General features: G+C 38.3%; 1 long non-coding RNA gene, 1 other non-coding gene and 1 pseudogene across 4 annotated transcripts; 2 read left to right on the forward strand and 1 right to left on the reverse strand.

Moving 5' to 3' along the window:
• The first annotated feature begins 4,754 nt into the window (after positions 1-4,754).
• LOC145585020 (uncharacterized) lies at positions 4,755-8,987 on the forward strand. 3 transcript variants are annotated; one of them, XR_014100512.1, is made up of 7 exons: positions 4,755-5,017; positions 5,230-5,367; positions 5,680-5,748; positions 5,845-5,939; positions 6,144-6,218; positions 6,380-6,515; positions 7,801-8,987. It is a non-coding gene; the product is annotated as an uncharacterized LOC145585020 (long non-coding RNA). The 3 variants fall into 3 exon arrangements; XR_014100510.1 differs by lacking the exon at positions 7,801-8,987 and having other exon boundaries at positions 6,380-6,871; XR_014100511.1 differs by lacking the exon at positions 7,801-8,987 and having other exon boundaries at positions 5,284-5,367; positions 6,380-6,871.
• A 10,611-nt stretch (positions 8,988-19,598) lies between these two features.
• On the forward strand, positions 19,599-19,697 carry LOC145587103 (small nucleolar RNA R71; annotated as a pseudogene).
• A 13,696-nt stretch (positions 19,698-33,393) lies between these two features.
• LOC145587114 (small nucleolar RNA R71) lies at positions 33,394-33,504 on the reverse strand. Its single transcript, XR_014101146.1, has one exon. It is a non-coding gene; the product is annotated as a small nucleolar RNA R71 (small nucleolar RNA).
• Between the last annotated feature and the right edge of the window lie 38,585 nt (positions 33,505-72,089).

The raw sequence follows: 72,089 nt of genomic DNA on the forward strand, positions 1-72,089 counted from the left end.
CACTGCGATGGGCACTGTTTTCTCAGCGCCAGTTCCTACATGCCTTAGCAGCTTTCTGCTCTTAGAATTTTCCAGTTTTTCATAGCGTTATTTTGATCCTAGTTGTGAAAGATATTTCCCAAATTTCCTACATACAAAAATCCCATGTTTTTGACGCATTATGGATGGTCTATCCAATGCGGACCTTTTTATGCTTATGCCAATAATGTCAATCAAAATTACGCACATGAATACTTAGAACGTTTCGAGTCTCATCCACTCATTCTAAATTATTGCCAAAATAAATTTTAGTAATTAAAATAGAAATCCTCCCTAGCAGAGTAGCCAAAAATTGTAGGGAACATTTCAAGCATCATACACTTGAGCCCCAATGTGATCATACACTTAAGTATGGTGGCGTCCAAAGGGAAGGAAGCTAGAGTAAAAGAGTCGCCAACAAGTTTAAGAACTTGTAAACCGTTCACAGGGTGAAGGTTACACCTTTTCACGATCCATGAGATCGCTAACTCCATAGTGGTCTGGAACCATGACTGGATATTCGGGGATGAAGGTACAAATCCAACCTAAAAGAGATTGAACCTGCCCTAAAAATAGGCCTTTACTTTATTCTTCTCATATTCATGTGCGCTTTCTGACTAACATACAATCAATATATTAATCCTAAACATGTTTTATCTATGTTGGTTGAATATTAATGCACAAACAAAGCTATTATTAGTGATCACTTGAATTAAAATCATATTAGCCTAAATAAGATTATTAATTATCCTATTAAGCGTGATTACAAGTACAAATTCCCTTTAAACCTGCAAGAGAGGGCGTGATCAAGCAATAACAATAATATATATCAAGCAACATAAATAATATTGATACAACAAATCATCATCATAATAATATTCTCAATCTCATAAAAGCATAATAATAGCAAGATCCTAGGCATGATACTAACAAAATTAATAACAAATCCTAGCATGTCACTAAACATTAAAGATCAAAGCTATAGCCGTAACATGATACTAGAAGCATATATGATATTAGAAATAGGAAGCAACCTAAGCATGATACTAGAAAGCAATAAAAGCATCCTAACATGATACTAGGAATTAAAATAATATAAACATGCTTTCTAAGAAATAAAGCAATAAAACTACTTATTTTGTTGCCTCGTATCTCTTTTGTATCAAAACAATACACATATTAGTAACTTCAAGGAAAATATTAAATCAAACAATTAATTTAAATAATTGAAATAGGAATTTAGGACCAAACCCTCAGAAATTATCAACCTTTCACGTCTAGGGCGAAGGCAACTTCGAGCTTAGTTAGGTGTGTCTAGAACTCGTGAATGCGCTATGTTGTTTGTAAAAAGGCTAGGCTAGAAAGAGGGAGAAAGCATGTCACTAAAAAATAAAGATCAAAGCTTTAATCCTAACATGATAGAAGAAAATAAGAAGCAACATAAACATGACACTAGAAAGAAATAAAAACGTCCTAACATGATACTAGGAATTAATATAATCTAAGCACGCTTTCTAAAGATATATAATAATAAAACTACTCACGTTGTTATCTCGTATCTCTTTCTATCAAAACAATACAAACGTTAGTAAATTTAATAAAAGTATTAAATTAAATAATTAATTTAAATAATTGAAATAGGGATTTGGGACCAAACCCTAAGAAATTATCAACCTTTCACGTCTAGGGCGAAGACAACGTGTGTCTAAGTCTCATGATGGACGAATGGTGTTTTCAAAAGGCTAGGCTTAGAAGTCAAAAGAGAGAAAGAAAGAACAAGCTTTCAACTTAGAGAGAGAGAGAATAGAATAGAAAGATGATTATTGATGACCGAAAACGGGGAAATATGGACCTATTTATAGAGAAAAATATCTGGAAATGACCAAAGAAGACCGAATTCTAATCGAAGTAAAACTGCTCCTATTGCGACGCGACAAGGCTATCACGACGCGATGGCGCTGTCGCGGCGCGACAGACCTATCGCGGTGAGATGGACCTGTCGCGGCGCGATGATGCTACTAGATAAATTTTTGTCATACGGAGTCCCTTTACCAACATAATTGGATAATTAGAGTTTGTAATTTATCACAAAAAACAGATTAAATCTCTTTAAAACACTTGTTTTATTTCAACTAAATTTCTTTATCTTTTCTAAAAATATTATTATTAATCCTAATCCCTTTAGATTTTAAAATAACCTTCTCTAGATTATTCTAGAAAATTAAAGTAAATTGACAAGAGGAAAATGTATGTCGTAATCTACCCTTCCCCCAAGTCAAACTAAATTTGTAAACACCTAACCAACCTTATATGAATATAGGGCAAGTTAAGGGTCGATCCCTAGGGAATGCAATGATGAAAACTAGAGTCTAAGTCAATCTACCTCGAAGATGGAGTTGAGATTATGGTTGGCACTATGGTAAACTAAAACAAGTCTAATCAAGTAAATCAAAGGTCTAAACACTAGGGATATGGGTTCCACCACGGCACCATTTTGACAAGAGGAAAATGTGTGTCGTTATCTACCCTTCCCCCAAGTCAAACTAAATTTGTAAACACCTAACCAACCTTATATGAATATAAGGCAAGTTAAGGGTCGATCCCTAGGGAATGCAATGATGAAAACTAGAGTCTAAGTCAAGCTACCTCGAAGATGGAGTTGAGATTATGGTTGGCACTATGGTAAACTAAAACAAGTCTAATCAAGTAAATCAAAGGTCTAAACACTAGGGATATGGGTTCCACATGCAAGTTCAATGATAATGCTAATTTAGAGCTCAATCAATTAATTCAAGTATTGCAATGGACAAACAATAGTAGCAATCAAGAGAGTTCAAATGCTATCTCCTATAGGCCAATCTAGGAATCACTATGAAAGGCAAATCAAGAAGAATCACAAGCAAACCCAATCAATTAGAGCAACTTTCAATTCACTTGTTCATGTCATTAAGAGTTGCAATGCAATCTAGATTAATCTTATAGGTTGATCACTCCCAGTCTAATCAATCACATGCAAAACTATGTCAACCAATTTAATTGCAACAAATCAATCAATCAAAGAGCATCAACTAGCAATCTCATTAATCAAACATGCTTCCCCCTTTCCCTAGCAACTAATCTACTCACTAATCATGGTGAAATTCAAGAACAAATAACTAGAAATTGCATTAATCATCATTCTATATCAAAATCTAAGAGAAATAAAAAAGATTCAACAATATCAAATTCAAATCCAAAGAAAAACAATCAACAAGCATAAATCAAATAGCAAGTAAGTAAGAGATGAAAGAAGGAAGAGATTCTCACTAATATTGATGATTGAAAATGAAGAAATCCAAACTTGATTGATCAAATGTTGAGTTACAAATCCAAAACCAAGAACTTCTCTCTAACTTCTCTCTAAATTCTCTCTCTAAAACTAAGCTAATGAAAAATTATCAAAAAAAGTTCCTTTCAAAAAGGAATTACAATTCTATTTATAGGTAAAGAAGAAACCGACTAATCCCGCGACCTCTCTCGATGAATCTGCGGCCGCGGAGAAATTGGTACGGAACCCTCCGCGGGCTTTCTGGGCAACACCCGCGCCCTGCTCCCAACACTCAATCAGGGGGCCGCGGTCTCTCTGAGATGGAGCGCCCTCTCCTAATTTCCTGCGCCCGTGGAGAGCCCGCGGGGCAACCGCGGGAAGCTCCTGCCAAAATCTTGCAATTTGCTCTTGTTGAGCCCGCGCCCGCGGCTCCCCTGACCCGCGCCTGCGGCCTGCTGGAAATACCTTGGAGACCTCTCCGAGGCCTCTCAAAGGCCTCTCTAAGCCCTCTCTAGCCAAATGCTTCTTCCTTACTTGATCATTAAGGTCCCAACTTGATTCCTTTGCAAAGGTGATTCTCCAAATACCTACACAAGCAAACAAAGAAAGGAAATAAAAGGAAAAAGAGCCAAATAAAAGGAAAACACGAGGAAAACACGAGAACCATAAAGAAAAAAGGAGGAAGAGAAACCTAAGGAAAAAGGACCAAAAATAAGAGAAGAAAGCATGAAAAAAGGGAAATAAATAACCCTAAAAGACTACCCTATGAGTGCCATAAATGACAATGACACTCATCAAACCCCCAAGCTAGACTTTTGCTCTTCCCGAGCAAAACAAAGGCTAAAAAGGAATAAGAAGGGCTTATTTGAAGCAAAAAGAAAAAGAGGGGCGAGGATTTACACTAAGACTCACTGTCGTAGGAATCACGGTTGTTTTTAGCTACAACAAGCCATTTAAACCCCTAGATTGCCCTAGAGGACGAGTGATGCTCTCGTAAGGGTATCCTAAGAGTTTACCCATAAATCTCCACCAAACCCCCAAGAGGCAAACCAGAAAAGGAAAATAAAGAGGAAAAAGGAAACAAAATCTTTACGAAATAATCTTTACAAAATGGACTTTACAAAGAGACTATAATTCAAATGAATAGCAACCTTTCTAAAGTGAATTATGGTATGCACGTTATAAGATACCTAAGGTTGATTTAAACATAAATATGCACTAGTAGAAAAATACAAAAAGGCACCAAGCTATGGCCACCGGTTTTAAAAAACCGGTGGGGAAAAAATGGGCGGGATTAGGCTTTTTTTAATTGCCACCGGTTCAAACCGAACCGTTGGCATATGTTTTAAAGGCTACCGGTTCAAACCGGTGGCAATAATAATAATAAAAAAAAAGCGCCCCTCTATTTTCTTTCACTTGTCGCGTTCTCTCTCTCTCTTTCCTCCATCTCGTGTTCTTTCTCTCTCTTCTCTCTTCTCTCTTCTCTCTTCGATCTCTCTCCTCAACTAGATCTACCTCTTCTCTTTCTCTCTTTCCTCTCTCCACCGTGCCGCCGTCCGTTCCTCCCGTTTCCCTCTGCTCATGTTCATGGCGCGTCAGTCGGTCGAACCTAGCAACGGCAGCAGTGGCGCAAGGAGCTGATACAAACCCACCTCTCGTCGTTTCCCCCTCGCAAAATGATTTTCCTCGAAGGTTCGTGCTTTTTTCTTCTTTTCTCTATAATTAATTTCTTTATTTCGTGATATTTGAGTTTTTATTTTTCTCAAATTTACAATTTCATGTTTTCGAAAACCAAGGGTTTTCTGATTTTCGATTTTAATTCTATATTACTCCATATAAATTGTTCCTTTCTCAATTGCATGTAGCACCGCAATTACTGAATTTTGACAAAATTTCATTGTCAGATTTCTTGAAATCATATAGATGTGGTTTTGAGCTTTCAAATTACTGATGTGCAGTGGAGCGAACCTGGGTACGAGATTTAACCCGGGTATTGTGGCCTTGTGAAGGTTGGGTATGGTGATGAGTTTGATGATGATGAGGTAAAGGATCTCTCTTGATAATTTTTCTGCATTTTCGTGTTAATCTGACCCTAATTATAGAAGAAATTGAACTTGATATGGGGCTTATCGATTTTGTCTTTGATATGTATATTCACGTAGGTTTGTTATGTTGAGATTTGATTTATATCTGTCATCAATGTTGAATTTTGGTTTTGTCTATAAATGACTTAATTCTTAAGAAATAGGTATGTAGGAACTCAATTTTGGTCGAACAATTTAATTTTGAAGTACTGTTTTTTGCTCGCGAGATTTGTCAATATTTTGTGTGTATAGTAATTGTTTCTCGCATAGGTTTGCTGTGATGAATGTGATGTTTGGGAGCATGCTGAGTGTGCTGAAATCCGTGGCAAAAATCTCAAGGTTGGTTCACTCTTTGTTTTTGTTTTATTGACAAGACCTGGTGCTTGTAAAGACTGTTTTTAGAGGATTTATTTGTACATTCTGTTTCTATCTAAGGATTTGGAAGATGCGGAATATTACTGCCTTGATTGCAAGCCAAAGTTTGCATTTGAGCCATCATACTCTGTAGCTCTACCTGAAGTCAAGCCAAAGTACGTGTTTACTTCTATTTGTTGTTACTATTACTTTACTTTCATTGTTATCATCATTATTAATATTGTTATGGATAATTTATTATAGATTTACAGTAAATACTTTTATTATTATTACTATTATGGTTGTTTCTGGCATTTATACAACCTATTTTGAGCTCAAACAATTTAGTAAGAGTTACGGAGTACTATTGTATGATACAGACAACTTATACCATCCGATGAGGTAATTGTTGCGTGCAATGGTATGGAGGCATCATATATCCTAAGCCTTCACTTGTAAGTTCTAAAGGTTACAAAAATTATATATTATGCTCTTTTAAATTCTTTTTTTACATCCTTCAAAAAAACAAAAACAAAAAAAATAATAATAATAATTCTTTTTTTACATTTTGCAAACAATCTGCTATTAATTTGATTACCTGTGCTCTTCTTTTTAGGGTTGTGTGTAAGTGTGGTAAACGTGGGACAAGGAAGTAGTCATTAAGTGAATGGGAAAAGCACACTGGTTGTAGAGCCAAGAAATGGAAGCATAGCATCAAAGTCAAAGGCTCAATGATCCCCTTGCATCAGTGGGTAAGGCAGTCCTATCTGCTTTAATTTGAATATGTCAAAACATTATGATTATCTTGGATTTAGCTAGCATAGTTGTCGTTTGGTGGTCTCCTTGTACAGTGTGATCAAACACAATACTCACGCTGTCGGATTTCTGAATCACTTATGATGAAGGATATGAGATCATTTAAGTGAAAGACCCTTGATAGTTTTTCATAAGTATTTGTTTAAGCATGGATATTATAAGAAATTCAATACATTTATCTTTGCTTTTTGGTTGTTGTTCCCTTGTTTTCATCGTTGGATGTAATTAAGGATATTCTAAGAAATCCAATTATGTATCTTTATTTTTTTTGAGGATCTTTTTTTTCTGATTATATACGGAGTACTTCATTTATTTAGTTTGTACAGTGAATGGTTTTAAAATTTTTGTATCTGAATTTGCTAGGAATAAACATGTGTATTACCTCTAATTGTTTGAAGCTTTGATTGCGAATTAAAGTGTCTAGAATTTTCTTGATTTTCAATCTAAATTGATGTTTTGTCCTCTTAATCGTTTGAAAAAATAAGCAAGGATATGTTTAGTGCAAAATTTTAATGAGATAGATGATATTAATGCAACCTTTGATGAATCTTTGTATTAGAAATACCAAGATATATGGATAATAGATTAGTAGGAACGATCAGTTGGGAAATGCTATATCTGCATATTAATGCATTAATTGAAGTAAAGTACTCAGATTTTGTATGTTGGTTATAACCGTGTCTAGTAGTAGGTTTGCTGAATTTAAATGACATTTCCAGGTGTTGATACAAAGGACTAGTGTTTTGTAGTCTATTTTTAATATGACTAGAAATAATACATTCATTTATTCATTTGCATAGAAACAAAAGATAATCTTTGTGCATGGCTTTCTGCATTTTTTTGTGTAATGTATTTAGTGGAAACAAAGAAAATCTTTGCTAGTCTATTTACATGAGAGAATGTGTATATGTAAATATAAGGCCCACTTAATATATGACTCCAATTTTATCTTTACTAGGGGAGTTCACGCGCGCGATGCGCGCGGTATAATTAGCCATTATAGGAGAGTTATGCGCTTGGACCTCGTAATTTGCAAAATTGCTCCATAACGATAGTGTAAAATCAATTAAATAATAAGTACTTCCTAAATTACAACATTTTCTTGCTACATTGTTCTTGACATCAAAATTGCTCTTATAAAAGTGAGAGGAAGCTAATTGTTAAGAGCATTAAGTGATGCATGCTGTTGTGGTTTCTTCTTTTGTCTATTCTTTCTCTTAGGTTGTTGCATCACATATCTATGTTGATAATCGGGCCCTATTGAGAAATCAAAAGATGGTGAAGCTCCCCTTTTGACAACTTGCAATCAAAAGCTGCTCATAATTGTACGATGATAGCTGTAGTTCTTATTGGTGCTCACCCTGCGTAAGTATCATGAAAGATTCTATAGAATGTATACACTAAATTTAATTAGAGTAGTAGTTCTATAGAATGTATACACTAAATTTGATCAGGTGTCTAGTCATCAAATGAATATAGATAATTGACACTTCTAAGCATTTTGCACGAATCTCCACTATGTATTATTCATAAATTATTGATTTGGAGGCCATGCCGTTATGGACTACGTACCATGTTACTTGGACTCCTCACATAAATCAGATTATAAGTTTCTGAGTTACCATATATTTTTAATTCCTGAGGCATGTGCATATATTGTAAATTCTGAGTGCAGTTCTTTTCTTTCTCATGTTGCTTGTGACAACTGGTATCTCTCTTTGCAAAATTTATTAAGGGGACTTCACTGAGTACAAATAGCCCCCCCTCTCTTTATTATTTTTTTGGTGAAGATCTAGTGAACATATGTACAAAGCCAATCTTTGAGTTTTTCTTTGTTCTAAGTTGGTTGGAAGTGACCTGGTCCTGTCTGAGAGACTCTTGGCACTTGTCCTGTGCTACATTTCTGAAAATCAGCATAGCAACTTGGTCCTGCCGACTGAGCTGTTGCACTATATGCTCTGCTAGAGCTACTGTCACTTCTGCTCTGCCCTACCGAGGCTGTTGTAAATTGTTTATTCCAAATACTGGTTTGATTTGTTCATCTGATTTATGATTTGTTTACTCTGATTTGTGTAGGTTCTTGTTCAAAATGCTATAAATTGATTGATTGATTGTATTGTCTAGAATTTTACTTCTTCCATAATAATGAACTTGTAATTTGGTGAAAATATACTGAAGTCTGTCAATTTCAAGAAGAATTAGTCTGGCCAGAATTAGATCAGTTGCTTCAGGATGAGGATGATGAAGTTGGAGGAAGTGGCAAATAACCAAGCAAAGAATTCACCAAATACTACTGTAAGGGCTCACAGTGAAGAATGTACTATTACAACCTTTTTTTTTTTTGGACCAAAATTGTAATATTACAGCCTTTTTTAGTGAAAATATGTAAGTTTATATATATGTTAGTGTTTATATATCAATTTAAGTGGAAAAAATGCAAAAAAAAAAAATTTTTTTTTTTATTTTTCTGGGCCATTTTGGGCACCGGTTTTGAATAGAACTGGTGCCAAAAACCCCTTTAAAAAAAAAGCGGGAATGGGTTATGGCCACCGGTTAACCGGTGGCAATTCTTGTTTTTGCCACCGGTTTTGAACCGGTGGCCTTTTGTGCTAGGTTTTGCCACCCCCCCACTGGCCAGCGGTTCAAAACCGGTGGCAAAGGGGGGTTTTGAACCGGTGGCCAACCCTATTTTTCGCCTAGTGATGCTAAGCATAGGAACTAGTTATCACATTCCACTTTCATCCCAAACTGTCTTACCGCGTTCCCCCTACTAATCTCATGTCTCCCCTTAGTGAGCATCTCATAGATTCCGCGAAGGAACCGGAAAAAGATCAACATTTTGGGCTACTCGACATCTTGATTTCGCATCCCCTTTCCTTAATCTACAACCCATGATTACCTCCACCGATGAAAGACTTAACTCCTAGGTCCAAAGGTCTTCCCCAAGGTTGTAACATAAGGCAAGAAGGGTTAAGGTAGGCTAAAATTTAAAATTTGGTGGTTATCCTAAATTGTGAAGCAAAGACCGGCCAAATCTCAACACCAACTTAAGTAATCACCAAACAAAAACGTATTAACACCCCCAAGCTTATTCAAAGCAACAATCTACAAACATAAGAACAAAAAGCGCAAACGCTTTTCCCCCCAAGCTAAAAGAAACATTGTCCTCAATGCATAGAGAGGAGAAAGACACTTAAATATTTATGGTTTTCTTTTTATATTTATATTTTTTTTTTTTTTTTTGCATTTTCTCATTCAAAAATTTGTTTGTATTTTCTCGTACTCCTTAAAAGCATTAGTCCTTGCCTTTTTTCAATTCGGACGGCTTTTTCAAATATGCATTTAACATCCTTGCCTCTTTTACTAAGGACGGCTTTTACATAAGCATTTGCCATTATTTACCAAATATAAACAACTCAATTATGTGTACCAATTCGAACCAAACTCCAACTTCATAGACCACAATCACCAAACATTGACCCTTGCTTCACAAAAACCAAAAAGAAGGAGAACGAAACAAAAGGCTCAAGATATCTAATTATGCGGCTTGAAAAGAGGGAAAAGGGTTCAAAGGGGTAACAAGTAGGCAAATGTATCCCAAACCAATAAAAGAAAAGTAAACATAAAGGGACTATCCTAGAAAAAAGAAAATACCTCCCCGAAAAATTGCCTTTGTCTTCCCTAGGTAGTTCGGTCACGGTCTTGGGAATCATACGCTAAGATTCTAGATTAGGTTTGCGAAAATCAAGGGTCCATGCCGCTCATGCAAGAATTTGATGAAAGCTTGAACAAATATGCATCTCACATGGTTGTAGAAAAAACTCACTAAGGTTGTCAAATCAAAGATAGGGAGCAACTACCAACATGCCACAAACGAGTAGAATCCTGTTTCATGATCCCCCTAGTTTTAGACAACTATCTTAGCATGCTTTATCCTAGAATCAACCAAACGTAATCTCAAACCGTGCATACCATTATTACCTAGGAAGACTATTATTCAAAAGCAAAAGTCCATTGCATACAAGTCCAATTTTCAAAAAGAGAAAGAGTGAAAATAAAGCCTCAAAAAGTTACGCACACAAACAAGAATAAAAGAAAGGGAAAGAAAAGAAAAGAGAAGGTGGAAAAACTTAGATAAGGACAAGAAGGGGAAAGAGGAAAAGGGAAAAGATGCAATCATAACACGTTTATCCCAATCGACATACAAGCGGTCTAATGGCCACATCGCCAAAGACCCCAAACACACTAGGTGTTAAATTCATACATCCTCGAACCGTTCAACTTCTCCTAAATCTAATCCTAATCTAAGCAACCAAGAAAATGAAGAAGTGAAAATAAAGAGGTAAAATAAGAAAGGCCTCACCAAGCATCCGTGCTAAATTAAAGTACCTAAGGAGTAGGAACGTGCTTCTCCAAAAGGTTTCGCAATCCAAAGCATAGGCTATGAGCAAGGTGAGGTAAAGAAAAAAAAATATGTATACAAAATGAAATTGTTAGTAACTTCCAAACAAAAGCAAACGATAAAACACTTAGACACAAACTATATACAAAAACCTAGAGAAACCATCATCATCAAAATTAATAATTTTTTTTATTTTTTTTTTTTTGAAAATACTCCCAAAAAATCAAGAAATGAAACAAAACAACGACAAGCAACAGACCAACGAGACCATTAGCAAAAATCCACCAAAAGCCTTATCAAAGCCTTCCCACCGAGCCCCAGGTGCCTCCCCCAAACCAACATAAAACATCCTTTTTGACCCTCCCCCCTCACAAAATGAAGGCATCGACCGCGATGCCTACAAATATGCAAAATAGGGAAGGGGGAGAACAAAAAGGGAAACAAACATGCATAAGGGGACTATTGGCCACTAGGGCCGGCACCATCATCACCCGTATCCCAACCTCCGGTGTAACCGGGAGGAAAACCATAGTGACCCTTGAATAGGTCAAGTTGGGATCGGGTCAATTGGTCGAAGGGTTCACACTGAACAAGGGGCTCGGGGTGATGGGGGTGAACATAATAGTATGCGGGATCACCCCGATAATCACTCCCCCCCGAGAACCTATAATCATAAGGCGGGAAGTCGCGCCTTGGCACATTGGGATCCTCAACCCCGGGCCAATAAGGGTACGTAGGGAGGTTGTCACCACCCCAGGAAGGTACCGGCCCTAGTTGGGGCGGCACATAGGGGTAGTTGACCGGAGGTGTGACCTCCCCCCTACGCACACTAGCATCATACAAGGCGCTAGTTTGATAAGACAAAGTTTGGTGGTCCGAATACATACCTTGCATGCTCAATTGCATGCGCTCCATGTTGTCTCTCATGGCCTCCATCTCTCGGAGATAAGCATCTCCTTGGAAATCTTGTTGTTGTTGTTGTCTTTGATGTCTTCTTTCTCTTCTTCTTCTTTGAGCATCATCATGAAAATGCTCATGTTGTTGTTGTAGTGGCGGTTGCTGTTGATCTTCATCATATTCTTCTCCTCTTCCTTCCTCCTCTTCCTCGTCATTCTCATCGCTCCCATCAATCTCATCATCCTCCTCCATCTCATCTTCAATCCTCCCATTGTCCCTAGGGACCATCCAAATGTTCCTAGCCTCACGAAGGATGGAAGTGGCGGCCGAGTTAGGGAGTAGGCAATGGTGGGTATTTCTCACTAGCCAAGATTAAGTGCCGGTTCTCCTAGTGCTAGTTATGAAACGCAAAGTGTTAACTTGCTTCAAACTAATCCACACGTCTTCACTCCTTCCAACCGGAGTGCAAGAATTCAAGAACCCCTCTTGCTTAAAATACGACACAAGACGTGTCACCATGCTCCCACAATGAATTTCCCCCGTTTTGACCCCATGCATTATATCCTTACAACAATTCATGAAGATATAGCCAAAATTAATCCTTGACCCTAACTCCGGCTTGGTAGCCATCCACAACACCATAATCTCCTCTTGAGACAACTTCCCCAAATCTTGCTTATTAAAAACCGAATACCCATGAATTCTATGAAGGATCCTAAGGGCCGGATGGATAATCTCACTAGCAAGAGACTTTTTCGAATCAAACTCCCTCTTGTTGGCTATGGTTCTCCACCAAGCAACCTCATTATACTCAGATTGGACTAGGGAGATAAGGGGCTCGAAGATATCACCGTTGGGGTTGAAACTAAGGGCTACATTGAACTCGGCTAGGGTCATGGTGTGTTTGACATTGAAGAGTTGGAAGGAAATAATAAAGTCGGTTTCCCCCACCTTATTGAACTCAAATGTGGAGAAAAACTCAATGGAAGGCTCCAAATAGGTTCTAGGGGCCGACTTTAGAAACTCACCCAAGCTTAGGTTATTTAGCAGGATGTCAAGGTCATTTTCAATTCCTAGCTTGGCCATGTCGTCACAAAAGTAATGGCGGGAGGGTCTAAACTTCCGGTCTTTCATTTTGTTATAGATGGGGGTTTGTTTAGACCGGTTCCAAAACTTGAGAGGGGGAAGAGGAGGAGGAGGAGCACCATCTTGAGTTGCGGAATGCGGTTGGGGTTGAGGGTTTGAGGATTGGCCTTGAGAAGATTGGCCGGGGGATTGGTTTGAGCACTTCTTGCTACTTTTGACTCTTCTTATCAAATCCATTTTAACAAAATTCACATAATTCACAAGAACACAACAAACTCCCTCAAACAAAACAACTTCCACCAAAATTACTCACAACCCTCCTTACAAATCCAACCAAACCACCACAAAACTACAAGGTACCTGTTCCAATCAACACAACAACCAAAATCCAACAACAAACTACAATATCAACAATCATTCATCAATATAATCATGAATCAACAAGAAAAAGTAACAATCACCCAAATATACCAAATTTCCATAAATCAACCATAAAACACAAAAATCATGCTCAAAATCTAGGTAAACAAACCAATGTAAAGAAATCAATTGAAATTAACAACAATATTACAAAGGTTAGAAGTATACCAAGATTGGAGACTCAAATTAAACTCAAGGCACTTCAAAGACCCGAAATTTCCCGAAAAACCACGAGAAAGAAGAGTAGGAGTGTATGGAGGAATATGGAAGAATTTGTGAAAATTTTAGGCAAAAGGTGAAGAAATTTGTGAGAAATTGATGTTTTGGGGTTAGGGGTTGAGAGGAGGTAGAGAGAGAAAGGGGAAAAATAAGGAGAACAAGAGGAAATAAGAGAGAAGAGAGAGAGAGGAGGGGCGCGCCCGGGTAATAAACCCAGATCGCCGCGCCCTCTCCCGAATATGCCGCGCCCGCGGCAAATCTCCCGCGCCCGCGGAGAGACCGCGGGGCAACCGCGGGGACCTCCTGGAATTTTTAGAATTTTTATACCTGACGGGGTCCGTGCCCTCTCCAAAACCTCCCGCGCCCGCGGAGAGACCGCAGGGCAACCTCGGGAAGTCCCTGGAATGGATTTCCAAATGAGCTTGAATTTAGGCCGCGCCCTCTCCAAACATGACGCGCCCTCTCCAAAACCTCCCGCGCCCGCGGGAAGTCCCTGGAATGAAATTCAATTTTGCTTGATATGAGGGCCACGCCCTTTCCAGATTTGCCGAGGCCTCTCCAAAACTTCCCGCGCCCGCGGAGAGACCGCGGGGCAACCGCGGGAAGTCCCTGGATCGAAATGCCTCAAAGAGGTGAAAAGGCCCCCGAGGTCTCTCCAAACCCTCGGGGAGCCCTCTCCCCTGCACTCTAAACTCTTCTTCAAACCCCTTCTTTCCAACAAGTGATTATAATAGGCGACCTACAAAGTAAACACAAAACCAACTCAAAATAAAATCAAAAACCAATCAAGGAAAAATAAAAGAAAAGAAAGGAAAGAGAAATGAGATGAGAATCCGAGTTGCCTCCCGTAAGCGCTTTTGGTTAACGTCGTTAGCTCAACGTGCACCATTATCTCAAGGTGGCTTAAAAAGAATCATTTTGTGAACAAGTCCAACAAACACTCCATCATTGTACTTCTTGAGCCGATGACCATTAACTTTGAATGAAGATGAGGAGTTCAAAAGAGAAATCTCCACGGCACCATTATCAAAAACATCTTTCACCAAGAATGGTCCACTCCATCTTGACAGGAGCTTTCCGGGGAACAACTTCATCCTTGAATTGTAGAGGAGGACTTTTTCACCTACACAAAACTCCTTTTTCTCAATCAACTTGTCATGAACCTCCTTGGAGCGAGCTTTGTAGGTGCTAGCACAATCGTAAGCATCAAGTCGAAGTTCCTCTAACTCATGAAGATCCAACCACCTTTTCTCCCCCGCACTAGCTAAGTCAAAATTTATCTTCTTGATGGCCCACAAGGCACGATGTTCAAGCTCTACCGGGAGATGGCACGATTTGCCATAGACAAGGCGATATGGAGTGGTACCAATAGGCGTCTTGAAAGCCGTCCTATAAGCCAAAAGAGCATCATCTAACTTGTCCGACCAATCATTTTTATTCCTAGCAACCGTCTTCTGAAGAATGAGCTATATTTGACGATTGGAGACCTTGACTTGGCCACTCGATTGAGGATGATATGGAAGGCCGAACCGTTGATGCACTCCATGTTTCCTCAACATCTTTTGGAAGGCGTTGTGAACAAAATGATATCCGTTATTGCTTATCACAGCCTTAAGCACGCCAAACCTTGGGAAGATGATTTTGTTGAACAACTTCAACACTACTTTGTGGTCATTAGTAGGGGAGGCAATAGCCTCTACCCATTTAGAAACATAGTCCACAGCCACAAGTATGAATTGATTACCATATGAAGATGGGAATGGTCCCATGAAGTCAATCCCCCAAACATCGAATACCTCTAACTCAAGAATGGGTTGTTGAGGCATCTCATTCCTCTTGGAGATATTCCCAACCCTTTGACATCGGTCACATGACTTCACAAAGCCCCATGAGTCCTTGAAGAGATGCGGCCACCACAAACCACATTGAAGAACCTTGGTAGCGGTCTTGGAAACACCCATATGCCCACCACTAGGGTCCGAGTGGCACATCCTTAAAACACTAGGCACCTCTTCATTTGGAACACAACGCCTAAGTAAGCCATCAACCCCTCGTTTGTATAAGATTGGATCATCCCACAAGTAATGTCTTGCCTCCCTTTTGATTTTCTTCCTTTGGTTCTTTGAGAAGGAGGGTGGAAACTCCCCACATGCTAGAAAATTCACCAAGTCGGCATACCATGGGAGTTCCTTCACCTCTATGGTATATAAGAAGTCATCAAGCATTCTATCCTCAATTGGTGAACCATCATCATGAATTTGATCACCCTCAAGGCGAGAAAGATGGTCCGCCACAACATTCTCCGCACCCTTCTCGTCCCTAATCTCAATCTCAAAAGTTTGCAATTTAAGCACCCATCGAATCAACCTAGGCTTGGACTCTTTCTTGGCAAAGAGATACTTGAGGGCCGCGTGATCCGTGAAGACTATGGTCTTGGAACCCAACAAGTAACAACGGAATTTCTCAAAAGAGTGCACAATTGCTAAAAATTCCTTTTCCGTTGTTGTGTAGTTCTTTTGAGCCCCATTGAGTGTCTTGGACATATAATAAATCACATGAAGCTTCTTTTCTACACGTTGTCCTAAAACACCTCCAATCGCCCAATCACTCGCATCACACATCAATTCAAAAGGAAGATCCCACCTTGGGGCTTGAACAATAAGAGTGGAGATTAGGGCCTTCTTCAATCTATCAAATGCCTTCAAGCATTTGTCATAAAAAATGAACTCAACATCCTTTTGAAGAAGGTCCTTTAGGGGCTTAGCAATAAGTGAAAAATCCTTGATGAATCTCCTATAAAAACCCGCATGACCAAGGAACGATCTCACACCCTTGACATTCACCGGAGGTGGAAGTTTCTCAATCACTTCTATTTTTGCCTTATCCACCTCAATGCCTCTATTTGAAATCTTGTGCCCAAGCACTATACCCTCCTCCACCATGAAGTGGCATTTCTCCCAATTCAAAACAAGATTGACCTTAACACATCTTTCCAAACACTTCTCAAGGTTCACAAGGCACTCCTCAAATGAAACACCCCCCACCGAAAAGTCATCCATGAAGACCTCCATTTCCTCCTCCAACATGTCCCCGAAAATACTCATCATGCACCTTTGGAATGTAGCGGGTGCATTGCATAACCCAAAGGGCATTCTTCGATAGGCAAAGGTCCCATAAGGACATGTGAAGGTAGTTTTTTCTTGATCATCGGGGTGGATGGGGATTTGAAAGAATCCCGAATATCCATCGAGGAAACAATAAAACTTGTGCCTTGTTAGTCTTTCAAGCATTTGATCAATAAATGGAAGAGGGAAGTGATCATTCTTGGTGGATGTGTTTAGACGTCTATAGTCTATACACATCCGCCAACCCGTGACCGTCCTAGTTGGAATGAGCTCACCCTTCTCATTCTCAACCACGGTCATGCCCCCCTTCTTTGGAACGACATGCACGGGGGATACCCATCTTGAGCTAGAGATGGGGAATATGATTCCCGCATCCAATACCTTGGTGATCTCCTTCTTTACTACCTCTCCCATTTGGGGATGTAGTTTTCTTTGTCATTCAATAGAAGGAAGGGCGCCTTCCTCAAGTGTTATGTGGTGTTGGCACAAGGCGGGGCTTATACCTTTAAGATCATCAATTGTGTATCCCAAAGCACCTTGGTGCTTTCTCAAAACACCACATAACGCTTGAGCTTGACTCACGCTCAAGGATGCACTAACTATCACGGGGTAAGTGGAATGAGGGCCCAAGAACTCATACCTAAGGTGTGATGGTAGAGGTTTGAGCTCTACCATAGGCACACCATTACCTTCCTTTGATGTGGCCGCTTGCAAAGCTTCTTGGCTTGAGATTTTCAAGCACATTTGCTCATCCACTTCCTCCATGCTTCCATTAAGCAATTCCTCATAGAATGCCATTTCCTTGCATGGTGTACCTACTTTGTCCTTGTTCAACAAAACATTCTCAAGAGCATCGTTAGAGGTGAGCAAGTGCTCGTGCATAGAAGACACAACATGATCAAGTGAATCAATCATCATGCAATTTTCTAGAGAAGAAGATGGATACTTCATGCTTTCATTCAAGTCAAATTCAATGACCTCGTCTCCTACCTTAAGGGAAATCTTTGCACTCCTCACATCAATCATAGCCCCCGAGGTAGCAAGAAAGGGTCTACCTAAAATGATTGGAATTGTAGCATCTTCATCCATTTCAAGCACAATAAAATCCACCGGGAACACAAACTTCCCAACCCTCAATGGAACATCTTCTACCTTACCTTTTGGAAACTTGATTGACCTATCGGCTAATTGCAAGGTAATGTTAGAAGGTAAGAGTTCCCCTAGATCAAGTCTTAGATAAACTGAATATGGCATTATGCTCACACTAGCTCCCAAGTCACATAAGGCATTATCAATTTGCATCTTGTTAATGGCACAAGGGATGGAGAAGTTTCCGGGGTCTTTCAATTTGGGTGGCATTTTGTTCATGATGATAGCACTATAATTTTCGGTCAAATTGATAGTCTCCACAACCTCACAAGTTCTTTTCCCACTCAAAATGTCCTTAAGGAATTTGGCATAATTTGGCATTTGGTTGATCACATCGGTAAAAGGTAGAGAAAGATGAAGTTGTTTTAGCATATCAATGAATCTCCCAAATTGTTCATCCAATTTGTGTCTCATGAATTTTTGTGGGTAAGGGAGCTTGGGTTTCACAATTTATTTCTTTACTCTCACCTCTCTAGGTGTCTCAACCACAACCTCATCCAATGATGCCCTACTCCCCTCATCTTCAACCAAGGCTTCCCTAGGAATCTCCTTATCTTCACCCTTCCTAGGCAATCTCTCCTCAAGAACCTTACCACTCCTTGTAACAATAGCATTCACGTGTTTTTTGGGATCAAGACCTTAGGAAGGTAAAGAAGAAGGGCTTGCATGATCTTTCAAAGCATTAGCAAGTTGAGAAATTTTGTTTTCAAGCATTTTATTGTGGGTCATCATTTCATTGAACTTTTTATCACTAACGGCCATGTATGTGTTCAACAACTTGGTTTGATTCTCAATTATTTCTTCCAAATTGGTCCTTGGTGAAGAAGGTTGTGAATAGGAATGTTCTCCTTGAGTCCTTGGAACAAATCCGGGTGGGGGACCTCTTTGAGCATTATTTTGAAAATTGCCCCTCCCTTGATTGTTCCAAGTACCCCTATTTTGATTTTGACCATAACCTTGATTATGGTTACCACTACCTTGATTATGGTTACCACTACCTTGGTTGTGATTTCCATAACCTTGGTTTTGATTACAATAATTTTGGCTTTGATTTTGGCCACTATAACCTTGGTTATTATAGCTACCTCGAGAACCTTGGTTCCCTTGGTTTCTATAACCACCACCTTGGTTATAGTTGTCAAAATTGCCTTGGTTTTGGTAGTTCCTATTCCATTGACCTCTTTTATTATCAAACCTTTGAGCATTATTATTTGACACATAATTCACATGCTCACTCTCATTGTTATCAAACTCATCAACACATTCATTAGGACAATTACTAGAGTCATGATCATACGATCCACATGCATCACAAAACAAACAACCCATAGGCATATTATGTGAAGAGGGAGAGGGTTGAGAGTTAGAAAGAGTACCTCTCCCCTTAAGCTGGGAGAGAAGATTCAAAGCTTGGGAAGAAAAAGAAGCGCTCTCCAACTTGGCTTTGATTGCGGTCATATCCTTTCCCGAGTTTGTCATTTGGGAGGAAAGGTTGTTGATCGCATTTAGATGGTCCACCGAGTACAATGAAGATTGCTTGCTTGAAGAGTTTCTCTCCCCATCTTGCCAATCTCTATAGTACGTCACCACGTCCTCAATAATGTCCACCACTTCTTCTTTGGTCTTGTTCATGATAGGACCCCCGGCCCCCCCCATCAAGGCATGACTTGCCTTGGGGACTTAAACCGCCATAGAAGATTTGGACCAATTGGTATGTTGGGATTCCGTGGTGAGGGCACTCCCTTTGATACTCTTTGTATCTCTCCCATGCTTCGTAAAGGCTTTCATTTGGCCTTTTCTTGAACCCTTGAATCAAGGCTCTTGCCTCCGCCGTCTTCTTTTGAGGGTAGAAGCGGGACAAGAAGGCCTTTGTAACATCATCCCATGTTCTCAAGGAGTTGGGCTTCACTTCTTTATCTAGCCACTCTAAGGATCTTCCTATGAGAGAGAAGGGGAACAACTTGAGGCGTATGAACTCTTGAGAAACTCCGTTGACTTTGATGGTGTTGCAATATTTATCAAATTCTTTAAGATGGTTCAACGGGCTCTCATTCTTAGCCCCACTATATTGCCTCCTCTCAATTAATGTGATCATGGCCGGCCGAATTTCAAAATCATTTGCCGATGTTGTAGGCGGAGCTATGCCGCTCTCAAACCTATAAGCACTGGGTACTCCTAGCTCCTTCAATGCCACTCTCGGATTTTCTCCCATGCCTTGCTCTTCTTCAATCTCTTCTTCACTTGAAGAACTATACCCCAAGGATCGATTAGCTATTCTTCTCCTTGAGAGAGTCCTTTCGATTTCCGGGTCAAAAGGCACAATGGATCGATCACGAGCTCTATGCATGAAAAACTCAAAGAAAAATATTAGTAGCACGGCTACAAGCGTAGCCTAAAGAAACAAAATCTTTTTGTATTTTCAATTAAAATGAAGCAGACTCAACAACAAAAGCTAAGCACCAATAGCATTCCCCGGCAACGACGCCATTTTGACAAGAGGAAAATGTATGTCGTTATCTACCCTTCCCCCAAGTCAAACTAAATTTGTAAACACCTAACCAACCTTATATGAATATAGGGCAAGTTAAGGGTCGATCCCTAGGGAATGCAATGATGAAAATTAGAGTCTAAGTCAGGCTACCTCGAAGATGGATTTGAGATTATTGTTGGCACTATGGTAAACTAAAACAAGTCTAATCAAGTAAATCAAAGGTCTAAACACTAGGGATATGGGTTCCACATGCAAGTTCAATGATAATGCTAATTTAGAGCTCAATCAATTAATTCAAGTATTGCAATGGACAAACAATAGTAGCAATCAAGAGAGTTCAAATGCTATCTCCTATAGGCCAATCTAGGAATCACTATGAAAGTCAAATCAAGAAGAATCACAAGCAAACCCAATCAATTAGAGCAACTTTCAATTCAATTGTTCATGTCATTAAGAGTTGCAATACAATCTAGATTAATCTTATAGGTTGATCACTCCCAGTCTAATCAATCACATGCAAAACTATGTCAACCAATTTAATTGCAACAAATCAATCAATCAAAGAGCATCAACTAGCAATCTCATTAATCAAACATGCTTCCCCCTTTCCCTAGCAACTAATCAAATTCAAATTCAAAGAAAAACAATCAACAAGCATAAATTCAAATCCAAAGAAAAACAATCAACAAGCATAAATCAAATAGCAAGTAAGTAAGAGATGAAAGAAGGAAGAGATTCTCACTAATATTGATGATTGAAAATGAAGATATCCAAACTTGATTGATCAAATGTTGAGTTACAAATCCAAAACCAAGAACTTCTCTCTAACTTCTCTCTAAATTCTCTCTCTAAAACTAAGCTAATGAAAAATTATCAAAAAAAGTTCCTTTCAAAAAGGAATTACAATTCTATTTATAGGTAAAGAAGAAACCGGTAAATCCCGCTGCCTCTCTCGATGAATCCGCGGCCGCAGAGCAATGGGTACGGAACCCTCCGCGGGCTTTCTAGTCAACACCCGCGCCCGCGGCAAGATAAACCTGCGCCCGCGGCCAAAGATGCCGCGCCCGCGGCTAATCCCCTGCTCCAAAAACTCAATCAGGGGGCCGCGATCTCTCTGAGATGGAGCGCCCTCTCCAGATTTCCTGCGCCCGCGGAGAGCCCGCAGGGCAACCGCGGGAAGCTCCCGCCAAAATCTTGCAATTTGCTCTTCTTGAGCCCGCGCCCGCGGCTCCACTGACCCGCGCCCGCGGCTTGCTGGAAATACTTTGGAGACCTCTCCGAGGCCTCTCTAAGCCCTCTCTAGCAAAATGCTTCTTCCTTACTTGATCATTAAGGTCCCAACTTGATTCCTTTGCAAAGGTGATTCTCCAGATACCTACACAACAAACAAAGAAAGGAAATAAAAGGAAAAAGAGCCAAATAAAAGGAAAACACGAGGAAAACACGAGAACCATAAAGAAAAAAGGAGGAAGAGAAACCTAAGGAAAAAGGACCAAAAATAAGAGAAGAAAGCATGAAAAAAGGGAAAGAAATAACCCTAAAAGACTACCCTATGAGTACCATAAATGACACTCATCAAATTCCTAATGATTTTAGGAATGATAATTAATGGACTCTCCACTTGATCATTGGGTCGCCCATAAAACTGATTTAATATTCAATTTAATATTTGGAACATAACTTCCTCATTATTCATCGGAATTGGGCTTATAATATATCGTTGGAAATCTCTTTCCGAGCCCCATCAAACTACACTATTATTGGACCCATATCATGGACCAAATTAAACTGGATTGGAAATTTTCCATAAATAAAGTACGAAAAGAAAGATTTTTGGAAACAGAAATGAATTACTTTTATTAAAACATTTTAGAAAACAGAAGAATTCATGAGACTCTTCAACATTTTACCTTTATCGATAATCAAACAACGTGAAAGGTACTCATCACTGGGTTTGGTTTTTGGGGAGACATAATCAGGTCTCTACAATAGCGCCCACTTTGACTGAGTTTGGAGAAACGTAAGTTTCGCAAACAAAAGTTAAAGTAGGGATAGGGACGGAGAATGATTCAGAACGTTCTTCGATTCTAAATCATTCTTGTAACGCCGATACCTGAAAACTAGTGTTAGTTAATTAGATAAAAGAATTAGAAATGCATATCTTGCACCGTCGAGCACACGTCTCTGAAGTAACCGATTTGTTGCTGCATTTTGTAGTGACGACCTCCATAGTGCGTTGTGAACGCCATCTGAAGGTAACAGTGCCTCGCTATCTTCATTTGCTGTGACAATCCTCCACATCCTAGGGAGCACCGTCGAAGATCGCTGCGTGTAGCCATCTTCAGTGTTGTTGTGATAATCTTCTACAAGCTAGGGAACACCGTCAAAGATCGCTGCTTGTAGCCATCTTCAGTTGTTGTGGTAGTACCTCGCCACGGTAGTACTTCGCCGTTGTAGACAATCTCCTCTGTACCTCGGGACATCGTCGAAGACCGCTGCTTGTAGCTATCTCCTAAATCTCGTCTATACCTCGACTCGATCATTTTTTGACAACTTTTACATCCTAGTGAAAGTCGTCGAAGACCTCGTTACCTTGTGATCCTTAGTTTGCTGATGCTTTGCTTGAATGCTTGCTGTAATTTGCTTTGCTTGTGCTTTTGCTGTGCCAATACCTCGACGCTTTTGTTGATGCAATAAGCCGGTACTTTGGCGCTTGCGTTTTCTTGTGAACCAATACCTCGGTGGTTGTGATGAGCCAATACTTAGGCGCTTAAGTAAAGTGAGATGACCATCGTTAGGCCGATCACTTACTGCGATTGTAACCGAGCCGACTACTAATCATGTCAATTTGCTTATAGGGGCTAACTGGCGTACCAAAGAGCCCTAAATGCTTCTTAAAGTCCACATAAGCTACTTATGGGGCCCAAAAATTGTATCAATGAAGAAAAGAGAGCCGACGCGTGTTGCCACGTACCATCGCAACGCGCCAGTCTTATCGCGGCGCGACAACACTATCGCGGCGAGATAGTTTTATCGCGGCACGTTGGAGTCACGTTTTCCGAAATAAAAGCCCTTTTTCTTCCTCATTTCGCCGCTGCTCATTTTTGCTCGGTTTTTGCTCAAACCTTCAAATCGTTCGTTCTTGCTCATTTCTCAACGAAATCATTCAAACTTCTTGCAAATCGAAGCTCTTGATCTCTAGTTTGCCGATATATGTAAGTTTTTCTCCAACTTTTCTCAATTTCGAAGAATTTCGTTCAAGTTTATTTGCGAATATTCGAAAAATCCAAAATCGTTCTTGCTTTTTTTGCTTTATTTGTCAAATTTCTTTCTATGAAATTGCTTGTTTATGTTTTTATATCACCTTAGGAGTGTTTTCAGACTCGTTTGGCTCAATTTGAAGAAGAAACGAACGATTTGCCATTGTTGGGCACCTTGAGTTCATGAACAAAATGTAGCTTGTTCTTCATGTTTTTGCTTGCTCTTTGTGCTTAATTTGTCACAACACTTGCTATATTATTGTAAGAAATTGTTTAATTGCTCTGAAATGCTGTTATTGCTTGAACCAAAAACATACTTTGTTTTAGCACTACGTACTCTGTTTTTTGAAGAACATAGTATCATGCGGCTAGGCGAAACTTAGAACCCTTTAATTTACTTCCTTCATGCTTGGAACATAATTAGTATGGCTTGATGTCATGGTTCCGGCTCATGCTCCCGTGGGGCTCATTGAGAGGCCTAGCCTATCGACGCAGGCGAGGGTATATCAACCAGTCTTGGGGAGTTCCCTAAGTGGGACAGACGTACTCTATACTTTGAATGGCTCAAGCAACAGTGACATGATCGAGTTCGTTGCCATGGTTCAGGCAACAGTGACATTGGGCATCTATACCACACCTACTTTCGCAACAATGTGGAGCTGCTCACGCTTTGGGAGTCATGCGGCTCGACTCCTTTACTTCAAACTACGCAGGCGCTTTACTCTTTGCAGTCGAGCCGTTTCCTAGTTCGGGCTCTAGTGGAGTTCTTTTGGAACACAACCAACATGTTTCATTTTCCTTGGGGCGAGATAATTGTCACTCCCCTCGACTTTTCTGACATCACCTTATTGGAGTTCTAGTCGACTATTGTTCCTCTTGGTAGGGATCTTTCTCTTTCCTCACCAGAGGTGGAAGAGCTGCTAGGTCCTATCGTCATCCGAGCTTGTGCTAAGTCTAGGGAGGGACAGATGAGCGGTCAATCCATCCGTCGGTCTTTGCTATGGAGGCCTTCCGAGATGATGCAACCACCCTGGAGCAGCAGGTGCGCATTTTTGTTTTGATTATTCTGTCAGGGAGTTTTTCCCCTAACAAGTGTAGCCGAGCGTTGCTCTACTACCTCCCTGCTCTTCGCGACCTTAGGCGGGTCGAGACTTTTGACTGGGCCAACTTGGCCTATACTCTTATTTTGCTCGAATAGAATCGGATGTTCTGTTCATGCTAGCTATTGTTGATCCTTCCCTATTATTATAGGTTTGGTTCTACGAGTATTTTTCGACCTTGTCTCTCGCTAGGTCTTTGCCTTGATGGCTCCCTATTGTTGTTAGTTAGGGAGGCCGTTATCCTAGCATGGTTGCTACCGGACTCGTGCAAGAATCACTTCTGGCGGTACGAATCACTACCATTATTTCCGTTTATTCTTCATTGTAGGACACTGCCTTATGGATATCTTCTTTTTTAGGATCTTAAGCTTGTTTTCCGTCCATGGTTCGGATTAGATGTTCCCGTGCGGGCTGTTCAGTATACAGCTCAGCGGCGCTACTTCCAAGGGACGTACGATGCTTTGGTGTATTTAGGAGAGAGAGTTGCGATTCAGCAGTCGTCGCGTTCTTCATCGTTCAGACTCGTCCTCCACCACATATGATGGACCGGGCGAGTCTTAGGACTTATATGGACTCATCGCCAACTGGCGTTGATTGGCAGAGGTTCAGCCACCCGAACCAGTACTACGCTGAGAGGCTTTCCATGTTTGGCTCCACCACCTTCGATATCGGAGGAAGCAGAGGTATGTTTTTGTATCTTTTGATTTTTACTTTTGTAGCCCCTAACGATGTTTAATTGTTGGAATTTTATTTCCGCAGGCTGCTGTTGAGGCTGAGGAGTTTGTACCTCCGACCATGTCCATCACCTATCAGGGGTCTTATGGGACGGTCAAGGAGATGATACCCCCGGCTCCTGAGGAGTGGCACCTAGTGGAGAGATCGATCCCTCGACATCTAACTTGGGTAGGTTTATCTCTTATTTCCACATGTATGTATATTTTGATTATTTCTAATCTTTTTCCTTTTGCAGTTTACTCGCGAGGTGATCACGAGGATGGCGAGAGCTATGGACGCCTTTCATTATCAGCTGGTGAGGTTGAGCCATCAAGCATGATGCCGCTCGGAATGGTGGTGCGATAGAGGTATGTCTCTTATCTTGTACTGTTTATCTTTTTGTTTCTTTTATTTGACTTGGCTTACTGTTTGATTTCAGCATGTTCCTCCGTTTCGCACTCATTTGAGGCCAGAGGGTATGAGGGAGAGATCCGGATCGAGGCGCCGTCGTACCTCGGTTGAGAACCAGGATGGGAGAAAGGGGTCGGATCACACTGTTGTCTTGGAGGACTCTGGCTCCTCTTCCGAGGGTACGGCGATGAGGCCACCTGGTCAGGGTACGCTGATAGTTGCTCCTTTCACAGCCAGAGGAACGTACGAGGTTGGCTCGTCGTCGCAGCAGCCGCAGCGGTAGGAGCCTCAGCAGAGTGAGCCAGGATGCGCATGCTCTACTCTTTCAATTCCTACGACTAGAGAGGCTGGCGTTGGACAGGAATTGACTCGCGGACTCTGAAGTTATACGATACCTTTGGTATTCGTCCTCCGGCGCCGTAGTTGTACCTGTACATATTTATTTTTGACTACATAGGACTTTGCACGTTATTGATTCTTATGTGATGTATATACATACTAGTATTACTATGTAATTTTTGTCCTTAGTATTATTTTTCATTTTATGTTATTTTATGTTCATGTGAGTGTGTGAAAAGAATGTGATGAATTTTACGCAAAAATTTCCGTCATTATTTTTATTATCTTGGAGGGTATTCGACTTTCTCCCCCCAAAAAGAAAAATGAAAAATGAAATGAAGTTTGACTAATAAACTAAAATAATCAATATTTGGAAAAGAATGCCAAAATAAGATTGAATAAGGCTAGGGAGTTAGGAAACCGTAAAGTAAAAGGACAAATCCGAGCCAAAAGCCGAAACAAATGCGGTCGGTATAGCGTGTTGCTCAGTCGAAAAGGATAAAGGCTGTCGCGACACAATGCACCTGTCGCGGCGCGACAACCTTGTCGCGGCGCGATAACTTTGGTTTTTCCGAATTCCACTGGAATTCGATTTGCTTTCATTTATGTTTATAATTAGTCCCCGAATCTGTCGATTCTAGTACAATTTGAACCAACAATATTTTAGCCTTTTAATTCCCAATCAAGTAGTTATGGTTAGGAATTTTTGTGATACAACTCGTGAGTTGTGCCGTTCTCTGACCGCTAAAGAGAAGAACTTGACTTTTTCCATTTGGGGGGTTTATATGGTATAAAGGGGGTAGATCTTGACATATATTTTATTCATACTGCCTTAGAATATTGGGATCCTGATACCCATTGCTTTAGACTAGGAGTTTATGAGACTTCCCCTACGCCGGAAGAATTTGGTGCCATTCTTGGCTTTCCTTTTCTAGATCTCGCAATAATTCCTAGGTTGGATGAATATTACTTCAAAGATTTTAAGCGATTTCTCAAACTCTAGGGTAATGATTTAAAAGTCATAGTTGATGGCACTGAAGTGGATCTTAAAAAGTTGCATCCTTTTATTTTAATAGACAAAAATCGGAGTCTTTTCATATTTACAAGAGAAGAGCCTTCCTTTTTTGTGTGTTTAGCCAATATTTGCTCACCAATGGTAGTATGCATAAAGGTCAAGCTATTTTAGCTTGTGTCATGGAGCAAGTGGATGCCGGGAGGAATCCCATGCCACTAATCGTTGGAGAAACAATGCTTAGCTTAGATGAGCTAAAAAGAAATCTAAAAGCACCTCTTCAGGGCTCTCCAATTTTATTATAGGTAGAAAATTAATATTTTTAATTACAGAAATAAAAAATATATAACTTTGTATAGTAATAATAATTTATGGCATTGAATTTTTGTAGATTTGGCTAATGGAAAGGCTAGAGCTAATTAGCCCTCCTAACAATATTGAAAAATACACTCCTAATTGCCTTGTAAGAAGGAAAAAGCGCTTCTCTATAAAAATGGGGTGTCAGGAGTGGAGCAGAATCTTTAAAACTCGCGACTTTTCCATTAAGTGGATCGTTCCTTGGTGGAGAATTGAGAAGATGATTGGTGTCAATGCTCAATCCTTCTGCCATATTCCAAGCTTATTAAAGTTAACTTTTTACTGCCCTTCTAGGGTAAAGAGACAATATGATCTTGCTCAAAACATTCTTTCAGGAGATCTTCGCCGCCCTTATGAATTTCTTGTTTCTTAGGATGCGGAAAGATCTGACGAATATTGGTGTGATAGGCCTTTATGGGAAGTTGTGTCCCACAAAACTCCTCCTCCTTTGTCTAGAGATGTGCAGCGGTGGTTACTTGGTAGATCTCAAAAGGACAAGAACAAAGTTCGGAACATGAACAAGGACAAAGCAAGAATTAAAGACCGCCTAGAGGATAAGAAAATTCCACCTAAGGATCGCCTAGGTTTGAGAGTTAAATTCAAGACTCCTATGATGCCTAAAAAGAAAAGTGTTGTAAAAGGCAAAGAAAAAAGAAAAGGTGACTCTATAGAGAAGAAAGCGTGGGTTGAGAAAAAGATAGGTGTAATGGCCAAAGGAGTAACTATCTCTACTGAAATTGTATGCCGATCTTCTAAGGTATCCCTATTGGTGAAAGAAATGGATGATGAAGAGCAAGTAGACAAGAATTGGAAAAGGGCTAGAAAAGAGAAGACTGATTAGAGCATAGCTTTACTTACAATTTAATAGATAATTTTTAACTGTAAGTCATTTTTATTTAAAGCTTTCTTTAATTCCATCAATGATGTAATTCTTTTACTTTATTAATTAATTCAATTTTCAGCTTTAAAAAATTAAATCAACTTTTTATATAAAAATTTTATTTTACTTTAAGCAATGGAAAAAACAATTTGGAATAATTTCGAAGAAACTAATTCGAGTACAGAAGTCGAAATTTTCCGAAATTCACCGAAACTTGCCCTGATTGACGAAAATTTTGCGACGTCGGAAATAAAAATCCACCACGGTACGACGTTCCTGTTGCGGCGCGATAATTCTTTTGCGGCGCGATGGCTTGAATTCTTGTGCGATGCTAACTCTAATTAAGCGTGCTGAGGTAAACATGGATATTTGTAAAATTTAAAGTGGCTGTGCCCCATAAAGGGTTGTCTACGTATCCTTTCCATAGGAATCAGGCCAAACGTAGCTCTTTTGAGTATAAAATTCGAGCGATCATGGGTAGAATATCTTAAGTTGGTCAAGATTTGTCATGTTGGAGAACTCATTACCATCCATATCAGTCAGTTTTGCTCCACCTCCTGATAGAATGGTTTTGACGATGTACGGTCCTGACCAATTAGGCTTAAATTTGCCTCTTAGGTCTAGAACATTTTTCCTTATTGCTTTCAACACTAAGTCTCCTACTTTGATATTTCTTGTCTTGACCTTCTTGTTAAAGTGTCTAGCCATGCGAGTTTGATAGCATTGAGTATGATGTAAAGCTTCTAGTCTCTTTTCATCGAGTAGAATTAGCTCCTCATATCTTGCTTTTGTCCATTCAACCTCATTGAGTTTACTTTCTAATGCAATGCGTAAGGAAGGTATTTTCAATTCTACAGGTTGTACGACATCCATTCCATATACTAAGGAGAATGACGTATTTCCTGTGGATGAGCGAATTGACGTCCGATAGCCCCAAAGAGCAAAATGGAGTTTATCAAGCCAATCCTTATAGTTTTCTGTCATCTTTTAGATGATAGTCTTTAAATTTTTATTGTCTGCTCCACTACGCCGTTTGCTTGATGACTGTATGGAGAAGAGTGATGATGTTGAATGCCATATTATTGCAGTAATTCCTTACATTCTTCTTGAAAGTGAGTTCTGTTGTCACTTATCATTTCATGTGGGTCCGTATCGACATATGATATTTCTTTCGATAAAGAGTGCTACATGCTTTGCGGTGAGTTTCGCATATGATGCTGCTTCAACCCATTTTGTGAAGTAATCAATTGCAACAAGGATGTATTCATGGCCTCCTGTCCCAAGTGGGGTAATTTTTCCAATGATATCCATTCCCCACATTGAGAATGGCCATGGAGATGTATAGGTGTAAAGCAGTGATGGTGGAAAATGTTGCAAGTTAGCATATATTTGGCATTTAGGGAACCTCTTTACATATTGATGGAAATCCCTATTCATAGTAGTCCAACAGTACCCTTGGCACAATATCTTTTGGACCAGCATTTTGCCGTTCATATGAGTTTCACATGCTCCTTCGTGGATTATTCTAATCACTCTTTGAGCTTCCTTTTTGCCTACACATAAGAGAGCTCTTCCTTTAGGTACCATTTTGTGTAACTCATCATTTATGAGCACAAATTAGGAAGCCAAAAGTCTTAGAGCGTGTTTTACTCTGTTTTTCATATGAAGTGGATATTCTCCTTTGGTGACATAGTTAAGGATGCCAGTGTACTAAGGTTCCTCTTCCTCTTCTTCTTGTTCTTGAACTGTTTCATTATCTTCTATGGTTTGAATATAAGCTGGCTTATGCCTTTTTTCTATTGTTAAAGGCATTTGCTCAATTTCCTTAGGAATTCTAACCATTGAAGCTAGTCTTGCCAAAGCATCAGCAAATTGATTTTCCTCTCTTGATAGACATGTATATTCTACCTTCTCGAATTGGTTAGTAAGGGTTTCTAAGTATGTTTGGTAAGGAGCCAAACTTTCACTCCTTACTTTCTATCTTTTGCAGATCTGGTTGATGCTGAGGGAAGAATCTCCTAATATGCGTAGCTTCTTTACTCCCAAAGCCAAAGCAGTTTCAAGGCCTACCACACATGCTTCGTATTCCGCAGCATTGTTGGTAATGTCAAAATCTGACTTTATTGAGATTGGGATGTGTTCTTCTTTTGGTGACACTAATAGTACTCCTACTCCACATACTTTCTGGTTTGAGGCTCCATCGAAGTATAATGTCCAAGTATCATCTTCCGTTACCATTAAATCTTCGTCTGGAAAATTGTTTTCATGCATTAGTGTCGAATCTTACATCCCAATTGGGCTAAGTTAACTATCCATCTAGATATTCGCCCGTTGAGTGTAGACTTCTAGAAAAGAAACTTAAGAGGATCCATTGAGATACTACATATACTTTATGGACAAGCATGTAGTGTCTTAGCTTGGTTGTGGCCCACACTAATGCAAGGCATAGTTTTTCAAGTGGTGTGTAGTGAACTTCATACTTAAGCATCTTTTTGCTTAAGTAGTTGATGGCATTTTCCTTATTTTCGACTTCTTGTGCTACCATAGCTCCCATTGTTTCTTTGATAACCATTAGGTACAATCGAAGAGGGATTTCTAGAGGCGCAGGTGCTAATACAGGAGGATTGGCGAGGTAGGCTTTGATCTTATCAAAGGCTTTTTGACACTCGTCGTCCCATGTTACTGGTACATTCTTTTTCAGCTTCTTGAATATTGGTTTACATATTGTAGTGAGTTTAGATATGAACCTACTTATGTATTGCAATCGGCTAATAAATCCTCGAATTTGTTCTCGGTTTTGGGCGGTGGTATTGACATGATTGCTTTGATCTTAGTTGAATCTATCTCTAATCCTCTAGAGCTAATGACATAGTGATATGTCTATTTTATATAGTGATTTACCCCCATCCCTTGGTCATAATTAGGAGTATTTTTGGCTCTTTAGAGCCACTTTTATTGCTAATGTGTGCTTTCTAATGTTTTCGTAGTTTTGGTAGCATTTTGTAGGAAATTTCACATTTGGAGCATTTTTCCGTGATTATTTGGAGCAACTACAAGGTTTGGAGGAGTACGACCACCTTTCGTAGCCCAAGACCAGTTGGAGTCATCAAATTGGTGATTAAGGGCTCGACTTTGAAGAAACCGAGGCATTTGGACCGAGTATTCAAGTCCTGAAGTGGAAATTCAGATTGGGCTTAAGATTAAAGCCCAATCGAAGTGCCAACCATTGCCCAAGTGGCCTTGCCCGGTCAGGCTTACCTCGCCCTAAGGCGCGCCTAGCCGGGCGGGGCGGAAGAACAAAGGAAGCTTTCCTCGCCCTGTCTCGCGCCCGACCAGGCGCGAGAGGAGTCTCAAGAACAAAAAAGGCGGGCCTGGTCGGGCGAAATGGCTCCTGACCGGGCGCGTGTCTTGAAGCTTAATTCCGACGATTTTCTTACTTAGATTTTAATTAGGATTTTTATGTTTTGTATAAATACGTTTTTGTTGTTTTGATAAAATGATCTTTCTTCCATTAGTTTAATCTTCTCTTAAACTTAAACTTCTCTCTTATTTTCTCTCTCTACAACTCTTGGTTTAATTCAACTCGTTATTTCCGTTAACTTTGGTAACAAATTCTTACCTTTTTTTTATTTATTTCAGTAATTTATTTGCCTTGGTTCATCAAGTTTTGCTTAATTGCTTTGATTTGTTTAGATTTAATTATGTGTGAGTAGATTATTTTCTAGGGTTATGGGGATCCATAAATAATATGAAGGGGTAATTTATTATTATTGATTGTCAATGCTTGATTAATTTCCTATTGATTGATTTAATGCTATGCAATTAGATTAGGCCTGGTTTGATTGTATGACTTTTGCAATATTGATTTGAGATTCGACAGATGAGAATTAATGTTTAGGCTTAGTTTCAATAGGCAGGTTAATTTATAAATGGTTAAGTCAAGATTCGAAAGATGCGATTTAATACCGGTAGATTAATTCTATAATTGTAATACGTAGAGAAAGCCCTTTATGATCTGATTAATTAATTCATTGATGATTGATTAATGTGTTTTACCCTTGAATATTATTTATTGGTGAACCTAGACCCTAGGCTTTTATTAGTTGATTTTCTCCTAAACCTTTAATCTTCGTAGTTAGTTCTTTACATTCCAATAAATTAGTTACTTCATAATTTAGATTATTTAATTCTTTTAGGAATAAATTGATTTGTTTCCCTGTGGTTCGACCCTTCTTCCCTATTTGCATAGTTAGAGGACTTAGGAATTAATTTTGACCAGGTGATACGACTTTATCCTGCCACAATTTTGGCGCCGTTGCTAGGGAACGCATGTTCTTTAAGACAAATTTCTCATATTTGTTTATTTAGTTTTGTGTTTATGCCTAGGGGTTCTAGATCAGGTTACATTCAATTCGATCTTGAAATCAAACGATCTTTTCATAGACAAAAGAACCTTTACAAACAAGTACGAGACACTTCCGAAGATAATCCACCTTTGGAACCCCCATCTGATTCTAGCGATTTGGAAGTTTCTTCAGAACCTGAATCAGAGATGGCACCACCACCACCACCACCACCTCCTCTAGCTCACAAGCTTAGCGATTATTCAATGCCATCCCTGACGGATTTTCCACATCTCACTCCTACTCCGGCTCTTGATGGAGTGCAATTCAAGATCAAGCCCAATTCATCACGATGATCGAGAGAAAGCAATTCAGGGGAGCTAAGGGTGAAGACCCTAATCTTCTCTTTGCAGATTTCTGTCAGTATTGCAATACCATTAGGCAAGTTGGGGTCACACAAGACCAAATCAGGGAGATTCTTTTTCCCTTTTCTTTATGTGGAAAAGCTAAATTGTGGTTTAATGGTTTGAATAGAACTGCACTTGGTATTACTAATTGGGAAACTCTTGCTTTAAATTTTTATAATAAATATCATCCTATAGAAAGAACAGCTTTACAAAGGAGTGCAATTCAAAAATTTGCCCAAGAGCTAGATGAAACTCTATATGAGGCTTGGGAAAGGTTCAAGGATCTGCAGAGAGAATGCCCCCACCATAATTTAGCACAGTGACAGTTGATTCAAGCTTTTTACAATGGGCTTGGAAACACACCTAGAACAATTCTAGATTCTGCAGCTAGTGGGAGGTTTATGAATCTTAATGTTGATAATGTAGGTGAAGTTATCAAAGATATGGCAATTCATAATTCCCAACATGGAATCCTAGAGGGTTTGCTAACAAAGGGAAACATAATGTTGATCCCGTATCCTTTGTGCAGGCTCAATTAACATCTATTTGCCAGAAATTAGATAATCTTAGTACTGCTATTCTTAATTCTATAGCTAATGTTTCTGCTGTCAATAATACTAACGAAACTTTTTGTGAAAATTGTGGAATTGTAGGACATTCGGAGCAAGATTGTAGGAGTTCCATGGAGCAAGTTAATGCCTTCCAAACCTATAGGTAAAATAACCTATACTCCAACACTTATAATCCTTGCCTCCGGAACCATCCATATCTTTCTTACAGGAGTACCAATGTACAAAATCCTCCACCTCCACAATAATCACAACAACAACCACCACCATAGCAAAAATATTACCATCATAAATCTGGCCAGAAAACCCAATCACAATCCTCCTCATCTTCTTACCCTGCTTTATTAGAAATTAGAGCAATGATATCAAGTATGCAAAAGCACATGGAGAGTAGGGATGCACAAATTGATTCGATTCTAGCTCATAATAAAATTATGGATAATCAAATTGCGCAGATTTCATCTACCCTACAAACCCGTCAGCAAGGAGCCCTACCATCGCAACCAATCCACCCTACGGATCATGCTAATGCAATTACTCTAAGGAGTGGTTCACACTATGATGGGCCTCCTATGCCCAAGGATGATGAACCTATTGTTAATCCTGATTCCCTTGTACTAAATGCTAATGCTACTAACCCTGCAGGGCTACAAATGAAAACTAATCCTTTTAATGTTTCTTTGCAGGGTAAATCTCAAGATAAAGGTGGAGATGTGCAGGGCCCAGTCATCAAACTTCCATTCCTAAATAGTCATTTGTAGAGTAAGTTTGATAAGTAATTTGGTAAGTTCTTGGACGTTGTGAAAAATTTGCAGGTAACAGTTCGTTTCACTGATTTAATCACTCATGTTCCTGCATACGCTAAATTTATGGAAGATATTTTGACTAGGAAAAGGGCCTTTGATGAGGTAGAAACTGTAGCTTTTATAGAGGAATGTAGTGCTTTATTGCAAAATAAATCCCCTCCTAAATTAAAGGATCCTGGTAGTTTTTCTATCCCTTGTCATATTGGTAATGTCTTCATAGATAAATCATTATGTGATTTGGGTGCTAGTGTTAGTGTTATGCCATCGTCTGTGTGTTCTAAACTTAATATGGGTGATTTGAAAGTTATTAACATTACTTTACTTATGGCAGACCATTCTGTTAAATACCCCTTAGGTATTTTAGAGGACGATCCTGTCAGAGTTGGTAAATTTTTTATCCTTGTAGATTTTGTTGTTTTAGACATGGTTGAGGATACACAAATTCCCTTTATATTAGGTAGGCCTTTCCTCCACACTGCAGGAGATATAATTGATGTGAAAAATGGAAAACTAACCCTTTCTGTTGGAGATGATAATATCACTTTTAATTTAGGGAAAGTTTTGAAAGGACCTATGCTTGAGGAAAACTGTTGTTTAATTGATGTGATTGATATAATGGATGATATTTGTGAAAAAAGCTTACCACAGGTACTTGCAAGAGATCCCTTAGAGGAAATTCTTTGTGGCGAATTAAATACAGGTAATGCGAGTATTTGGAGTACAGAGGTGGACGCTATAGAAAAAGCTCTCGCAATTGAAGAACTTGATCCTATTGAGAGCAAGAAGGTAGTAAAATTAGTTCAGGAATCAAAACCTACAAAGGTCAAGAAACCTGAACTAAAACCTCTCCCTTCTCATTTAAAATATGTTTTTTCTTGATGAGCAGGAACTATACCCTGTGATCATTAGTACTGCACTTGATGACCCACAAACTTCCCAACTTCTAGAGGTTCTTCGAACCCACAAAAGGGCAATATGGTACAGTACTGATGATCTCAAGGGTATTAGCCCTGATTTTTGTATGTACAGGATACATCTAGAGGAAAACTATAAGCCATCCATTCAACCCCAGAGGAGGTTGAACCCCAATATGCAAGAAGTAGTCAAGAAAGAGGCTATGAAATTGCTTGATGCGGGCATTATCTATCCTATTTCTGACTCAAAGTGGGTAAGTCCTGTTCAGGTGGTTCTTAAAAAGGGTGGGAGGACTGTTATAAAAAATGATAAAAATGAACTAATTCTCACTATAACTGCTACAGGGTGGCGTATGTGCATAGACTATCGTAGATTAAATATCGCCACTAAAAAAGATCATTTCCCTCTCCCCTTTATTGATCAAATGCTTGAGAGGTTAGTTAATCGTAAGTTCTTTTGCTATTTGGATGGATATTCGGAATTTTTCCAAATTCCAATTCACCCTGAAGATCAGGAAAAGACTACATTTACATGCCCTTATGATACTTTTGCTTATTGTAGAATGCCCTTTGGTTTGTGTAATGCCCCTGCCACCTTTCAACGTTGCATGATGAGTATCTTTTCTGATTTCATAGAGTCTATCATGGAAGTATTTATGGATGATTTTAGTGTGTATGGTTCTTCATTTGATCCATGTCTCATTAACCTCACTAAAATTTTGAAAAGATGTGAAGAATACAATTTGGTTTTAAAATTGGGAAACGTGTCACTTTATGGTGACTGAGGGAGTAGTTCTTGGTCATATTGTATCTGATAAGGGTATACAGGTAGATAAAAAGTTTCTGTGATTGAGCAATTACCTCCTCCAGTTAATGTTAAGGGGGTTAGAAGTTTCTTAGGTCATGCGGGGTTTTATCGTCGCTTTATCAAAGATTTTTCTAAAATTGCTAAACCACTAACTCAGCTTTTACTCAAGGATGCCCCATTTATTTTTACTGATGAGTGTCTTGAGGCTTTTAACAGGATTAAGCAGGCTTTGATATCGGCACCTATCATATGTGCTCCCGATTGGGATCTCCTTTTCGAGATCATGTGATGCTAGTGACTTTGCATTAGGAAAATCTATTTTATATAGTGATTAACCCTCGTCCCTTGGTCATAATTAAGAGTATTTTTGGCTCTTTAGAGCCACTTTTATTGCTAATGTGTGCTTTCTAGTGTTTTCATAGTTTTGGTAGCATTTTGTAGGAAATTGCACATTTGGAGCATTTTCCCATGATTATTTGGAGCAGCTACGAGCTTTGGAGGAGTACGACCACCTTTCATAGCCCAAGACCAGTTGGAGTCATCAAACCGGTGATTAAGGGCTCGACTTTGAAAATATCGAGGCAATTGGATCGAGTATTCAAGTCCCGAAGTGGAAATCCGGATTGGGCTTAGGATTAAAGCCCAATCGAAGTGCTAACCATTGCCCAAGTGGCCTTGCCCAGTCAGGCTTACCTCGCCCTGAGGCGCGCTCAGCCGAGCGGGGCGGAAGAACAAAGGAAGGCCCTGTCTCGCGCCCGACCGGGCGCGAGAAGAGTCTCAAGAACCAAAAAGGCGGGCCCAGATTTTTATGTTTTGTATAAATACGTTTTAGTTATTTTGATACAATGATCTTTCTTCCATTAGTTTAATCTTCTCTTAACCTTAAACTTCTCTCTTGTTTTCTCTCTCTACAACTCTTGGTTTAATTCAACTCATTATTTCCGGTAACTTTGGTAACAATTTCTTACCTTTTTTTTTATTAATTTCAGTTATTTATTTGCCTTGGTTCATCATGTTTTGCTTAATCACTTTGATTTGTTTAGATTTAATTATGTGTGAGTAGATTATTTTTTAGGGTTGTGGGGATCCATAAATAATATGAAGGGGTAATTTATTATTGTTGATTGTCAATGCTTGATTAATTTCCTATTAATTGATTTAATGCTATGCAATTAGACTAGGCCTGGTTTAATTGTATGAGTTTTTCAATATTGATTCGAGATTTGACATATGAGAATTAATGTTTAGGCTTGGTTTCAATAGGCAGGTTAATTTATAAATTGTTAAGTCAAGATTTGAAAGATGCGATTTAATACCGGTAGATTAATTTTGTGATTGTAATACGTAGCGAAAGCCCTTTATGATCTGATTAATTAATGCATTGATGATTGATTAATGTGTTTTACCCTGGATTATTATTTATTGGTGAACCTATACCCTAGGCTTTTATTCTTTGATTTTCTCCTAAATCTTTAGTTAGTTCTTTACATATCAATAAATTAGTTACTTAATAATTTATATTATTTAATTTAATTAGGAATAAATTGATTCGTTTCCCTGGTTCAACCCTTCTTCCCTATCTACATAGTTAGAAGAATTAGGAATTATTTTTGATGGGCGGTACGACTTTATCTAGTCACATAGCCTAAGAGTTTCCCTGAGATGACTCCAAATGCACACTTGCCTGGGTTTAGCCTCATATTACTTCTTCTTAATCTCTCAAAGAATTTCCTTAAGGCTATTTGGTGTCCTGGACGGTCCTTTGATTTTACAATCATATCGTCCACATAAACTTCAACCTCTTTATGCATCATGTCATGGAGTAAAGCAGTCGCTGCTCTTTAGTAAGTGGCACCCGCGTTTTTCAACCCGAATGGCATCACACCGTGTAACAGTAAGTACCCCAAGGTGTTATGAAAGTAGTCTTTTCCTTGTCTTCTTCAGCCATGAAAATCTGGTTATATCCTGCGTATCCATCCATAAACGAGAGAAGCGTGTGATTCGTTGTATTATCTACTAGAATGTCGATCTGTGGTAAAGGGAAGTCGTCCTTTAGACTTGCCTTATTCAGATTTCTATAGTCGACACACATTCTTACCCTACCATCCTTTTTAGGAATTGGTACCACATTTGCGACCTATTCGGGGTATTTAAATACCTTGAAAAAACCTGAAGTACGTTATTTGCTTTTGCACTTCTTCTTTTATCTTAAGAGCTACGTCGGGTTTCATTCGACGTAACTTTTGTTTCACAGGTTTCATTCCTGGGATTAGTGGTATAGTGTGTTGAGAAATTTCTCTATTTATTCCTGGCATATCTTCATATGACCAAGCGAAAACATCGATGAATTCTTTTAGCAGATCTATTAAATCGGCTCTTTCCTCTTGATTAAGGGTTAAACCAATTTTAACTTCTCTTTTAATTGTTGGATCTTTTGAAATATTAACCGTTTCGGTGTCTTCAATTATCGGTGTTTTATTTTCAAGTGTTTCCACTTCTTTAATTATTTCTTTATCGTTTTTATTGTTAGCAAAGAAATGCTCATCATCTTGGTTGAGAGAATGACACGAGAAGTAAGCGGAAGAAGACATGTTATTAAATTCTGAAATCACTAGATAAAAAAGAGATACGTCCGTTGGGACTTGACTACTAACTATCCTAGGAGTAGGTTCAAAACTAGAAGGGATAGGAGGAGTGTAGACACCAAATTGTGTCTCCCCAAAAACCAAACCCAGTGATGAGTACTTTTCAAGTCATTTGATTATCGAACGAAGTGACTCTATAAAAGTACTTTTTTCTATTTTCGAAAACAGTTCTTTGCATACCTTATTTATGAAAAATGTCCAATCCAATTTAATTTGATCATGGGTCCAATATTAGTATAGTTGGATTGGGCTCAAAAAGAGCTTTCCAATGATATTTTATAAGCCTAATTCCGATGTGTAAAGAGGAAGTTATGGCCCAAATATTAAATTGGATATAAAATGAGTTTTATGGGCGACCCAATGATCAAGTGGAGGGTCCATTAATTATCATTCCTAAAATCATTGGGAATTACTTTAATTTTCTAGAATAATCTTCTAGATTATTAATGGACTATTCTAGATTATTCTAGAAAATTAAAGTAAATCCTAATGACTTTAGGAATGATAATTAATGGACCCTCCACTTGATCATTGGGTCGCCCATAAAACTTATTTGATATCCGATTTAATATTGGGGCCATAATTTCCTCATTATTCATCAGAATTGGGCTTATAATATAATTGTTGGAAAGCTCTTTCCGAGTTCCACCCAACTACACTATTATTGGACTCATATTATGGACCAAATTAAACTGGATTGGACATTTTCCATAAATAAATTATGAAAAGAAGGATTTTTTAAAACAGAAATGAATTACTTTTATTAAAACATATTAAAAAACAGAAGAATTCACGAGACTCTTCAACATTTCATCTTGATCGATAATCAAACGATGTGAAAAGTACTCATCACTGGCTTTGGTTTTTAAGGAAACACAATTAGGTGTCTACAGTAACTCTAGGAACATGATAGCAATTTTCAAGTTCTAAAACAGGCCCGGAGGGCAAAGACAAACTGAGAGTTCATACAAATACGGCTGACATCTTGGCTCCATTGCCGACCCGTAGTTTAACCTCTCCCTTCTCTAGCTTCCTGTCAATCCTTAGTCCCTGTGCATGAGAACAAACGTGTGATCCCCATCCGGTCTAATACCCATAATGTTTTGCTAGAGAAGTTTAAGTCTATAACAAAAATACATGATGTAGAAGTAATTATGCCGTTCTTCTTATCTTCCTTGAATTTGAGGAAATCTCTCTTCCAATGTCCTTTCTTCTTGCAGTAGAAACATTCGGAATCAAATTTAGAAGAGGCTACTTTCTTCTCCTTGTTGTCTTTGGTAGCTTTTGGCTTAGGCGGAAAGGTCTTCTTACCTTTCCTCTTAAAGCCTTTCTTCTTCTTGCCTGAGCACTTGAACGACTTGCCCTTCTTGACCATAAACATGTCATGCTTTCCCTCATCCTTGAGCGTTTGCTCGGCTTGCTTCAACATACCATGAAGCTCGGTGAGGGTTTTCTCCATGATGTGCATGTTATAGTTCATCTTGAACTAATCATAGACTTTGTGCAGCGAATGGAGAATAATGTCAACTGCCATCTCGGTCAAATACCCCGCATCAAGTCTTTCCATGTTCTCAAATAAACCAATCATTTTGAGTACATGTGGGCTAACTGGCTCTCCTTTCTTGAGCTTGCTCTCAAGGATCTGCTTGTGGGTTTCAAACCTTTCGGTTCGGGTCTGCTCTTAGAACATATTCTAAAGCTCTGAAATGATCTCAAAAGATGTCTCCTTCTCAAAGAAAGTCTTCTGATGGTCGGGAGACATAGTGGCCAACATGAAGCATTTGACATCCCGATTGACAGTTTGTCATCGGTTTAGGGCAGCTTGAGTCACTTCCTCATTGGGAGTCTCGGGCATTTCCTCATCAAGGACGTATTCCTTTTGCTCTTGCATGAGAACTACACGCAAGTTTCTTTGCCAATAAAGAAAATTTGGCCCACTCAGTTTCTCCTTGTCGAGAATTAAGCGTAATGAGAATTGGTTATTTGAGTTATTCGCAGACATGGTTCTACAATTGAAAGAAATTGAAATGAAAAACCATTCATAATACTTAAATAAGATTGAATTCATGCATATATATCAAACTTATTTAAACGTCTTATTCACACATTTAATTTATCCCCTTTTGGTGAGAATAAGTCGATTCCAAGATCCAATGAATCAATGAGTAGTTAAGCATGCTTTGGTTTGTCTTAACACTTATTACTTTAAAGTAAGCAACTCTTTGCTAATGACTCTAAGCCACTCTTTGTTAGATAAATCATCGCATCTAGTGCTCTTTTAACAATTTTTCTCTTTTGCCACGACATGTTAGGACCCCATCACTTATATCGTTGAGTCTAACCAAATCCAACATGTATGTGATGTCTTTCTTTGGCCAACCCATCAACATACCTTACGTTCCTACGGAGATAGTGATGCCTAGCTTTGGCATAGCCCACTTGTAGGGAATATTTCAAGCATCCCACACTTGAGCCCGAATGTGATCATACTCTTAAGCATGGTGGCGTGATCAAGCAATAACAATAATATGTCAAGCAACATATAATTATTGATACAACAAATCATCATTATAATAATCAATCTCAAAGCATAATATTAGCAAGATCCTATGCATGATACTAACAAGATTAATAATAAATCCTAGATTATCACTAAACAATAAAGATCAAAGCTTTATTCCTAACATGATACTAACATGATAGAAGAACATAGGAAGCAACCAAAGCATGATACTAGAAAGCAATAAAAACATCCTAACATGATACTAGGAATATTAGTTAACACCCTAAACATGATACTAGGAATCATAAAGACATCCTAACATGATACTAGGAATTAAAATAATCTAAGCATAATTCCTAAAGAAATATAGCAGTTGAATTACTCACTTTGTTGCCTCGTATCTCTTTATATCAAAACAATACACACGTTAGTAACTTCAATGAAACATTAAATCAAACAGTTAATTTAAATAATATTAATTAAAATTAGATTTGGGACCAAACCCTCATAAATTATCAACCTTTCACGTCTAGGGCAAAGGAAACTTCGAGTTTGGCTAGGTGTGTCTAAGTCTCGTGATGGACGAATGATGTTTTTGAAAAGGCAAGGCTTAAAAAGAGGGAGAAAGAAAGAATAAGCCTCTAGCTTATAGAGAGAGAGAATAGAAAGATGATTGTTGATGATTTAAAACGGGAATATACGACCCTATTTATAGAGAAAAATATCCAGAAACGATCAGAGAAGATCAAGTTCCAATCGAAGTAAAACTGCACCCATCGTGGCGCGATAGGCCTATCGCGACACGATGGACCTGTCGCAGTGCGATGGTGCTGCGGGATAATATTTTTTGTACGAGTCCTTTTTCCAATATAATTGAATAATTAGAGTCCGTACTCTATCATTAAAAATCATATTAAATCTCTTTAAAACACTTGTTTTATTTCAACTAAAATTTTTTATCTTTTCTAAAAATATAATTATTAATCCTAATCTCTTTAGAACTTAAAATAAACTTCTAGATTATTCTATAAAATTAAAGTAATTCCAAATGACTTTAGAAATGATAATTAATGGACCCTCCACTTGATCATTGGGTCGCCCATAAAACTCATTTAATATCCAATTTAATATTTGGGTCATAACTTCCTCATTATTCATCGGAATTAGGCTTATAATATATCGCTGGAAAGCCCTTTTCGAGCCCCATCCAACTACACTATTATTGGACCCATATCATGGACTAAATTAAATTAGATTTGACATTTTTCATAAATAAGGTACTAAAAGAAATATTTTCGAAAACAGAAAGAAGTATTTTTATTAAAACGGAGACATCACGAGACTCTTTCACATTTCACTTCGTTCGATAATAAATGACGTGAAAGATATTCATCACTGGGTTTAGTTTTAGGGAGACACAATTTGATGTCTACAGAAGCCCCCACTTTTACTGAGTTGGGAGAAGCGTAAGTTTTGAAAACCAAAGTCAAAGTAGCGATAGGGACGGAGAATTATTCAAAATGTTCTGCAATCCTATATCATTCTTTGCAACGCCGATACCTACAAACTAGCGTTAGTTAAACAGATAAGAGAGTTAGAAATGCGTATTTTGTACCGTCAAGTACACGTCTCTGGAGTAACCGATTTTTTGCTACATTTTGTTGTGACGACCTCCACAGTGCCTCGAGAACGCCATCTGAAGGTAACAGTGCCTCGTTATCTCCATTTTCTGTGACAATCCTCCATAGTGCCTCGGGAACATCGTCGAAGACGGCTGCTTGTAGCCATCTTTAGTTTTGTTGTGATTGTACCTCACCACGACATTGATTCGCCGCTGTAGACAATCTCCTCCATGCATCGGGATATTGTTGAAGACCGCTGCTTGTAGCTGTCCCCAAAATCTCGTCTATACCTCGACTCGATCATTTTGATTGACAACTTTTACACCTTAGTGAAAGTCGTCGAAGACCTCGTTACCTTGTGATCCTCAGTTTGCTGATGCTTTTGCTTGAATGCTTGCTGTGATTTCATTTTGTTGTGCTTTGCTGTGCCAGTTTTCGGCGCATTTGTAGATGTAAGGAGCTGGTACTTTGGCGCTTGCATTTGCTTGTGAACCAATACCTCGGTGCTTGTGATGAGCCAATACTTAGGCGTTTAAGTAAAGTGAGATGATCTTCATTAGGCCGATCACTTATTACGATTATAATTGAGCTGACCACTAATCATGTCAATTTTGCTTATAGGGGTTAACTGGCATACCAAGGAACCCAAAACACTGATTAAATTCCACATAAGCTACTTATGGGGCTCAAGAATTGCATCGCTAAAGGAAGGAGAGCCAACACGTGTCGCTTGTACCATCGCGGCACGATAACTCTGTCGCGGCGCGATGGAGTCGCGTTTTCCGGAATAAAACCCCTTCTTCTTCCTTATTTCGGTTGTTCGTCATTTCTTGCTCGGTTTCGCTCGAAACTTCAAATCGTTCATTCTTGCTCATTTCTCAAAGAAATTCATTCAAACTTCTTGCAAATCAAAGCTCTCGATCTCTTGTTTGCCGATCTATGTAAGTTTTGCTCCAACTCCTCTCAATTTGGAAGAATTTCGTGCATGTTATTTGCGCATTTTCGAAAAATCCGAATATATTCTTGCTTGTTTTGCTTCGTTTGACAAATTTCTTGCCATGAAATTACTTGCTTATGTTTGTATATCACCTTAGGAGTGTTTTGAGACTTGTTTGGCTCAATTTGGTGAAGACACAAACAATTTGCCATTGTTGGGCACCTAGAGTTCGTAAACAAAATGTAGCTTGTTCTGCATGTTTTTGCTTGCTCTTTATACTTAATTTGTCACAATACTTGCTATAATATTGTAATAAATGGTTTGATTGCTCAGAAATGTTGTTATTGCTTAAACCAAAAACATGCTCTATTTTAGTACTACGTACTCTGTTTTTGACAAACATAGTATCATGCGGCTAGCCGAACCTTAGATACTATAGAACCCTTTAATTTACTTCCTTCATGTTTGGAACATAATTAGTATGGCTCGACGTCGTGGTTCCGGCTCATGCTCTTGTGGATCTCACCGAGAGGACGATCCTGTCGACACATGCGAGGGTACGTCCACCAGTCTTGGGGAGTTCCCTGAGTAGGACAGACATACTCTGTACTTTGCGCCCACCTTTCACATTTTGGAGCGCGTTTGTCATGGCATCATCGATGATCGAGTTCATTGCCATGGCTCAGGAAACAGTGATATTGGGCATCTATACGACACCTACTTTCGCAACAATGTGGAGCTGCTCACGCTTTGGGAGTCATGCGGTGTGATTCCTTTACTTCAGACTACGTAGGCACTTTACTCTTTACAGTGGAGCCGTTTCTTTGTTCGGGCTCCGGTGGAGTTCTTTTGGGACGAGATGACTGTGAAGGAATTGTGTCTTCGATAAGTGCAATTACTAGATATATCAAGGATCACTATTATGGAGATAATAAGTTCATTCTATAGGGTCGTCAATATCTGGTGCTAGATATGATCATTGATCTTTGGGTTAGTTGAATAGCCTAAAGCCTTATAGAATGGATCCTATGAGGTCACACAACAAGGGTATTGGGTTAAACAAGTAAGAGGCCCATTAATGGGCCTCATGAGATTATGACATACCATGTAGAGTATTGGGCTAGAGTAGTGTGTTTTGGATAAGGGTTTTGGGCTTTTGACATGGGCTCTTATTTAGAGATGTGATCTATAAATAAGATCCATGCCTAGGTTTTGGAAAAAACAAGTCATAATTCACACACTGTGAATTTTGACATCAATGCAACCAATCCCAAAACCCTAATCCTCTCTCCAACTCACGGCCCTCATCCTTCCCTCACGTCCGTACGGCCGGCCATCCCTTGGTGGCGCGTGTGGTGGTTATCGTGGTGGTTCTTGGTTAGTATGTCTCTCCTCTCCGTTGAAGGTTGATTGAAGCGTTCAGTCACGACTAACTAGCATTAGTGGAGGTCTTAATCTGTGCCCGTGGACCAAGTAGAGGAATCACGCTTGGGGTTCTTTATCTCCCTTTGTACTTGCTCGATCGCACGTGGAATCACGCTTCAAAGGTACGATTATTTGTGCTTTATGTGTTATGCATTAGATCCTTGGATTAGGTACTATTTGAATATGATTCATGTTATTTCCGCTGCGTAGTACAAATAAGTCCCTACAGTGGTATCAGTTAGCCTATTGCATTTACGCATATTGCCAATAATTCTTTGATAATCCACAATTTTAATTCAATTAGGAGGGAGAATATTTAATTATGGTTCAATTATTATATTTAATGTGATTAAACTTTTGGAATCGATTAAATGTGATTTAATAATGCTCAAAATAGCCATGATGTGATCCGATTTTTGCCCTATTATGCTCGAATATTTTTCGAACCCTAACCCTATTTTTTCGAAAATTTCGAAACCATAAACCCGAATTTGTGAAATTTGTGTTTTGATTTTGATTTATTTCGATGGTAATATGTCTAAGGAATTTAATCTATTTGATTACATGTTAAAATTATGAATTTTTCATGATCAAATTATTTAATTTAAGTGTTAAATTAAATTGGGGATTAATTTCATCAAGAACCCTAATTTCAAAATTGAATATGATTTAATTTTGGGATTAATAGGACCACATAAAGTTTAATTGATTTTTACAAAATTTGTTTTGTTTTAATTAATTAAAATAATAAAAAAAAGGGAAATTACAGCAGCAGCACCGCGGCTGGGTGGCGCTGCCACGGTGGTGCCGCTGCTGGTGGTCCGGAGGGAGGGGCGGGGAGGGGCAGCAGCAAGGATCAGAACAGCAGCAACAGCAGTGCCGCACCACAGGTGCACGGTGCTGCTGCTGCTGCCCTGCGCCGCTGCACAGCAGCGTACACCTTGTGGTGTACGGCCACCGTGGCTGGCTTCGGCTGGCCACACCACGGTGGCTGGCGGTTTTTCAAAAAAAAAAAACAGTTTTTGAAAATTTATTTCAAGATAATTATGAATTATTTTGAGATAAAATCAGTTTTATTTTGGATAAGTTAAAATATTTTGAAAATATGATCTTTTATTTTAAAAGATAAAATTGGTTTTATTTGGATAAAATCTTTTATTTTAGGATAAAATCAAATATTCAAAAGTTGTTATATTTGATATTATCCATATTTAAGTTGTTAAATTGGTAATTATCCTAAATTAAAGTGGTTAATTTTGGATAAGATTTGTTAGGATATTCTGAGCATATTCCAAAAGGATAATAATTGATTTAAATAATGTGATTATCCCATAATTATTTTTGGATATAATTGATTTAAAACATTGTGATTGGCTAGTAATTAGGATAGAATTTCCTAACTTTGTTAGGATAATCTTTGAGGATAAATATGATTTATCTTTTAAGATTAAAATAAGATTTGATTCTATCTCATGACTAATTTAGAATATATGATATTTTATTGATGATCATGAATAATATATGATATTATCTAATTACATTAATTAAAATATGAGATATTTAGATGCCATGTTTCCTTAATTATGATCATCAGATGTTATAGTTTAGGAAAGCATGATGAGTGATTTATTATGTGGCAATTTTATAATATATGATGTTGTTTATTGCTATATAATGACTAGTATGGCCCAGTAGATTGCTAAATACGATCTGCGCATCGTGATGTATTTTTGTAATCTTAGTACGGTCTACGTACCGATAAAGTATTTTGTAATTTTATTTTATTTTATTTAATTAGTAGATAGAATAGAATAGAATTACAGGTTGCAGTTAATCCAAGAAGCCCATGAAGTGAAGGCCCAAAGGAGCAAGGTGGATGCGATCCATGATGATTCAAGTGGGAGCATTTACTTTATTAGCTATCTTATGATTAGGGGCCATGCTATGTCTTATTTATGCATTCAGTATTTTATGCATATTAGATTTTATTGATGTTTTGTGATGATGCGCTAGAGTTCACTATTTAATCACAACATAATAAATCTAGATCCCAGTAATATTGAGGCAGCTTTTCCAATTAAAAACCCGACGAAAACCTTTGACATTTATGATGGGTCATGCCAAAGCTGGGCATCATATTTTTCATTGGGGAAGTGGGGGTAGGACAAATTCTACACTTTTAATTGGTTATACTCAACAAGGTTACCTAAAGATAAAGTTTAGAACCTTGAAGCTAAGGGTAATAATTAAACATGTGATGGTTAATTATTCAACCAAGAATTACAAGAGTTGTAATCAGTAAAGAGTTTACTCACCTTGAAAATGTAATGGTTGATGGCAGGGCCAAAGTCCGGTTAATTATTGCACGAATAAAGGATCTTGGAATCATTTAATTCAATAGGGATCAATTTAAAATTGAATGAAATGATTTAAAGTTACCAATATAATTCGCTTATGGTACTTTAAATTTTATAAACATAATTGAATTTTGCGTTTACTTATTAGTAACATGTCGTTCTAATTTTATTATTATATATAATCTCCTCGATTGAAAATAAAGTTGAGAAACGTTCTCAAAAAGTTTAAAAGATAATCCATAAACCTATATTCCAATTTTGCTAAGATTGTTCTAAAAGGCAAGTTTTAGAAATTCATGTCACATGTCTAAGGTTGGTTTTATTCAAAATGTTTGAGTAAAATACCAACACATCTTCATTTTGAAAAATGTTTCAAGGGACATAATGAGATGAGAGGTACAATCCCTCAAAAGACAAGTGTACAAATCCAATAAAATCTCTTATCTTCAATATGATTGAATATAAGAAAGTGATTGGAAATCTCTGTGATCAAAAGTTGATCAAATGACAATATTCTTCATCTACTTTATATAGAGTTTAATACTTGATTAAACTCAAATATAAACAATGACAGAATAGACTTAGCAAAATCATGAAAAGTGCTTAAAGAAGCATCATTTTGAAGCTAAGTGGCTCAAACGGGAAAGGTTTAGGAATATATGAGGATTGCATTAAGAAGTTATAGGCCAAGAAATGCAAACAAGTTGCTACTTCTCAAACCTAAAACTACTTACATGCTAAAAGTTGTTGTGAACAACAAATGTTTCAAATTAAATGGACCAATTCCAATTGATTAGAAACTACCTCATATAGTTGGAAGGTAAAAGAATGGAAATGTTCCAATTTAAGAATTATATTATAGAAATTGATTTGGCATATTGCTACTTCTTGGACATATGATGTCTTGTTTAGATCATTCATTGCACAATGTGATTGAACTAAAGGAAGAGGTTATTGCTAAAGGAGAAATAAATTTACAAGTTTAGAAGCAAATGTTGCTACTTCACAAGTAGAATCTACAAGTTTGGAAGCAAAAGTTGCAACTTTACAAGTAGAACCAGTATTTCACCACTAATAATTGGTTAGAATTAAATAAATGTTATTCATTCTTGCCATTATCAAAACACCATTCAATGTTAGTAATGACTAAACATCGAAGATTCAAAACGTGGAATAAATGTTATTCTATGCTTCTTTGAGTCATAATGTGTTTTGAAATTGCTAAATAGGTTTAAAGTTCTATATGATAGAAATAGTTAAACCATTTCTATATATATAGGTTGTCTCTAATATGTCAATTAATTCAAATGAAAATGAAAATTGCATGCGGAAGATCCAAATGGATGGACTTTCAATATCATTGGATTATGAATCCATTGATATATGTAATTATCATTCTAATTTGAAATTATGACTAAGTCACCATTTAGAGAAATGATGATGAGAACTTAAGGTCGAATACATATCGATGTAAGAAAACCAAAGGTTCAAAGGTTATTAGAGACGACAATGAAACTTCATTTGTGATATGATCACTACTTGTGCTTAGTTGAAACATAAGAGTGAAGATTTTGAAAAGTTCAAAAATGTTCAGTATGAAGTTCAGTATCAACTTGACAAGATAATGATTGCACTACAATATGATTGTAATTGTGGAAATTTTAAGTCGAGACATGATTGGCAACACATTCAAAGTATTGCGATATGATCGTAATAATGAGAATTTAAGCCAAGACCTTGATAAACATCCAAGAGTTGTGAAATCGTTTTACAACAAACTCGAAAGAAAACCTTGTGAAGTGTTTATGAAGGGAGCTATCAATCTATATGAGATATATTTTGATAATGGATGTAAACTACCTATCTTCCAACCATTGTTCAAGGGATATACTTTTAAGATAAGCTCAAAACTAAATAAAAAAACTACATACGTCAAATCAAAAGTAGCAAAGACTTCATATGTGATATGGATGAGAAAAGTTCTTATCAAGTCTTTCTACAAAATAAGGAATAAAAGTTGTATTAAAACGTTTAATGCACGTTCTATTCCTATATAGAGCACGGGGTACTACTACACAACCATACTTAGCACAAAATGTTTGTTGCTCAAGTAGGTGCCCTTATGGAAATTGTTCCAAAAGGTCAAGTGGGAGTAGTATAAATCTCAAAAGAGTTCGAGAAAAGCAACAAACAAACATGGTTCAAAACCATGGTTGGTTCACCCTATGCTAAATATGCCTCCCTAAAAGGCAAGTGGGAGTATAAGAATCTTGAAAAGTTCGAGAGTCTTGAAAGAGTTCAAGAAAAGTGACTTCGAAAATCTTGAAGAAATTCGAGAAGTTATCGAATAAAAGCAACAATATGAGCATGATTCACCTCATGTTACAAATGACAACGCGTGGTCTCATTATGTGTAATGGGATTAATAACCATGTGTCGAAGGTAGTACATTCCAAGTGCACATCCTCTATTGTCGTTTCTCATTGAAAACTAAACAAAGTTGTTGTATGAGTTTCAATTGTTGCATCAAACCCACAATGATGACTAGCATATGTAAAACTTAGCCAAAGGAATATGATTTCATATTGACTAAGAGTTCTAAAATATTTATTTTGGAACATTATGATTATGCAAGTAATAAAGATGATTTGACAAGTTATGACTCCAAGTGGTTTTAAAACCATGAAATCTGAAATAGATTCTAAGTCTGTAAGCAAGCATATGACACTTGAATAATTTGCCTAAGTTGGGTGAAACCTAATATAAGCAAAACATACAAGAAAGAAAAATGTTTTCTAACTAAAGCAAAGACATAGCTTGTTAAAGGATTCAACTAATTCATAGTATGACTGTGATTACGATGAAACCTTTACATGTTGCAAAGATCTATTAAAGATATTTTAGTGATTTCTACCCTATGAGATTTGGTAGATGGATATCAAAACGCTTTCTTGAAATTGTTCATGAAAGAAGATTTGTATATGATACAATCAAAAGTTTGGAGATCCAATAATCCTAGGGATGCATAAAAGATCAATAATGGATTGAAGTTAGCATCAGGGAGTTAGTGTTCCTAATTTTGTGAGTTAATCAAATCGTTTGATGTTCTCGTAAAATGAAGAAAAGGTCTTATGTATACAAGACGTTTAGTGGGAGCTATGAAGTCTTCTTGGTCTAGTATAAAGAGCAATTATTCATTGCTTGAAGAGTCAAGTGGTGGGTAATGCATTTTGTATGAAAATCTTGAAGAAGAAGATGAGTACATTTGGGATTCAAGATCTATATAGATAGGTCTCAAAGGATGTTTGAGTTTTGGTTAAGAAGCTTATATTGATAAGATTCTTATAAGGTTCAACATTATATTGAAAAGAGTTTCAATCCCATGTGACATGGCACGTTGCTTAATGATTCAATACCTTGAGAAAGGTTGATGAAATTTAGATTTTGAGTGATGATACTTATGCAATTTGCAAAGGATGCATTATGCATGCCATGGACTATACTCGTCTATTTGATTCACGTGTTTTAAAGAACAAGTGATGATAGTTTTTCAATCGAAATCCAATGTAACGTTGGAATACAAATTAGAAATTCCTAAGTTCATTCCTTGCGAAAGGGCGAAGGAAAATTATTAGTGTATGGAGATGAAAATGATTATAAGATTTAGAAATTGCAAAATTCATGTTTATGAGAATGTCTCATGAACTCTACTTACTAAACCCCTTCCATGACCAAGGTATGAGAGTCATACTAAGGTTTTTGGATTGAAGTAAGTTATGTAATTTTAGTTGTGTATGTTTTGAGAAAGCATATTACAAAAGTAAATACATTAGCTTGCAGAATTATGTTTATCAATTGAAACAAAGTTTCAATCTTATTTAATTGTGGTTTCAAAATTAAATAAAATGTCCAAAAATAATTATGGATTGATGGGCTCATCAGGTTATCTATTCGATAGAGACCTGGTGTATGAAACCCCACAGGTGAACAAAATCCACATATTATTTAAGTTCCTAGTTCGAAATCATTAAAGTGGACATAAATGATTTCAATGAATGGACTAGCATGTAAGATTGATTGGATAGCTCGGTTTCATGGGCTATAGGAGCATAGTGATGAAGCTCGGTCAATCACATGGATATGCATGAATGATGCAGGATCGAACTATAGACCAACTTTGAAGTTCAAGTATAGAACTTCCGGATATATTAGTGGATTCCTTTGACATGAGTGGAACATTGGTTTCATTCAATGGATGATATAACTGTGGTACATTCAAACGTCTACCCGTAACTGGAGATTATAAAGGGTGTTTCCTGGTTATTTCAGAAGTTGAGTGGGAGCTTTGGTTGCCACAAGATTGGATAGAGTCTACCTATTAAATTAGGAATGTGTCATGTTTTGGCCTCTTGAAGAGGGAGAATTCAGAAAATGCATGGTCGTGCTCAAATGTGTTATATAGTAACCATTTGTTTTGTAATTCTAACTCGGATTTCAAGAAACGATTTGTAGATTAATATAGATCGCATAAGATGCAATCATATTATCAAATCGACACAAAATGACTTAAGGAATTTGAATATTGCGCACTTGTCTCAGACAAGTGGGAGATTGAAGGAATTGTGTCTTCGATAAGTGCAATTACTAGATATATCAAGGATCACTATTATGGAGATAATAAGTTCATTCTATAGGGTCGTCAATATCTGGTGCTAGATATGATCATTGATCTTTGGGTTAGTTGAATAGCCTAAAGCCTTGTAGAATGGATCCTATGAGGTCACACAACAAGGGTATTGGGTTAAACAAGTAAGAGGCCCATTAATGGGCTTCATGAGATTATGACATACCATGTAGAGTATTGGGCTAGAGTAGTGTGTTTTGGATAAGGGTTTTGGGCTTTTGACATGGGCTCTTATTTAGAGATGTGATCTATAAATAAGATCCATGCCTAGGTTTTGGAAAAAACAAGTCATAATTCACACACTGTGAATTTTGACATCAATGCAACCAATCCCAAAACCCTAATCCTCTCTCCAACTCACGGCCCTCATCCTTCCCTCACGTCCGTACGGCCGGCCATCCCTTGGTGGCGCGTGTGGTGGTTATCGTGGTGGTTCTTGGTTAGTATGTCTCTCCTCTCCGTTGAAGGTTGATTGAAGCGTTCAGTCACGACTAACTAGCATTAGTGGAGGTCTTAATCTGTGCCCGTGGACCAAGTAGAGGAATCACGCTTGGGGTTCTTTATCTCCCTTTGTACTTGCTCGATCGCACGTGGAATCACGCTTCAAAGGTACGATTATTTGTGCTTTATGTGTTATGCATTAGATCCTTGGATTAGGTACTATTTGAATATGATTCATGTTATTTCCGCTGCGCAGTACCAATAAGTCCCTACAGACTGGTGGAGTCCATTTTCCTTGGGGCAAGATGACTGTCACTCCCCTCGAGTTTTCTGTTATCACCGGATTGGAGTTTCGGTCGACTGTTGTTCCTCTTGGTAGGGACCTTACTCTTTCCTCACCAGAGGTGGACGAGCTGTTAGGTCCTATCGACGTCCGAGCTCGTGCTGAGTCTAGAGCGGGACAAATGAGCGGCCGATCCATCCGTCGGTCTCTGCTAATGGAGGCCTTTCGAGATGATACGACCACCCAGGAGCAACGAGTGCGCATCTTTGTTCTGATTCTTCTGTCAGGGAGCTTCTCTCCTAACAAGGGTAACCAAGCATTGCTTTACTACCTCCCTGCTCTTCGCAACCTTAGACGGGTCGGGACTTTTGACTGGGCCAGTTTGGCCTATGCTGACTTCCTGCTTGGATTGCGACTCACCTATCACCATCGGAGTTACAGTGAGGAGGTTACCCTATCTAGTTTTTGGAGGATCGTAGAGGTATACTCTTGTTTTCCTCTAATAGAATTAACTATCCCGTGCTAGCTAGCTTTTGCTTATCCTTCCTTGTTATTACAGGTTTGCTTCTACGAGTACTTTCCGACCTTGTCTCCGGCTAGGTCTTCGCCTCGAAGGCTCCCCATTGTTGCTAGTTGGGGAGGCCGTTATGCTGGCGTGGTTGCTACCGGACTCGTGCGAGAGTTGATTCTGGTGGTACGAATCACTACCATTATTTCCACTTATTCTTCATTATAGGACATTGCCTTATGGATATCTCCTTTTTCAGGATCTTGAATGAGCCTGTTTTCCGTCCATGGGTCGGATTAGACGTTCTTGTGCGTGTTGTTCAGTAGACAACTCAGCGGAGTTATTTCTAGGGGACTTACAATGTTGTGGTGTATTTGAGCGAGAGAGTTGCGATTCAACACTTGTCCGTGTTCTTCATCATTCCGACTCGTTCTCCACCGCATATGATGAGCCAGGCGAGTCTTAGGACTTTTATGGACTCGACGCCAGTTGGCGTTGATTGGCAAAGGTTCAGCCACCCAAACCAGTACTACGCAGAGAGGCTTTTGTCGTGTTTAGCTCCACCACCTTCGATATCTGATGAGGGGAAAAACTAGGTAGTTGACTAATCCTCCTAAGTCAAACTAAATTTATAAACACTTAAAAAACCTAAATACAAGTATAGAGGTAAGTCAAGGGTCAAACCCAAAGGAACGGTTATGTTCAAGTGCTTTCAATTGGGCGCCTAAGCTAGGTCGAAGTCAAGAGTAAAGAAGTAACACTAACAACTAACAAACAAACAACCAATAAAATAAAACACTAGGAATGGGGATCAACAAGTAATCATGACATTTGCAACAACTTGGGAAGAACATGCCAATCAAAGGTTACGAAGATTAATGATAAGAGCTATCAATTGGAATCAAAGAGCTATCTCCTAATCGTTAAGCTAGATGTCTCTACGAATAACAAACCAAGAGAATCACAATCCAAACCAATCGATAATTGCAATTCCTAAATCAATTGGTCGTGTCTTTAGCAATTACAATGCAATCTAGCATAATTCTCAAGGCCTAATCGAATTACACACATGCAAACTTACATTAATCACTTTAATCTCAACAATTAATCAACACAATTCCCAAATTAATCACAATCAATCAATCTTACAAGTTTCACCCAATTCCTAGCTAAACAATTACTCAAGAATCATCATCTAATCAACAAACAACTAAGAAATTAAGAATCAACAAAATATGAAAAACAATTACACTAATGAAGATCAAACATCAAAATCAAACCAAACAAACATGAATCTAAACAAAACAATAAGATGAGATAGAGTTAGAAATGCTCATTGATAATAGAGAAGATCTTTAACACATTTGTTACCCTTATATCATCAATCTCTCAAATCACCATTGAAATCTCTCACTTTCTCTCTCTAAATCTACTCCTAAACTAACCCTAAAACTAGAGAGAGAAACTCTCAACTAAGCTAAAATTATGATCAAAATTATGTCTAAAACTTTCGTTATGATCCCCTCTCTAGCAATGAAAGAAATATATATATAGTAAAACTAACTGAGGAGAAGTTAGTTAGACATCCAAAAGAGACCTCAAAAGGCGCGGCCTCTCAACCCTAAGCGCGGCCGCAACAAAATGGGTACAGAAATAGGGAAGAGAGAGAGGCGCGGCCGCTCCTTGCAGCTGCGCGGCATCGCCAGCCACCTACGCGACTACTCCATGAGAGTAGGGGATTCCCTTCTGTGCGTTTGAAAATGACCCCGTGAGCTCCGGATGATGCATGTTGATAGTGGCAGTTTCTAGGAGCCATTACGGTGGGTTCAACACCGCCTCTTCATGTCCACACAGTATGAAGGCGCATCCTTGAAGACTTGACTCTTGCACACCTTTGCTTTTGGGCTTCAAAACGAGGGACCGGGACACATCTTTGGCTTGAAAACCCCGAGAGAATACCATTGAGCCTCTCAAACATCGCCAACTTCCTACAATCAAAGAAAAGCAAACATGAAAAGAAGAAAATGCAAAATAAACTAAGAAAAGCAAGAAATTAAGAAAGCAACTAAAGAAAATGCAAAGTAGAGAAAATACAAGTAAAACTAGAGAAAATGAGATAAAAGAAATGTAAAAACAATGAAAAATCATCCTAAAAGAAGCTAAATGAGTGCCATAAATGACATTCATCAATATCGGAGGAAGTGGAGGTATGTTTTTGTGTCTTTTTATTTACTTTGGTAGCCTCCAACGATGTTTAATTATTGGAATTTTTATTTCCGCAGGCTGATGCTGAGGCTGCGGAGTTTGTACCTCCGACCATGTCCATCACTTATCAGGGGTCTTATGGGCCGGTCGAGGAGATGATACCCCCAGCTCCTGAGGAGTGGCACCTAGTGGAGAGATCGATCCCTCGACATCTAACTTGGGTAGGTTTATCTCCTGAGTCTGTCTGCATATACATTTTGATTATTTCTAATCTTTTTCCTTTTGTAGTTTACTCGCGAGGTGATGACGAGGATGGCGAGAGCTTTGGACGCCTTTTGTTATCAGCTGGTGAGGTTGAGCCATCAGGCATCATGCCGTTGGGATTGTGTTGCGATAGAGGTATGTCTCTTATCTTGTATTATTTGTCTTTTTGTTTCTTTTATTTGACTTGGCCTACTGTTTGATTTCAGCCTGTTATTCCGTCTTATACTCGTTTGAGGCCAGAGGGTAGGAGGGAGAGATCCGTATCGCGGTGCCGTCGTACCTCGGTTAAGAACCGGGATGGTCGAGAGGAGTCGGATCACAATTTTGTCTTGGAGGACTCCGGCTCCTCTTCCGAGGGTACGGCGATGAGGCCACCTGGTCAGGGTACGCCGATACTTGCTCCTTTCACGGCTTGTAGGACGTACGAGGTAGGCACGTCATCGCAGCAGCCGCAGCGGCAGGAGCCTCATCAGGGTGAGTCAGGATGGGTTGGCCCTACTCTTTCAATTCCTACGACTAGAGAGGCTGGCACTGGATAGGAAGTGACTCCGCGAACTCTGCAGTTTTACGATACCTTTAGTATTTGTCCTCCGGCGCCGTAGTTGTACCTATGCTTATTTATTTTGACTATATATGACTTTGTATGTTATTGACTCTTACGCGATGTATATACATACTAGTATTACTACATATTTTTCATCTTTTGCATTTTATTTTTCATTCTATGTTTTTTTATGTTTATGTGTGCTTGAAATATTGTGATAAATTTTGCGCAAAAACATCCATCATTATTTTTATCATCTTGGAGGTTATTCGACTTTATCCCCAAAAGAAAAATGAAAAATGAAATGAAGGTTGACTAAAATAAGCTTAATTAAACTAAAATAATCAATATGCCAAAAAATATGATTGAATAAGGCCGGGGGGATAGGAAACCGTAAAGCCAAAGTAAAAATTCGAGCCAAAATCGAAATAAATGCGGTCATTATAGCGTGTTATTCTGTCGCAGAGGATAAAGGTTGTCACGACGTGACAATCCTGTCGCAGCGCTATCACTTTGGTTTTTCCGAATTCGATTTGCGTCAATTTCTAATTATAAATAGCGCCCAAATCTGCCAATTCTAGCACAATTCAAACAAACAAAATTTTAGCCTTATTCCTAATCAAGAAACTTGCCCAGATTGGCGAAAATTTTGCAACGCCGGAAATAAAGATCCATCACGGCGCGATAATGCTATCGCGGCACGATAATGCTGTCGCGGCGCGACAGTCTTTGTCGTGGCGCGATGGATTGAAATCTTGTGCGATGCTAACTCTGATTCAGCGTGCTGATGAAAACATGCGATATTTGTGAAATTAAAGTGGCCGTGCCTCGTAAAGGGTTGCCTAAGAATCCTTTCCTTAGGAATCAGGCCAAACGTAGCTCTTTTGGGTGTAAAACTCAAATGGTCATGGGTAGAATTTCTAAAGTTGGTTAAGATTCGCCATGTTCGAGAACTCATTACCATCCATATCAATTAGTTTTGCAGCGCCTCCTTATAGAATGGTTTTGACTATGTATGGTCTAAACTAATTAGGCCTAAATTTGCCTCTTGGGTCTAGAACATTTTTCCTTAATGCTTTTAACACAAAGTCTCCGACTTTGATGTTTCTTGTTTTGACCTTTTCATTGAAGTGTCTAGCTATGCGAGTTTGATAGCATTGAGTATGATGTAGAGCTTCTAGTCACTTTTCATCGAGTAGAATTAGCTCCTCGTATCTTGCTCTTGTCCATTCAACCTCATCGAGTTTACTTTCTAATGCAATGCGTAAGGAAGGTATTTACAATTCTACAGGTTGTGTGGCATCCATTCCATATACTAAGGAAAATGATGTATTTTCTATGGATGAGCGAATTGACGTGCGATAACCCCAAAGAGCAAAATGGAGTTTGTCAGGCCAATCCTTGTAGTTTTCTGTCCTTTTCGATGATAGTCTATAAATTTTTATTGGCTGCTTCTACTACACCGTTTTCTTAAGGCCTGTATGGAGACGAGTAATGATGTTGAATGCCGTATTTTTGCAGTAATTTCTTACATTCCGCTTGAATGTGAGTTCTGTTGTCACTTATCATTTCATGTGGGACTCTGTATCGACATATGATGTTTCTTTCGATAAAGAGTGCTACATATTTTGTGGTGAGTTTCACATATGATGATGCTTCAACACATTTTGTAAAGTAATCAATTGCAACAAGGATGTATTCGTGGCCTCCTATCCTAGGAGGGCTGATTTTCCCACTGATATATATTCCCCACATTGAGAATGGCCATGGAGATGAATAGGTGTAAAGTAGCGATAGTGGAACATGTTGCAAGTTAGCGTATATTTGGCATTTAGGGCATCTCTTTACATATTGTTGGCAATCCCTATTCATAGTAGTCGAATAATACCCTTGGCGCATTATCTTTTGGACTAGCATTTTGCTGTTCATATGAGTTCCACATGCTCCTTCGTGGATTATTCTCATCACTCTTTAAGCTTCCTTTTTGCCTACAAATAAGAGAGCTCTTCCTTTAGGTACCCTTTTGTGTAGCTCATTATTTATGAGCACAAATTGGGATGCCAAAAAGTCTTAGAGCGAGTTTTTCTCTCTTGTCAGCATGAATTGGATATTCTCCTTTGGTAACATAATTAATGATGTCAGTGTACTAAGGTTCCTCTTCTTCTTCCTCTTCTTCTTTGTCTTGAATGGTTTCATCATCTTCTATGGCTTGAATATAAGCTGGTTTATTCCTTTTTTCTATTGTTAAAGGCATTTGCTAAATTTCCTTAGTAATTCTGACCATTGAGGCTAGTCTTGCCAGGGCATCGGCAAATTGATTTCCCTCTCTTGGTAGATATGTATATTCTACCTTCTCGAGTTGGTCAGTAAGAGTTTCTAAGTAAGTTTGGTAAAGGTCCAAACTTTCACTCCTTACTTTCCATCTTTTGGAGATCTGGTTAATGATGAGGGAAGAGTCTCCGAATTTGCGAAGTTTCTTTACTCCCAATGCCAAAGCAGTTTCAAGGCCTACCACACATGCTTCATATTCCGCAGCATTGTTGGTAACGTCGAAATCCAACTTTATTGAGATTGGGACGTGTTCTTCTTTTGGTGATACTAATAGTACTCCCACTCCACATCCTTTCTGGTTTGAGGCTCTATTAAAGTATAATGTCCAGGTATCATCTTCCGTAACCATTAAATCTTCGTCTGGAAAGTCGTTTTAATGCATTGGTGTCGAATCTTCAATCGGGAAATTCGCTTAGAAGTCCGAAACCACTTAACCTTTGATAGCTTTTTGATGCATGAGTCTTACATCAAATTGGGCTACGTTGACTATCCATCTAGATATTCACCCATTGAGTGTGGACTTCTCGAAGAGGTACTTAAGAGGATCCATTCTAGATACTACATATATTGTATGGAAAAGCATGTAGTCTCTTAGCTTAGTTGTGGCCCACACTAATTGGAGCCATAAATTTTCAAGTGATGTGTAGCAAACTTCATACTCGAGCATCTTTTTGCTTAAGTAGTAGATGGCATTTTCCTTATTTTCTACTTCTTGTGCTAGCATAGCTCCCATTGTTTCTTTGGTAACCGTTAGGTACAATCAAAGACGGATTTCTGGAAGCGCAGGTGCTAATACGGGAGGATTAGCGAGGTAGGCTTTGATCTTATCAAAAGCTTTTTGACACTCGTCGTCCCATATTACTGGTACATTCTTTTTTAGCTTCTTGAATATTGGTTCGCATATTGTAGTGAGTTTAGATATGAACCTACTAATGTATTGCAACCGACCAATAAATCCTCAAATTTGTTTCTCGGTTTTGGGCGGCGGCATTGACATGATTTCTTTGATCTTAGTTGGATCTATCTCTAATCCTCTAGAGCTAATGACATAGCCTAAGAGTTTCCCTGAGGTGACTCCAAATGCACACTTGGCTAGGTTTAGCCTCATGTTATATTTTCTTAATCTCTTAAAGAATTTCCGTAAGTCTATTTGGTGTCCTAGATGGTCCTTTGATTTTACAATCATATCATCCACATAAACTTCAACCTCTTTATGTATCATGTCATGGAGTAAAGCAGTCGCTGCTCTTTGGTAAGTGGCACCCGCGTTTTTCAACCCGAATGGAATTACCATGTAACAGTAAGTGCCCTAAGGCATTATGAAAGTAGTCTTTTCCACGTCTTCTTCAGCCATGAGAATCTGGTTATATCCTGCGTATCAATCCATAAATGAGAGAAGCGCGTGATTTGCTATATTATCTACTAGAATGTCGATGTGTGGTAAAGGGAAGTCGTCCTTTGGACTTGCCTTATTCAGATCTCTGTAGTCGAAACACATTCTTACCCTACCATCCTTCTTAGGAACTGGTACCACATTTGCGACCCATTTGGGGTATTTGGATACCTTGATAAAACCTGCAGTTATTTGCTTTTACACTTCTTCTTTTATCTTAAGAGCTACGTTGGGTTTCATTCGACGTAACTTTTGTTTTACAGGTTTCATTCCTAGGATTAGTGATATAGTGTATTGAGCAATTTCTCTATTTATTCCTAGTATATCTTCATATGACCAAGAGAAAACATCGATAAATTCTTTTAGTAGGTTTATTAAATCAGTTCTTTCCTCTTGATTAAGGGTTAAACCAATTTTAACTTCTCTTTTAATAATTGGATCCTTTGAAATATTAATCGTTTCGGTGTCTTTAATTATCAGCGTTTTATTTTCAACTGTTTCCACTGCTTTAATTATTTCCTTATCGTTTTCATTGTTAGCAAAGCAATGCTCATCATCTTGAGTGAGAGAATGACACGAGAAGTAAGCGGAAGGAGACATGTTATTGAATTCTGAAATCATTATATCTAAAAGAGATACATCCGTAGGGACTTGACAACTGACTACCCTAGGAGTAGATTTTAAACTAGAAGGTATAGAAGGAGACACAACTATAGAAGACTTAGATGACTCGACTACAGAAGACTTGAATTCAGAATCAGACACAGACGACTCAAACTCATCGAACATTGGTCCTTGTCCTGTGGTGATAGAGATTCTACGTCCACTCAGCGTAGTCACCTTCATAGTCTTTCGTCATCCCTGAACTAATCCTTCTGCCGGAGTAAAGAGCTTTGTAGGATCAAAGTTTTCACTTTGTAATACCTTTTGGACAAGCACAGAATCATCGTCGACACGCTTAGGCTCATTTTTCTCGTACCTAAAGAGGAGACCCATAACATTGAAATCGAACCATGGATGTAATACCCCGTATTTTTATACGTATTTTCCTAATTAATTAATTAATTATTATTTTCTAAAAAGGGTATTTTAGTAATTTAACTTACTATTTAAATCTTGGAGCCAAAACGATATTTGAATTTTGGCGCCAAAAGTATTTTAAAAACAAATTATTATTTTGGATAAGATTTATTATCCATTTATCCTATTTTAAAAACCAGATTATTTATATATTTTGGATATTTTAATTAAGGCAAAAGCTATATTTTATTATTATTTTAATAAGTCCGAAAATCCCATTTATTTGGCTAATAAATTTCGGATTTTCCTAAGAGAAAATCTGATTTTATTAGTTAAATTATTTGGTGAATATTTGGTATTTTATTATTTAGTTATTTATTACAATAAATATTATTTACACAATTATTTTAATTCCTTAAAACTAGCAAAAATAATTTCCTAAAGTACTAAATAGGAGGGCCGAAAATATGAGCTTAGGAAAGCTCAAAAATTTCGGCCATCCCATGTAGATTTTGGGAAAAATATTTTTGGTAAATTGTATTTTTAATTATCTCCTTAAAATCTCCTATTTTCCTTAAATCTAATTCTCCATCTTTTTAGTATCCAATCATTATATTTTCTTGCCATCTATTTTTCTTAATTATTCCCCAAGTAATTCCAATTTCCTTAATATTTTTCATGACAATCATACCTTCCATATTCAATTATACACAATCTCTTCAATATCAAAACTTTCCTTAAATCTTTACTCACTTCTCCAAGTAATCCCTTAAACCCTACTTACCATAATTCTTCTCAAATTCTCTTACCATAATTCTTGCATGAGCTAGCCTATAAATACCCCTCCATACCTCTCACATTTTTCACACCAATTCTCTTCTTTTCTTCTCCTCTTTTTTACACAAATCATCCCGTTTATCTTTGAAGCAAAATTTCGGGCACTTCTGGTCAGTTTTTGGGGTATTGCTGTTTCACAAAATATTGTTCCTCTCAAAAAATCCTTGAGGTTAGGCTCAAGAATCACCCAATTCGAAGTTATATCGAAGGAGTTATAGCCTCTGCAAGTTCTCCCTATTCTTTCCAACGAAAATCCAATTCTTCTCTTTTCCTTGGTTTCTTATCTTTTCTCTTTCTCTTCTCTTATTCAATTATTATTATTATTATTATGGGGGATTTATAAAATTATTATGAGTAGTTTTAATTATATAAATTAGATTTTTAATGATGTTTATGAAAATTAATTTAAAAGATTCATGTACATATAGTTGGGGGTTTTAAATTTCATTGTTGTGATTATTTGTTAACCTTATATTAATTAAGGTTATATTTATTTGTAGGGTGTTTTTGATCAAGCTACTTGAGAGTTCTTTTGAAGTGTTTTTGGCTAAGCAAGGATCAAGGTACGTTAGGTGGCTAGATACCTTGAAAGTGATCGATTTGAATGAGCATGTTTGAATGATTTTATGGTGATTGAATTAAATTGACTTGAATTATGGTTTATGAAATAAAAGTATGTTTAAAAGATTGGTTTTAATAATTAAATTGGAGTATTGATTTTTATAACATGTTTTGATTAATTAATTTATTATTCATGTTTAAAAAGGATTGGTTTTGAAAGCTTGTTGGATTTATAAAAAAAAAAAGGGAGTTTGAATTATTATTATTAAAGGTTGGAATGATTGGATTTAAAGAGGATTTATTTAATCATTGAATTAAATTTATTATTTATGCTTTATAAGCATGTTAGTAATCCCACTATGCGGATTTGGTATTTTGATAAGGCCTTGGACTTTGTATGACCGGGTCTTTCCTCAAGAATAGCCTTGTAACATAAGGAGACTAGCTTGGGGGGTGTGCACACTTGGGAGAGGAATTGGTTAAATTGGTTTAATTGGTTTTAAAATAATTGTAATTGGTTTTATTGATTATTGGGATTTGAATATTGAGAATTGGTTTTGAATCATGAGTTTGGAATTATTGGAATAATTATTGGAATTGATTTCAAAAGCATGTTTGCAAATAAATTGAATTTAATTATCTTGCACTTACCGTACTTAGCATATTTGCTAACCCGTACTTCTTATTTGTTTTGGTTCGCCCTGTTTACCGTAATGGTAAGCAGTGTTATTTCAGGTGGAGTGAATAAATTGATGCATTGGAGTCCCGGGATTTGGTTTCACTAAGTTAGGAATCGTGGTCTTTGTATCTATTTTTGAGTACTCATAACATTGGTTTCTATTCATAGTTATTATTAATAAAGGAGAGTTTTGAAGTTTCCGCTGCAAAGTATTGTTTTGTTAGTAAGTTGAGTAGCCTTGCGTAATCACGCGGCGGTAATATGCCTAAGTCTATCTCTACGGTATAATTATACGTATTATACTAGTATTTCCGTAGAGGGAGATTTGGGGGTGTTACAAAGTGGTATCAGAGCCAAGTTCCTAAAAAGATTAAAATTGGAATAGTAATTAAAACTGTTGGTAGACTTAAGAGGGCATATAGGATAGATAGAGTTTCGCATTTGTGTGTGAGTCAAAAGCCTTATTTTATTTAAAAACTATTTTCCTATTTGTGGAAAGATGAATGAGAAAAGGATGCTCGAGTTCTCTACGGAGGCCTATAATGGGTACGACTCTCTGTCTAGAAAAGGCTCTCCTCAACGTCGTAGGTAACTTTCCTGGGAGACGCGGGCTCGACTGTCCTATAATCATGATTTAAGTACATATTTATTATTTTCGAAAATAAAAAGAATTAAAATTATTTGAAACTTGAGTATGTGATTATGTGTGCATTATAGTTGGTGTGAAAACACCTTGAAGTGTGTATAGGGGGTCCGAAATTTTAGAGTATTACCCATGGTTGGGTGATTTTGAGTTATACTTGGTTTATTGAGTTATGAATTGCTTATTGCAAATGGATTTTGAATTGGATTGTTTGTGTGATTTGGCATTTAATTAATTGTTTTGCATGTGTGTGTGTGAAACAGATGGAAAAGATTGATCAAATGAGACATCAATATTTTGACGTTCATTATTTGAAAGATAGTGGAGTCTCAGTTAGTGAATTCATGTCTGGAATTTGTACTTTGGCCTTGACCCTTTGTGAGAAGTATGGTGAGGAAGCCTTGACCCAACAACCTTGGATGGTCCTTTTGGCTTTGGCCCATTTACCTAGGATTAAGAAATACCAACCTCTCTTTGACAAATATGGGGATGTGATCAAGGAAGATGGAACAATGTGGAATGAGAAGCATCATCATGAAAGGAAATGGTTAGCAACCATGTCTAGCCTTAAGAGGGACTTGCACTATGTGGAGCGCAAGTATGAACCTAGGAGGAAAGTTGTGAAAATTCCCACGATCCCAAAGGATCGAACCTTTGGACCTAATGACCAAATGTACTTCTTAAATGCCCAAGTACCTTTTTCATACCCAAAGAAGCGACATGAGTATGTGGAATCTAGTGATGAGTCCATACCACCTCTTGGTAGGAGCAAGCATTACCGTTCTCTTAGCCAAACTCCAAGCTATGAATCTTCAGAACAACCTAGCCCAAAAGTCCATTTCTATGTTGCAAAAAGGCCCAGAACTCGTTCTCAAACTGCAAAAGAAAGAGCCCAAAACCCCAAAGATTCTTCAAGCCAACCTCGTGGGGATGTAAGCCCAACAAAAAGCCCAAGTTACACTCATGGCCCGGACAGAAATATAAGTAAATCAGGGTCAAGCTCATCAGGCCTTATTCCAAGCTATAGTGGTTATAACCCAAATTTCATGGCTGAACCAAGTAATAGAAGTGAGGATCCGGATTATGATCCTATTGAAGATGGTTATGCTCATAGTGTTATTTGATTGAATGATTTTTGAACTATGGTTTTGTTTCATGTCTCAATAATTGTCCTAAATGACAAAGTTGTATTTTCATTAATTATTAATGAAATAAAATGAATTATTTGAAATTTCTCTATGTTGTTAAGTGAATTAAATGCTTATATGATAAAACTTGTTTTAATTTTCAAAGTGTGATAATTAAACCCAGGAAGTATGTCTCCAAGAATGAGGGATCAATTAAGGAGTAAGCGCACTGGTTCCAAAGTTGGGAAGGTCCTTATGCAGTTAGCCCATATTACTAAGAACATCACGAAAGTGGTGAAAAAGGAACACCGAAATCCCGAGCTTGATTCCTATAGTGAAGTCTTTAAGAGGGTAGCTACAGCTAAACCACCTGTTTACTTGGGAAAGGAGGACCCATCCAGCCTTGAAAACTAGATTAGGGAGTTTGACAAGTTGTTTGATGCTATTAATTTCCCAAGTGAGATGAGGGTGAACAATGGTGTTTACTACTTGAGGGAGGAAGCTGATTTATGGTGGGCCCAAAGAAAAGATGAGTTGTTGAAGAAATCAAACTTTGGGTGGGATGAGTTTAAGGAAGCCTTGAGAGAAAAGTTTTACCCTTCCTACCTGAGAAAGCAGAAGTGCATGGAGTTTACCAACCTAAGGATGGGGAACATGTCAATCAGTGAATATTACAACAAGTTCATTGAATTGATGAGGTTTGCCCCGGAAGTAGTCCCTACTGAAACCATCAAAGCTCAGAGATTTGAGCAAGGCTTAACCTTGACCCTCCAAGGGAAGCTAGGGGGAGTGACCTTTGAGACTTTAGATGAAGTTTATGGTCATGCAGCCCATCTGTACGGAATTAAGGGGAGAGAGATGGAGCAGGTTGGAGAGAAAAGGAAAAACCCGGACTCTTTTCACGGGGGTGAAAAGAGGCACAAGCCCAATGGGAATTACCAAGGGAATTCTGGTGATAGGAGGGACAACAAGGGAAACTTTGGGAAGGGGAATGGAGGCCAGTCGTCCAACCATAAGGGGAATGGGAACCAAAGGGGTGAGGAACCCAAGAGAAGGTATTTCTCCAAGCGGTGTGAGAAAGACCACCCAGGGAAGGACTGTGAGGGAAACCCGGTAACTTGTCGTTACTGTCAGAAGTTGGGACACCGTGAGTACGAGTGTTTCAAGAAGGAAGCTGATCTTAAGTCTGGGAAGGTGAAAGAGTCTAGTGCACCTAGCAAACCACCTCAATCTAGTGGACCTACAACCAAGGCTGGAACCAGTAGCGGTGCGGGAAGTGCCCCAAAAGGTCGTGTGTTCGTGATGAATAGCCGTCAGGCTGAGTCTGCTAATGATGTGGTAATTAGTGTTTTCTTTATAAGTTCATCTTCTGTGAGAGTCTTGTTTGATTCAGGGGCATCGCATTCTTTTATTTCTAAGAAAGTAGTAGGGAGTCTCGGTTTAGAGAGTCCTGAGTCAGTTTCTCTAGATGTGTCTATCCCGTCTGGGGAAGTGAGGAGTTGTTCAAGATTGTTTTTGAGAGTTCCTATTTCTATTTCTGGGGTAGAATTTCTGGCAGATTTGGTCGAGTTCGATTTGAACGACTTCGATGTAATTCTGGGTATGGATTGGTTGGGAAAGTATGAGGCAAGGATCGATCGTGCGGCTGAAAAGGTCACCTTAACTAGCCCAAATAAGACCAAAGTGGTATACAAAAAGGAAGGGAAAAGTTTAGGGTTCATAATTGTGTCTGCAATGCAACTACAGAAGCTGGTTAAGAAGGGTTGTCCTTTGTTTTTGTGTAGTGTTCAAGAGATTGAAAGTGAGGAAAAGAAAGGTGAAGAGGGTATTCCTATTGTAGAAGAGTTTCCAGATGTGTTTCCAGACGAGATTCCGGGTATGCCGCCAGTAAGGGATGTTGAGTTCACTATTGACCTAGTGCTTGGAACTGGACCTATCTCTAAGGCTCCATATAGGATGGCTCAGCTGAGTTGAGGGAGTTAAAGACCCAGTTGGATGATTTGTTGGAGAAAGGTTATATTAGGCCTAGTTCATCACCCTGGGGAGCCCTAGTATTGTTTGTGAAGAAGAAGGATGGAAGTATGAGGTTATGTATTGATTATCGGGAGTTGAACAAGGTGACAGTGAAGAATAAGTATCCATTACCAAGGATCGATGATTTGTTTGACCAGTTGAAAGGAGCAGGAGTATTTTCAAAGATAGATTTGAGATCGGGTTATCACCAGTTGAGAATTGCGGAGCAAGATATTGCAAAGAGTGCTTTCAGGACCCGTTATGGTCACTATGAGTTCACAGTTATGCCATTTGGTTTGACCAATGCACCTGCAGTGTTCATGGATTTGATGCATAGGATTTTCAGGCCATACTTGGACAAGTTTGTTGTAGTGTTTATTGATGATATTTTGGTCTATTCAAAGGATGAAGAAGAGCATAAGGAGCATTTGAGACAAGTGTTATTATGTTTAAGGGAACATCAGTTGTATGCCAAGTTGTCTAAGTGTGAGTTTTGGTTGGAGGAAGTAGCATTTTTGGGCCATGTGATTTCCAAGGACGGAGTTTCAGTGGACCCAAGCAAGATTCGAGCTGTGAGTGATTGGCCAACCCCAAAGAATGTGTCAGATGTAAGGAGTTTTCTGGGTTTAGCAGGCTATTACAGAAGGTTTGTGAAGGATTTTTCGAGGATCGCAAAGCCCATGACAATTTTGATGAAAAAGGAGCATAAATTCTTATGGACTCCAGAGTGTGAAGAGGCGTTTAAGTCCTGAAAGAAAGGTTAACCACAGCACCTGTGCTGGCTTTGCCGGATAGAAGTGATCTGTATGACGTGTATAGTGATGCGTCGAAGTTGGGATTGGGATGTGTGTTAATGCAAAATCGAAGAGTGATTGCGTATGCCTTGAGGCAGTTGAAGGTTCACGAAGGGAATTACCCAACCCAAGATTTGGAGTTAGCTGCAATATTATTTGCCTTGAAAATTTGGAGATATTACTTGTATGAGGTGACTTGTAGAATTTTCACAGACCATAAGAGTTTGAAGTACATTTTCACCCAGACGCACTTGAATGGGAGGCAGAGACGATGGTTGGAGTATATGACTGATTATACATTGGATATTCAGTATCATGAGGGAAAAGCTAATGTGGTGGCAGATGCTTTGAGTAGGAAGTCGGAACATACGGTGAATGTGATGGTAGTACCAGATCAGTTGTGTGTGGAATTTCAGAAGTTGAACTTGGAAGTGATGGAGAATGGTGAAGTGGCTAGGATGTTAAATGCCTTGGTGGTTCAACCATCCATTTATGATGAGATAAGGGATAGCCAATTGGAAGATGAGAAGTTAAAAGCAATTAAGAAGACGATTGATGAAGGACAAGTGTTGGATTTCACCATTGGTGATGAGGGAAGTATTCGTTTTAAGGGACGATGGTGTGTACCGCAGAATCGTGGTGATCTGAAACAAAGATTGATGGAGGAGGCTCATAATTCTCTTTATTCAATGCATCCTGGAGGGGATAAGTTGTATAAGGACATGAAGAAAACGTTTTGGTGGCCCAATATGAAGAGAGAAGTGGCTGAATTTGTGGCCAAGTGTTTGACATGTCAGAAGGTGAAGATTGAGCATCGCAGGCCTCAAGGAAAGGTCCAATCCTTGGAGGTACCTAAGTGGAAATGGGATTCGATTTCTATGGATTTTGTGGGAGCTTTGCCAAAGACCAAGGCAGGGAATGACACTATTTGGGTAATAGTGGACAGGTTGACGAAGTCAGCAGCATTCATACCCATGAAGAGTACTTGGACCATGGATCAGTTGGGAAGAGCATATGTGAAGTTTGTGGTGAAGTACCATGGGGTACCCACGGATATCATTTCGGATAGAGATTCAAGATTTTTGTCTAACTTTTGGAAAAGTTTGCAAAAGGCGATGGGAACTAAGTTGCTAATGAGCACAGCGTTTCACCCAGCGATAGATGGTCAAACGGAAAGAACGATTCAGACATTGGAGGACATGTTGAGAGCTTGTGTGATGGAGTATCAAGGGTCTTGGGAAGACCACTTGGATTTAATAGAGTTCTCTTACAATAACAGTTACCATGCAAGCATTGGAATGGCACCGTTTGAAGCATTGTATGGTCGGAAGTGTAGAAGCCCAGTTTGTTGGAATGATATAAGTGAGACTATGGTTCTTGGGCCAGAAATGATTGAAGATATGGTGAAGCAGGTCAAGTTGATCCAGGAAAAGATTAAAGCAGCCCAGGATCGACAGGAAAGCTATGCTGATTTAAAAAGGAGGGAGGAAGAATATGAAGTTGGAGAGAAGGTTTTGTTGACAATTTCACCCATGAAAGGAGTGATGAGGTTCGGAAAGAAGAGGAAACTGAGCCCAAAGTATATAGGGCCTTATGAGATCATCCAGAAAGTGGGAAAAGTGGCTTATAAGTTGGATCTGCCTAACGAGCTAGAAAGGGTTCACAATGTGTTCCATGTGAGCCAAATTCGAAAGTATATTCCGGACGTGACACATGTGTTGCAACCAGAAACCATCGAGATGGATGAAAATTTGACTTATGAGGAAAGACCAGTAAAGATTCTTGACTCTAAGGTAAGGAGCACAAGGAACAAGGATGTGAGCATTGTGAAAGTGTTGTGGTCAAATCAGAAAACTGAGGAGGCTACATGGGAAACTGAGGCTGATATGAGGAAACGATACCCAGAGTTGTTTACCTAAGGTTAGTGGTCGAGTTACGGGGGCGTAACTCCTTTTAAGGGGGGTAGAGGGCGATAAAGTTTCGCGCGTCTACTTTTCGAGTCATTTTTTTTTTTGAGTGATTTCGAGTCTTATTTGAGTTTAGTTGGAGTCTTGAGTCAAGTTAGGATGTACATGAACCAATAATTTCAAAATGATTTTCGTTTCTTTTGACTAAGTTTTGGGTCGAAACTTATTTTAAGGGGGGTTGACTGTAATACCCCGTATTTTTATACGTATTTTCCTAATTAATTAATTAATTATTATTTTCTAAAAAGGGTATTTTAGTAATTTAACTTACAATTTAAATCTTGGAGCCAAAACGATATTTGAATTTTGGCGCCAAAAGTATTTTAAAAACAAATTATTATTTTGGATAAGATTTATTATCCATTTATCCTATTTTAAAAACCAGATTATTTATATATTTTGGATATTTTAATTAAGGCAAAAGCTATATTTTATTATTATTTTAATAAGTCCGAAAATCCCATTTATTTGGCTAATAAATTTCGGATTTTCCTAAGAGAAAATCTGATTTTATTAGTTAAATTATTTGGTGAATATTTGGTATTTTATTATTTAATTATTTATTACAATAAATATTATTTACACAATTATTTTAATTCCTTAAAACTAGCAAAAATAATTTCCTAAAGTACTAAATAGGAGGGCCGAAAATATGAGCTTAGGAAAGCTCAAAAATTTCGGCCATCCCATGTAGATTTTGGGAAAAATATTTTTGGTAAATTGTATTTTTAATTATCTCCTTAAAATCTCCTATTTTCCTTAAATCTAATTCTCCATCTTTTTAGTATCCAATCATTATATTTTCTTGCCATCTATTTTTCTTAATTATTCCCCAAGTAATTCCAATTTCCTTAATATTTTTCATGACATTCATACCTTCCATATTCAATTATACACAATCTCTTCAATATCAAAACTTTCCTTAAATCTTTACTCACTTCTCCAAGTAATCCCTTAAACCCTACTTACCATAATTCTTCTAAAATTCTCTTACCATAATTCTTGCATGAGCTAGCCTATAAATACCCCTCCATACCTCTCACATTCTTCACACCAATTCTCTTCTTTTCTTCTCCTCTTTTTTATACAAATCATCCCGTTTATCTTTGAAGCCAATTTTTCGGGCACTTCTGGTCATTTTGTGGGGTATTGCTTTTTCTCAGAAGATTGTTTCTCTCGAAAAATCCTTGAGGTTAGGCTCAAGAATCACCCAATTCGGAGTTATATCGAAAGAGTTATAGCCTCTGCAAGTTCTGCCTATTCTTTCCTTCAATAAAAGAGACCTCTTCGGCATTAAAGCCCCATAAATCTTCATCATTCTCATCATGCTCCACGTTTATGATTGGCTTATCAATTGCTTTGATCCTCATAGGGAAAGCATCGATTGTGACAGGAAATCCTCCAACTATAGCCTTGACTTGTTGGTGAAGGGATGAAGGGACGGCCTTAAGGTCGTGAAGCCAAGGGCGTCCCAACAATAGGTTGAAAGAAGCCTTAATATTTACTACTTGAAAAGTAGTAGCATGCTCAATGACTCCTGTCATGACATTCATAGTAATAGTCCCAAGAGCTTGACGTCAAGTGTTATCATAAGCTCTTATGCCTTATGTTGATGGGGAAAAATCCTCATCTCTTATTCCTAACATTTTCGCGGTTCGAAGTGGGTAAACATTAATTGTCGACCCATTATCTACGAGAGTCGTTGGAACATTCATCCTTTTGCAAACCACTGTGAGGTTCAAGGCTTTATTATTCTTATCACCTTCAAGAGGTAAATCCTTGTCAGAAAAGGTGATCAAGTTGATGGGACTTGGAAGATCACTGGTAAGAAAGTTAGCTAAACCTTCAGGTGAGGTTTCTGAGTCTATCCCTACTTTAGCCAAGGCATCCATCACTGCGAGCCTATGCTCGTGGGATGTGGCTAGGAGTTTCCATACGTTTATCTGTATCTTAGTCTTTTATAATTGTTTAACAACATCATTGTCTTTTATAATTGGAATAGGGACTTGTTCAGTGGT

This window comes from Chenopodium album, chromosome 16, assembly GCF_948465745.1.
Source record: "Chenopodium album chromosome 16, dcCheAlbu1.1, whole genome shotgun sequence".
NCBI lineage: Eukaryota > Viridiplantae > Streptophyta > Magnoliopsida > Caryophyllales > Amaranthaceae > Chenopodium > Chenopodium album.